Here is a 72,089-nt window from a genome sequence, read left to right on the forward strand (position 1 = left end):
CTTCATTCTTCTCCTCCTGCTACCTTCTTCTTCTTTTTTTTTTTTCTTAACATATATTGCATTATTTATTTCAGAGGTACAGATCTGAGATTCAACAGTCTTGCACAATTCACAGTGCTTACCAGAGCACATACCCTCCCCAGTGTCTATCACCCAGTCACCCCATCCCTCCCACCCCACCCCCCACTCCAGCAACCCTGTTTGTTTCCTGAGATTAAGAATTCCTCATATCAGTGAGGTCATATGATACATGTCTTTCTCTGTTTGACTTATTTCGCTCAGCATAATACCTTCCAGTTCCATCCACGTCGGTTCCATTCTTTTTTAACAGCTTTTCCTCCCACTCAAAGATAAAGTTTTGGCTGCATGCTGGGGACATGGCTCTTGTGAAAAAGTGTTTGAATATATCATTCATGCAGTCATTTAAAAGATATTTATGGAGTCCTTACTCATTGTGAGAACTTTTGCTAGTTCTTGAAATGTAACAGCGACAAAAATCAATGAAGATAACAACTTCCTGTGGAGTTTATATTCTGATGCTAAGAGGCAGACAATAAACAGATAATTTTTTGAGCTTTTTAGAAAGTATTAAGTGATATGGGGAAGAAGGTGCAGGGAATGGAGTCAAGTAAGGGCTAGAAAGAGTGTTTGAAAAAGATACAATTTTAAATAAGATTGTCAGACTAGGCTTCACTTGAGAAAGTAATTTTTGAAGAAGGATTTGAAAGAGTTAAGAGAGTTAGCATAGTGGGTACCTGAGGACAGGGCACTGTAAAAAAACAGATATAGTAGTCCTCCCTTATCCATAAAGGACATGTTCCAAGAACCCAGTGAATGACTGAAACCACGATAGTACTGAGCTCTATGTGAACTGTGTTTTTTCCTATACACACAGACCTGTGATAAAGTTGAACTTATAAATTAGTCACAGTAAGAGATTAACAGCAATAACTACTAACAAAATAGAACAGTTATAAAAACATACTGTAATAAAAGTCATGTGAATGTCATCTCTTTCTCAAAATACCTCATTGTACTGTACTCATCCTTCTTCTTGTGATGCTGTGAGGTGATAAAATGCCTGTGACGAGAAGAAATGAGGTGAATGACATAGGCATTATGTCATAGTGTTAGGCTACTACTGACCTGACAATAAGTCAGAAGGAGGACCATCTGCTTTGGACCACATTTGACCTCAGGTAACTGAAACCGCAGAAGGGAAACAACTATGCAGGCAATGCAAAAACCCTAAAGTATGGGCATGCCTGATGTGTCTGGAAAATAATAAGGAGTTGAATTTATTTATTTTTATTATTTATTTATTTGTTTATTATTTTTTAAAGATTTTATTTATTTATTTGACAGAGAGAGACACAGTGAGGAGGCACCAAGGAGTTGAATTTAATTGTAACGATGAACAAGGGAGAGTGCACAAGGAAATGGAAGTCAGAGATGTAATGGAAGACAACTAGATGGGGTTTATAAGCTATTTTAAGAACTTAAATTTTGGGGTGCCTGGGTGCTCAGTCATTAAGTATCTGCCTTCCGCTTGGGGTCATGATCCTGGGGTCCTGGGATCTGCCCACATCGGGCTCCCTGCTCAGCAGGAAGCCTGCTTCTCCCTCTCCCACTCCCCCTGCTTATGTTCCCTCTCTAGCTGTCTCTCTTTCTGTCATATAAATAAATAAAATCTTAAAAAAAAAGAACTTAAATATCTATTCTGAGTGAAATAGTTGAATTTTGTGAAGAGGAGTGGCATAACCTGACATACATTTTTCACGAATGACTGATTGTTTGGGATTAGACTCTAGAAGAAGGATGGAAGCATTCAGAGTAGCAAGGAAATCATTGCAATAATCTGAGCCAGAAATTACAAAGCCCAGGGCCAGAATAGCAGCAGTGAATGACTATTTCCAAGGCTAAGACAAATTTCATGTGAATTATGAGGGAAAGAAATCATGATCAGCCAGAGAGAGAGAGAGAGAGAGAGCGACCAGGAAGCATGATTGTCATCAATAGAGTTGGGAAAAGTTTGAGACAGTGAAGTTTAATGGAGTTTAGTTTGGGGCATGAAAAATGTGAAATATCTATTTTTCAACAGGGTAGGATCCCAGGCAGTTGGATGGAGAAATTAAGCTGAAGCTTGGAAGCGAGGTCTGGAGATACTTACCTAGACATTTAATCTCATGATACTGGACAAGACCATGGATGGATGAGAGGGGCAAGAAAGGAGATGAAAAAGAGAACCAAAAGGAGCTCTGGAATTTTTGGTCATTAGAGATTTTCAAGAAATGGAAACCAGAAAAGGTGACTGAGGAGAGACAAGGGATATGGGAATAAAACCAGAAGAGAGAATGATATCCTAAAGTTAAGAGAAGAAAGTTTATCAGGGACTAGGGAATGATAAACTGTGCCAATGCTGTTAAGAAATCAAATAATTTGTATAATGACAAGTTACCATCAGGTTTAGCTGCACAGAGGTCTCTGTTGACTTTGACGAGAGCAGTTTTGGAGTAGTAGAAGCATTTTAAGAAAACATTAGAGGATGAGTTGGATGTGGCTACCATGTGAGGCAAAGAAATAATCATAAATATATTCTTATATTTTTCTTATAAACAAAATAATTCTTGGAGACTATGAACTCTATAGACAAATTTATAAAATAAATGTTTTACTAAGGAAAACATGCTTTCCAGAGTTGCAAGTCTGCCCTTAATGAAAAAACTTTTTTATATTATTATATAGTACAGTTTGTCCTGAAAGTCACAGCCCCAAATTCCCTCTCCTTCACTAATTTTATACCAGATGTTAACTAACTAGGATTTAAATAAAACCTTGAAACATTAAAAAAAAAATGCCTGGATTTTCAGTAAAGTAACAAATAATGATACATAGGACAATATACATCCTAAAGCCTGTAAATTGATACACACACTTTTTAGTTATTTCAGATATCATACTTCAAAATAAAAGTTGTTTTTGCCCTTACTCTAAAAAATACCATTGCATCACATTTTTATAAATAAAGACTTATTTGGTTTGTTTGGGTGATTGTGGCATAAGAAAATTAGTTTATCTTGAAGGCAAATTAAGACTTCTTTTTCATAGGATACTAAAACTTCTTGAAATTTTAAAATTATGAATTTTTAAAACAGCCTGTTTTCATAAAAAAAGTGGAGGATTTTAACCAGGATCCTGTCATTATGTGGAAAATTTTCTAGGATTTTTTGTCATCGGCTGGTCACCAAGTCTACTTTTTTCATTCCCTAGTACTTAATTTCTAGAAATAGTATCAGTACTTAGGCTGTGGATTTCCACAGATTCAAGGCTTAGATTAGGTTTGGTGGGAAAACACCTAACGCGGCAAAGCCAGACAGGTAAAAAGAACCAAGAGCTGAACTAGAGTCAAGTCCAAAAAGGAAAGAGGGTAATTCAAAAATTCTACAAACTAAAGGGACCAGAAGCTGATATTAAAACGTGAGTAAACATTAGGACTCTGAGATAAAGTTTGTTGATGAGTGGTTGACTATAGTCAGAAAAGAAAGAGAAGAAGGGTGATATAGAAAATTGTCTCCAGTTTATGTTAATTTATCAGCAAAGAATTTATGTAGGTAGACAAATTTATGTAGGTACTGAATGAGATTTATGTAGGTACTAGAATTCATTTTAGACCTTTCATTCAAAAACTAGTTACTTACGTTATGTAAGCTTTGTGTTGAACATTGGATACAACTGTGAAAAAGGTAGACCTAATTTTTTGATAAATATTTATGGGGTACCTACTATGTGCCAGAAGTGAATGTTGGATAAAGTCTCTGACATTAAGGAGTTTATACTCCATTTGAGAAAATAGAGTCATAAACATCTCGTTTCAATACAAAAATAAGCAGACGTACAAATGAAAACAAAACAGAACAAAACACATGTCCAACAACAATACTTTTTAGGTGCATAGAGAAACCAATGGCATATGTAAATGTTTCATTTCAAGACTGCCACAAGAAGGGAAGTTAAAGAGGTCAAGTCAAATCTGTTCTTTAGTAGGGGCATTTTCCATAAAAGAGAATGGCTAGCTAATCATTGTTAAAGTGGATATGAAAAAGGAAAGTCTAAAGATCCTTAGAATCCCTTATTCTGGTTCTCTATGCCATTGGTTAGGTAAGGATCTAACTTCTAAACATAAGGCTGCCCATAGAATCTCACTGACCATCAAAATAAAGGATTCCAAATAACTGCTTTCAGAGAAGGCATATTAAAAAAAAAACAAAAAACAAAAAACACACAACTGCTGAAGCAATTATACAATTAGCTGAAGATAATTGCAAAAACACATACACAAACAAAACCCTGCAGGCAAAACACAAAATAACTTCCCACAGCCAAAACATTTCTGAATTAATTACATAACCATCCCAGCCGTTCTAAAGAGGTGGTCATTTTTCAGTCACAATATAATCCCAGCTATGGGATTCTTCAAAAACAATCATGAGATTTCTCAAATATAAAACAGTGGTCAGCTATAATTAGTCATGTGATTCCTCAAAGATCCAGAAATTCTTTAGACATAAAACACTGACAAGAAACCGAGCGTATAGCCCTGGTTCCCTGTGGAGATGCCCTGATATCAAACCACTTCTGTAGATGCTCACTCTGAAGAGTGTTTACCACCTAACCAAAACCATATATTCAGATCCTTAATTTGGACTGCTCCGGAATCCAACAGAACAAACATCCTTAATATGGTCACAAAACTTTGATAAACAAGGGCTCTGAAAATGAGCTCAGTTTGCTGAGTGTCAGCAAAACCTTACTGGTTGATCACAGCATCCAAAAAATTGGAGAGACACAAATAATCTCAACATCAAATTTGTTGTGACTTTTTTTTCGCTTCAGTCATGGCACTAGCTTTACTCGCATGGGTCCTCATGAGGCAGGCAAACATTTATGGAATATTTCCAACAATTTTAAAATATCTTTTTTTGCAAATCAATTATTTGTACATGGTAAAGTTTATTTACAGCCTGCTGCAAGATGAGAGCCTCATGCAGGCCTGTTTCAAAATTCTTTCTTGGAAAGGACATCTTACAAGAAAAGGGAATAGTCAGATAATAATAGGTGAAAGATAAGGGAAAAAATAGGTAAAAGATCATGGTTAGTTGAAAGTCAGCTGGATGGGCGAGTTGTTAACTTCTTATTAAGTCATAATATCATTTAGCTCCATCAGAAAATAGAATATTTTATCAGAAATGCTAATCTCTTCCAAGAAAGAGGTTTACAAAGTAGATTCTGTTAAAAAAAATATATGAGACATGAAGTTTCTGGTAATTTTTCTTTCATGGTGGTAAGTATACAGATCTTTCATGTACTGCCTATTCATTGAATCTATACTATGTGTTGGGTACTGTGTTAGGAAGTGGGGATGCATTTGGGGAAGGGGAAGATTGGTCAGCGTGCAAGTAGGGGTGGAGGTATCCCATAAAGCAGTTGAAAAGGTCACTTTAAGCTAAATCCTAGTGGAATAGGACTTAAAAACTTCAGGGAAGAACAACGCAGTTAGTGGAAAAGCATGACGAAAGCCCCCTGAAATGGAAAAGAAGGTGGTGGGAACTGGAAACCAGAATGTCAGTCTGGCTAGAAAACAGAGTTTAGGCTGGATGTAAAAATTGCCAGGGTCAAGACGACCCAGCGCTGCCATCTGGACCAGGAAATTGACTTTTTCTAAAAGTAATAGAAAGCCACAGAAAGCTATAGAATTTTGAGCAAAAGCATGGAATAATCTGATTTTATTTTCTAATTTATTGATCATATAACTTTACTTTGAATTTGAGCTATTCTTCAATCATACTCTGGTAACACCTTCTTTTATGTTCTTTTGAAAACAAGTAAAACCCTGAGCAAAGTACTCACTTTTAGATATTAAAAGCCTCGGCTAGTTTAAATCTTTGTTCTCAAATTTGTAATCTGCATCTTCTCCCTTGACTTAAGCCAGCTCCCTGAAGGCACAGAGTGAGGTTGGGGTGAGGGGAGTTGGCTCTGTGGTTGTGGGACAACTCCAGACCTTTCTTTTCATGATCTACTTTACTTCTCCCATCAGTAGTTTTGGCTGCTTCACTGGTCACCGGTAACTGGCCCCTAATGCCTTCTCCAAGGCAGAACTTCCAGTACTGGTGTTTTCAGAGGTATTGTGAACCCTTCAAAGGGCTCTGGAGAGCTTGTCCATGGCTGTGTCCAGACACATGAGGAATCCACTTCCTGCTGTAGTCTTTCATCCTGCCCCTCAGACTCCTAAACTCCCACTCACAGTTGTATTCCCTTAAGCTGAATAAGCATCTTGGGTAGGATACAGGCCAACTTGGCTCTATGATGCTGGGAACATACTTTTTCCTTTTTCCACACCAGACAAAATCACTGCAATTCCTGTTAGGCCAACAACTCTTGGCTTGAAAGACTTGATAGAGAGAGGCTGGTGAAGGAATTGATTTTAGTAAGGACAGTCCTGGTAGTTCATCATTAGCCCCTAGTTAGACAGATTCTGTTTGGGGGCACTCTTTTTGGATTTTAGTGTCTGTTTTTTGTTTACTATTTAGTTTGTGGCCTCTGGCTCTGGGCCATTATGCTTTTTCTAAGGTAAGAGCAAACGTCTCTGTTAAACCTCCTGTTACCATAGAAAAGTTCATTTTGTTTCCTATGTGGAGAATGGCTTTGAAAGTACAAGAGTAGGGATATGGAGTAGCCAATGCAAAAATCCAGGGGAGGATGATGACAACTTTGACTTGGATAGCAATACCCAATCAGTCAATAGTTATTAATGAGCATTTATTGTATGTCAGTGTTTTTAAGTCCTTACAATTTGAAAATGAACAGCACAGATAGAAGCCTTGCTCTCTAGGAGTTTGCATTCTAGTTGGGAAAAATGGACAGCAAAGTAAAATAATAATAATGTTGATGATAATAATTCTCATAAGAATAATTGCTATGAAGAATATAAAATGTAACAGTGGCTTAGAAAGATGTGGATAGATTTGAGATCTACCATGGAGACCTAGTTTTGGGATTTGATAGCATATTGGCTTGGATGGTAATAATCAAAGATGACTCCTAGATTTGGGATATGATTGTGCCCATAGTGTGGATGGTCACGTCATTCACTGAGAAAGGGAAGACATCAGTGAAACATAAGCTTTAAGGGAACTTAAGAGTTCAGTATGGGATATATTAAGTGTGAGATCTGTGAGACATCCAAATGAAAATGTCAAAGAGGAATTTAGAATGAAGTTATATAACTCAAAGGAGAGTCTTCATCTTACAGATGGTATTTAATGCTGTGAAAATAGATGTGATCTCACAGAGTGAAATTGGAGAGAAAGAAGAGAATTTTAATGTGAACAGAAGCACAGTGTTCACATGAAAATCTGTCAATAAGACTCAGTTGACAGAGATATCTATCTTTCCTTTTTTCTTAAAGATCATGTTTAACTTTTACTTTTCAAGTTTACTTTGGATACCATTTCCTTCAGAAAGCTTGTTCTTAATACATACCTTGGGAAAGCTGGATAAAGAGAACAGTACTTGTCAGGATTCTAGAAGATAAGCTAGGGAAGGGAAATTGGGGGAGCTAGCCTGTGGCCATGGAGCTTTTAAGCAGAGTGAGACCTTACATGGTTAAATGGTGAGACTAATTTAGCAATCTTAGAGATGAGCTAAACTTTAAATCTGTTGATCTAGGAAAAGATATAAAAATATTAAGTTAATACTGAATGGATTTATAAGCAAGGACAAACAAAACAGAAAATAGTACTAAGAGGGCCAAGAAGAGGTAGAGCTGAAAAGATGTCATGAGACACCAGCATAAAGCTGCCCCTGGCTCCATCATGAGGAGCCGTGTGCTGGCTTATGGGTAGGAAGCTTGCTGTTGAGACCATTGAATTGGTTTGGCAAACAGAAAGAAGAGCATGCTCAAAAACATAGGGGTTGAAATTAGATGGTGCTTTCTCATACACATTTTCCTTGTTGAATTATTTCTGGACATATCTCCACCATCTCTATGTCTATTTACACATATAAATGAATTTTACATTTTTTTCTCTTCCATGGAAAATCAAGAGCCTAACAAGATGTGGAAATAGAAAGAAACAGTAAGATGTGAGTGGTATCATATAAGGAGCCTAAACCCAGAGAATGCAACTATGTACAAGTGTGATGTGTGTAATGGAAGGAGAATCCCAAGAATTTCTAGATCTCCAGTGTATATTACTGGGATGCCTTTTACAGCAAGAAGGAAGTTAAAAGGTGTCACTGTATGTGACATTTATATGACTATATATATATATATATAATATATATATATATGACTATATGTGTGTGTGTGTGTGTATAATAGAAAACACTCCAAAACCTGTCAAAATTTCAAAAATCTTCGATTTAAAAATGTCTCTTGAAGAGAGTAATATTTATGCAGAATGCTCATTTTTATGGCTTCAGAAATGCATGGCTGGGTACAGTTGAGCTGTGCCTAATCAGACATTGTCTAAGGCTGGAAAGAGAGCAAATATGCCCTGATACAATCAACTGCTTACTGAGCGTCTGTTCCATTGGTTTGGATGAATGAATTGAATCAATTACTTTCATTCCATCACCAAATACTTAAGAGTGCGTGTCTTAAACAGCACAATTGGGACCACTGGTTGGTCAGTTAAGTAAATAAGTTGGTTCACACTGGGGATTTTTACAAAGAGAGATGATGTAGTCTTAATGTATTTTTCTAGTTCTCTCACCCACATCTAATTCAAAACTATTTTTTTGTTTTGTTTTGTTTCTTTTGGTGACTCAGCTTTGAGATTTTTCCAAGTCATTGAAATTAATTTAAATAGCCTCTCTTTTCGTACTTACATCTCATTAGTTTACTTATTTACATAGTTCATTTATTTACTTATTAGTTATTTATTTACTTAATTACAATAGTAACTACAGCTGGAATAGGCAGTGTCTTTTTAAAGTTCAACTTAATGACTAAGAGAAATGTGTAGCTATACTAACAAGTTGACTGTCTAACTGCATTGTTGGTCTTGGTTACTATGTTTTACTTCAGGAAATGAGAGCATTGATTAATCTGGCAGGTTGTTTAAATGCAATTTGGAGAAGAGAGATCCTACTGTATTTACACATTCTAGGATATTTTGTTGTACATAGCGGCAGTTGTAAATAACATAATTGCAGTCCCTAAGTATCCTATTTCCTTATTTCAAACACATATCAACTCCAAAACTATAGTCACTAACGAGCCAAATGGGCTGGAGAATACCAGGAGGGAATAAGAAAAAGGATGGTAGTCAAAGAGAAGAAAAATCTGCTAGAACATAAAAAGTGGTTTGGGAAAGTACAAATGGCAAAGTGTATTCTGATCTTCCACTTCCAGAATTCCAAAATTTGATCTAACTTTATCCTATGTCTCTTCCTACATTAAACTTCAAAGTCCTCTAGACTAGAACACTGACCAATAAATCAAATATTCTTATTTATTTTCCTGGTGCCTAGATCCTTGAAACTATAGCCATACAGATGGTAGGGATACTCTCATTGGTAACCATTTCTTTTTATTCAGTTAAAATTTATTCTCTACCTTCTACCTATTTTACAATATGATAATCACAATAAATTGAGGCTAAGGAGAAAAATATAAGAAAAATGAAATCTTGAAGAGAAACAGCTGCTTCTCTTTTCTTGTCCCACCCCAAGTAGAAGAACTGTTACAAATACTATAGGTGATATTTGTTTCCCTTTGAGCCTGCCCAGACATCTTGTATAGTACTCACTGACTGCTTACGTACCTGAACTATGTGACTTTGGAGGTAAGTCAGTTACTGTGTAAACATGTGGCAACATGTGTATATATTAGGAAAAAAAAAAGGATTTTTAAGATAGAGTTTAAAAATGCTTTGGCAAATCACGGATGAGAGAGATTGACATTATCTTTCAATGCGAATATAGTCTTGATCACTTTTTCTCAGATATTGTACCCTTGCTCTATTACAGTCTGAATTCTCATGGTAAATTGTAGCTCCTCTGCACTGTATGGATATAGCCTCAGAACTGTCTCTGTATGTACATGTGCATCTGTTCATGTGTTCAACCTGACTGACCCAAAAGACCTTACAAAATACATCTGATTCAAAACCATAATAAATTGTTAAGGAAATCAAAGAAAACCAAGACTAGAAAAAAATTAAAGTCAGCACATAAAAATAAAATGATGTGTTCCTTTAGAGTTATTAAAAGTTGTTTTGAAGTGACCCTTTAAACATCCCTGTACTACTACCCATGAAGAACACACAATCAGCCTTAAGATTGATAGCCTCTAGGGTCGCTTGGGTGGCTCAGTCAGTTAAGCGGCTGCCCTCAACTCAGGTCATAATCCCAGGATCCTGGGATCGAGCCCCACGTCAGGCTCCATGCTCCGTGGAGAGCCTGCTTCTTCCTCTCCCTCTCCCTGCTGTTCTGCCTACTTGTGCTCTCTCTCTCTCTGTCAAATAAATAAAATCCTTAAAAAAAAAAAAAATCTTAAAAAAAAAAAAAGATTGATAGCCTCTATAGTACGTAACAAAAATATATAAGTAAAGGAAAAGTTAGGTGTAGGGAAAGGCGTGAACTCATATTGAACATATTCAGATATTAGTGATATTATCACATTTCTTAAGTGATGAAACTAAGGTTGAAATTCTTCTGAATTCATGTGTCTTTTAAGTTAGAGTAGTATAAACTGTCCCACTTCAAAGTCCATGTTTTTCTCAGTATAACATGTTTCCTCTTCATGGAAGGAAATAATTAAAACAGGCAAAGACACCAACTTTTCAAAGTTCTCTTATCTAATGAATTATTTATTACTATTCTTTTTCTAATATGATAGAGCTCTCTTTTCTTAATGCTTTCACTAAGATTTTTTTTTGCTTAAGAAATTGGTTTTGTAATTAAAAATTAAAATAAGCAGAAAGACATGAAAAATCATTATGTTAGAGGCTATTCTCTCAATTGAAATTTACTGCCCTTTTGGATGTTGTTCCATGTTTTAATGCTCTAATTTTAAACCCAAGTTCAGTCTTTGGTAGTTGGGATTTATAAACTGCCAAATACTTCTAAGGGGAAAAAATGCATTTCAAAGCCTAGGGGGAAAAGGGACTCACTTTGCTTTCTTGACATCAAACAGGACTTGTAAAACAGCACATTGATCAGTTAAATACAAATGAACTTGAATCATATGGATATAATTCTCTTAAATTAAATTTCCTTCAAAATAGGGATGGAATTAAACATTAAAAAGGAGAGGTTCACAAAGTCAAGCTTTTTTCCTTTGACATCTGTCTGCATAGCCTTAAACCCTAAAAGAATAAATCTTAGCAATATTAAATATGTGACATGCTGTCTTATTTAATACATAACTGATATATTATTGTTCATTATATTGACCATAAGAGAATTTCATTTGGGAAATATCTCAAAGTGGCCATAATTTCCCTCCTTATTTTGTTAGACAATTTAATTTTTGGCTTGTTTGTGTTTCAAGATGCGTGAGGAAATAGTGGTGAATGCAGGGAAGGAGAGTGAGGATCACTCTCTCAGGTTTTTAGTTGCCAAAAAGTCAATGAAAACAAGGACTACAGGATTGGTGGACATCGATGAAGAATGGAGGGAAGCTATTTGGATATTAGGAAAAGGAGGATTGATGCTGTCAGCTGGAAGGCAGCTAAGTCATAATGAATCTTCATGGAGACCACAGATGCCAAAGGGAGCTGTTCAGAATTGACTCTTTTATGTCTGATGCTTACCCACCTAAACAAACAGTAATAACAAACAAAAAGGCCCCAGCAGCTTCACAGTCACTCATATGGATTTTTTGAATAAGTCAGTAAGAACAGCTTACTTGCCAAGGGCAATAAAAAAGGGAAACATCTTTGGAGAGGCATAGGCAAAAAGAAGAAGACAGTGTTTGGAGAACAGTAAAACCCCCTCTCTGCTTCTCTTTTAAGGTCTAGCCTTTCCTGGAGGTATAAAGTTTTAAAATTGACTTAATGTGACTTAAAAGTTATGGGACTTGATCATTAATGGAGTCCACTATTTAGCAAGATAAAGTGTTTTAATCCAGAAAAGATAAGCTTCTTGCTTATACTTCACCAGCATGGTGCCAGTTTTTTTGTTGTTTGTTTGTTTGTTTGTTTTTACTTTAACTGTAGTCTCATAATATCATTCTGCAACATAATTAGACCTGAAATATTAGACCTGAAAAATGAATATTTTTAATATTTAATTATTTAATAATTGTTTTGACTATCTACCATGTGCTTGATGCTAAACATAGGAGATGAAAAACACCCCTTAAGGAAGACAAACTCAAATGGAGGCGAATGGCACATAAACAAATGTATCAAAGGCCAAAAATGTATTATCTCAACCATTGTTAGCAGAATTCCTCTTGGAAAGAATGTTTGGTACAGCACCTAGATAAGGAGCTTGGAATAGAAAGTGAGACAATGATGAATTCGGGATTAACAGTAATACTCCAGGAATAATACATCCATGCAAGCAGGATTGAGAGTGCAGAAAGCAGTGAGGAGACAGATAACAGGAATAGGCTAAGTTAGAAAAAACATAAGAATATCCAAAGATGGGGGCACCTGGGTGGCTCAGTTGGTTAAGTGACTGCCTTCGGCTCAGGTCATGATTCCAGGGTCCTGGGATCGAGTCCCGCATCGGGCTCCCTGCTCTGCGGGGAGCGTGCTTCTCCCTCTCCCACTCGCCCTGTTTGTGTTCCCTCTCTTGCTGTGTCTCTCTCTGTCAAATAAATAAATAAAATCTTTAAAAAAAAAAAAGAATATCCAAAGATGAATTAGATGTGGAGGTAAGATTTCATGAAGCCAGAATTATCCTGATACCAAAGCTAGATAAAGACCCTATAAGAAAACAAAATTACAGATGAATATCTTAGATGAATATAGATGCAAAAATTCCCAACATGTTAGCAAACAAATTCAACAGCACATTAAAAAAGTCATACACAGGGGCACCTGGGTGGCTTAGTCGTTAAGTGTCTGCCTTCGGCTCAGGTCATGATCCCAAGGTCCTGGGATGGAGCCCTGCATCAGGCTCCCTGCTCGGCAGGAAGCCTGCTTCTCCTTCTCCCACTCCCCCTGCTTGTGTTCACTCTCTCACTATGTCTCTCTCTGTCAAATAAATAAATAAAGTATTAAAAAAAAAAAGTCATACATAATGATCCAGTGGGACCTCCAGAATGCAAGGATGGTTCAACATATGCTAATCAATAAATACGGTACACCACATTCATAAAATAAAAAATAAAAAAATCATACAATTATCTCAATAGATACAGAATAATCACTTGATAAAATACAATATCCTTTCATGATAAAAATGCTCAACAAATTGATTTAGAACATACCTCAATATGATAAAGGCCATATATGACAAGGCAACGGATAATATTATGCTCAACGGTGAAAGGTTGAAAGATCTTCCTCTAGAATCAAGAACAAGATAACAACATAGTACTGGAATTTCTAGTGAGAGCATTCAGGAAGACAAAGAAATAAAGGACATCAAAATTGAAAAGGAAGAAAGAAAACTCTTTTTGTTTGTAGACGACATGATATATTTTTAAAGATTTTAATTTATCTGAGAGAGAGACAGAGAGCACGAGCAGAGGGAGGGGGAGGGGGAGGGCAGAGGAAGAGGGAGAAGCAGACTCCCTGCTGAGAAGGGAGCCTGACATGGGATTTGATCCCAGGACCCCGAGATCATAGCCTGAGCCCAAGGCAGATGCTTAACTGAATAAGCCACCCAGGTGCCTGTGTAGATGACATGATCTCATATATAAAAAAATCCTAAAGATTCCACTAAAAAATTGTTAGAGCTAATCAACAAATCCAGGGAAGTTGCAGAATACAAAATCAGCATGCATAAATCAGTTGCATTTGTATACATTAACAACAAAATAACTGAAAAAGAAGCAAAAGAAACAATCCCATTCACAATGGCATGAAGAACAGTACAATACCAAGGAATAAATTTAACCAAGGAGGTGAAAGATCTGTGCAATGTAAACTACAAGACCAAGACTTTGATGAGAGAAACTTAAGAAAATACAAACAGAAAGATAACTGGGTTCAAGGGTTAGAGGAAGGACTATTGTTAAATGGCCATACTACCCAAAGCCATCTATAGATTCAATGCAATTCCTATCAAAAATCCAATGTCATTTTTCACAGAAATAGAAAAACAATTCTAAATTTGTATGGAACCACAAAGACCCTGAATAGCCAAAGCAATTCTAAGAAAGAACAAAGCTGGAGGCATCACACTTCTTGATTTTGAACTATATTACAAAGCTATTGCAATCAAAACAGTATGGTACTGGCTTAAAAATAGACACATAGGCCAAGAGAACAGAACAGAGAATGAGAAATAAACCCATGCATATATGGCCAATTAATTTATGACAAAAGAACCACGAATCTACAGTGAGAAAGAATAGTCTTTTCAATAAATGGTGTTGGGAAAACTGGATAACCACAAGCAGAAAGATGAAATTGAACACTTTTTTACACTGCACACAAAATTTAACTCAAAATGGTTTAAAGACTTAAACATAAGACCTAAATCCATAAAATCCCTAGAAGAAAACATAGACAAATATCTCCTTGACATTGGTATTGTCAACAATTTTTTTGGATATTACACCAAAAGCACAAGCAACAAAAGCTAAATTAAGTAAGTGCAGCTACATCAAACTAAAAGCTTCTACATAGCAAAAGAAACCATCAACAAAATGAAAAGTATTTTCAAATCATATATCTCTTAAGGGGCTAATATTCAAAATATATAAAGCCTCATACAACTCAATAGCAAAAAAAAAAAAACCAATATAATTTAAAAATGGGCAGAGGGACTGAATAGATTTTTTTTTTTAAAGATTTTATTTATTTGACAGAGAGAGACAGTGAGAGAGGGAACACAAGAAGGGGGAGTGGGAGAGGGAGAAGCAGGCTTCCCGTGGAGCAGGGAGCCCAAGACAGGGCTTGATCCCAGGACCCTGGGATCATGACCTGAGCTGAAGGCAGACGCTCAATGACTGAGCCACCCAGACACCCCTAGATTTTTTTTTTAAGAAGACATATAGATGGTCAACAGGTGCATGAAAAGATGCTCATCACTAATCGTCAAGGAAATACCAATAAAAACCACAAAGAAATATCATCTCACACTTGTTAAATGGCTAGCATCAAAAAGTCAAGAGATAAACAAGTGATGGAGAGAATGTGGGGAAAAGAGAACCCTTGTGCATTATTGATGGGAATGCAAATTAGTGCAGCCACTAAGAAAATAGTATAGAGGTTCCTCAAAAAATTAAAAATAGAACTACCAAATGATCTGGCAATTCTGCTTCTGGGTATTTATCCAAAGGAAATGAAAATAGGATCTCAGAGAGATATGTTTATTGCAGCTTTATTCAGAATAGCCAAGATATGGAAACAAAGTAAGAATCTGTCAATAAATGAATGGATAACGAGGTTGAGATATATGTATTGAGGTTTGTGGTATGAGGTATATGGTATCATTTATTCATAAGAAGGGAGGAAATCTTGTCATTTGTGACAACTTGAATGAACCTTGAGGACAATATGCTAAGTGAACTAAGCCAGACAGAGAATGAAAAATACTGTATGATTCTTACATATGAAATCTGTAAAGCTGATCTCATAGCAACAGAGAGAAGAATGGTAGTTATCAGGAGCTAGGGGGTGGGGAAAATGGGGAGATACTGGTCGAAGAGTACAAGCTTCCAGTCCTGCAGATCTAAGCTTTAGTATGGTGATTATAGCTAATAATACTGTATTATATTCTTTTTTTTTTTTAAGATTTTATTTATTTATTTGAGACAGAGAGAATGAGAGAGACAGAGAGCACACGAGAGGGGATAGGGTCAGAAGACGAAGCAGACTCCCTGCCGAGCAGGGAGCCCGATGCGGGACTCGATCCAGGGACTCCCGGATCATGACCTGAGCCGAAGGCAGTCGCTTAACCAACTGAGCCACCCAGGCGCCCCTGTATTATATTCTTTAAAGTAGATCATAAATGTTCTCATTTAAAAAAAGATGATAATTTTGTGACATGATGGAGTTGTTAGCTAGAGCTAAGGTGTCAATGATTTTCCAAGATATAAGTGTATTAAATCAATAGGTTGTACACCTTAAACTTACACAATGTTATATGTCAATTATATCTCAATAAAGTTGTAGGGGAATAAAAGGGTAGGTATTATTACTTATCCTCATTTTGGAGTTATCAAAACTGAGAAAATAAAAAGAAGAGCCAAGATATGAATCCAGGTCTGTTTAAATTCCAAAAGCATTGATTTTTTCAGCTTTATGTATTATAGTGCACATGTTGAATGAAAGTGTGATCTATTTCTTAGTGGTAAATTGTATTAATACTCCCAATTCTTCATTGATTCCTGTGTATTTGCCCTTTGCCATGCAATATTAATAGGCATGGGCTTGAAAACACTTGCATGGTTAGGCTTATTCTCTTGCACCTCTGCCAGTACCATGAGAATGACTTACAGGTCCAGGGGAGAATGAAAAACACATGAAACAAATCCACCCAGGCAGGGTCCGCTGAGCCCACCATGTTGCAGACACATGAGTGATGGTAGCCAAGATCAGCAAAACTATCCATGCATGCTCTGTCCAGTTCAGCCCCCACTCAGCCAATCTACAGATCCATGAAAATAAATGCCATTATTTATTTTCAATGTGGAGATAAGAAAAAAGAAATGGCCTGTGATAATTTTCTGATTTGTTTGAATGGAAACTGGGGTTATTAATCAGAATATAAAAATTTTAGGGGAAATTTCTAATTTATTTCTAATATATGTAGTTTCTTTTGCCTTTAGGACATTATATAATATTTTCCAGATATTTCTCAGTGACAATATAATATCTAAGACCATCTATGCTTTGCTCACTCTAAAGAGGACATTTCCCATAACTCATAAAACAAAAATTCATTTTCTCAGAGTTAATATAGTAAAAGTCCTATTCCCAAGCTAATGATCTCCATATCTTCCCCAATCCCCATCACTGCCTATTAGTCTCAGTTGAATGGAATACTTCCACCCTTCAGAGCTAATTATCCCCGGGCGCCTGGGTGGCTCAGATGGTTAAGCGTCTGCCTTCGGCTCAGGTCATGCTCCCAGGGTCCTGGGATCGAGTCCCACATCGGGCTCCCGGCTCAGCGGGGATCCTGCTTCTCCCTCTGACCCTCTCCCTTCTCATGCTGTTTCTCTCTCGCTCGCTCTCTAAAAAATAAATAAAATATATATTAAAAAAAAAAGCTAATTATCCCATTTATACTTTTGATCTCATTTTTCTCCTAAATCCTCAAAAATCATTCATCAGTTGCTTCCTTCTCTTGCTCCTATATGTATTCAATTGCTTTCTATTGATTCCTTTATACACACCATATAAATACAATCAAGCCTCAACATACAAATACACATGTGCATGTGCACACACCCACACCCACACACACATACACACATAAATAATTTAAAGCTTTTCTTATATAATGAGTAGGAGTCATAGGAGGATGGAAGTAAAGCAGTCAGAATGAGTGCATGTTTAAAGGCTGAATAACACAAGACATGACCGAGTGAGAGGAAGTTGCCCTTAAATACTAGCCAAGAGAGTAATGGAAGAGTCACATAAAATTAGATCCATGGTTTAGGAGGCTTTGGATGCCAGCCTAAGGCATTGGATTTATTTTACAGGCAGTGGAAAGTCACCATACAAGGGAATTCTTAAATTAATGAAATGACAATTACTGAAATTTGGGCTGCAAATATAAACATCAAGAATTCCTTTATAAGCAGGGCGCCTGGGTGGCTCAGTTGGTTAGGCGACTGCCTTCGGCTCGGGTCATGATCCTGGAGTCCCGGGATCGAGTCCCGCATTGGGCTCCCTGCTCAGCAGGGAGCCTGTTTCTCCCGCTGACCCTCCCCCCTCTCATGTGCTCTCTGTCTCTCTCATTCTCTCTCTCAAATAAATAAATAAAATTAAATTAAAAAAAGAGAATTCCTTTATAAGCAAGGGCATACAAAGGAATTCTAATTTTATGTGACTCTTATGTGTGGGTGTGAGTGTGTGCACATTTGTAAGCAAGGGCATACAAAGGAATTCTTGATGTTTATATTTGCAGCCCAGATTTAAGTAATTGTCATTTCATTAATTTCAGTTACAAGATTAATTTATACTTAGGTCTACTTGATTTACTCATTCAGTCATTCAGTCAGCCAGTGTTTACTGAACATACATCTTTTGTCACAGTCCAGTCTGGGAGAGGGAGTTCTACCCAAAAAATAAATATACATCTGAACATTAATATTTTCCCAAGAAATTACTTCTTTAGTACACACGTTTTCTGTGATTTTCCTCTCTGCATATTTTTAAAATTATTTTATTAAAATTAATTTTAGTTCCTAGTGCTAGTTCTTTAATTTAAAATCTGTGTAATTTTTCACTTAAATGCATATCACAAGGATTATAAACTTAGGCTGAAATAAAGATTAATGGATTAAGACATAAGGTAACCAATTTCTCTCTTTCTTTTCTCATCACTCTTCATATTCTCTAACATAAACTCACATGCCCACTGATTTGTGTCAGATATTGCTCATATTTGGGTCAATCACCAATGATTTGTGTTGAAAGCTTTGAGCCATGTTTTGGCAGGGAAAGAGCAGAGGACATTGCCTGTAGGAAATGGTATGTGCAAGTGAATGGAAAGAAAGCAAGCATATTAATCTACCTTGCTAAAGAGGTTAGTTGGTGTTTAAATATTTTTTAAAATAGATATGGGAAAAGTATTTGTTTTTTTGTTTTGTTTTATACTGTTTCTTACTGAAGCACAGCTGACATATTAGTTTCAGGTATACCACATAGTGATTCAACATTGATATACATTACAAAATGATCACCATGATAAGTATAGTCACCATCTACCACCATACAAAGTTATTAAAATAGTACTGACTGTATTCAATATATTGTATTTTACATCCTTGTGACTAATTTATTTTATAACTAGGAGTTTGTACCTTTTAATCCTTTTCACCGACTTCACCCATTCCTCTAACCCTCTCCCCTCTGACAAAAGTTTTTAGATTAGTCTGAGGATAGATGACAGAAAAGAACATGGATATTTATGGATATCTGGCAATGAAAGAACAGTTTATTGATCATTTAACCAGAAACAGCATAGCATGGTTATCACACAATATCTATATGAAACGATTAGACTAGTACACAAAGCTCTTGATGATATCCTGTGAGGATAAAACATCTTATTTGTTCTTGGACAAGAATCTTGGTTAGGCAATCTATGGAAGTCTTTTGCCCCCTATACCTGAATGTGAAATGGAAGACAGTGTGGACAAACCAGAACCTATAAGGATGAACTGGAACACAGGAGGACACATTGAAACCTATATCCACCTGTCCCAGCCTCTAAGCTTCCATCGTGGATGATGCAGATGGCCTTCAATATGACTGGTGTATTCCTTACCGAGCTCTACCTGCTCCAGGCCTGTGATCTGGTGAGGCTGAAGGTGAACTGGCTGGAGATGCAGGACCTGCTAGCTGAGTGATCTAGCACATTCACCACAGTGTGGACGAACTGCAACAATGCCTGAGTTGACAAAGACCTTCTGAGGGTAAATACGTTGACTACTGCATTTCCACTTTCCAAATCCTGTGCAAATGTCTCTTGCAACCAACTTTAACTGAGCACCATTTAGGGAAGAAAATTCTGGGATTGTGGAGACATTTATTGCTGGTTAAACAGTCTATATAAGTCTGTTTCCCTAGTATCTGGATCCAGCTTAGCTAAACTGACACAATGTAAAGACCTAGCAGACACTATGTATGTTGTATCGACTTGTGCTTCCATTACATTAAAATGTAATATAATTTAAAAACAGTATAAGTAGAGGTCTACTCCCAATGGACTGTTTAATGAGCTCATATTAAAATGACTTATAAATTATTTATTCATTTATTTACCCGTTAATTAATTAATTAAGGCTTTGTGGTTTAGAGAAAGAGAGCAATCACAAAAATAATCTAGCAACTAGTTTTAAGAGGATTTGATAAGAATGGTCACAAACTGTTGACTTTGAGGTGAAGACAAGCTATTCAGTTGGAGTACTTCAATGCTATATTAAAAATGAATGCAGATCATAAGAATACATTGTTAATTGGGAGAGTGTTTGAAAGAAGTGTAGAAGTGGTGGTCATTATAGCCATGAAGGTTCACTAAAATAGGTCAAGTGAAAAGATATTAAAATACATTCCCAGATGAACGGATAAAGAAGATGTGGTATATATACACAATGGAAAATTATGCAGCCATCAAAAGGAATGAGATCTTGCCATTTGCAATGACGTGGATGGAACTGGAGGGTATTATGTTGAGCGAAATAAGTCAAAAAGAGAAAGACATGTATCATATGACCTCACTGATATGAGGAATTCTTAATCGCAGGAAAGAAACTGAGGGTTGCTGGAGTGGGGGGTGGGGTGGGAGGGATGGGGTGACTGGGTGATAGACACTGGGGAGGGTATGTGGTCTGGTAAGCGCTGTGAATTGAGCAAGACTGTTGAATCTCAGATCTCTACCTCTGAAACAAATAATGCAATATATGTTAAGAAAAAAAAAGAAGAAGAAGAAGGTAGCAGGAGGGGAAGAATGAAGCAGGGGAAATCGGAGGGTAGACGAACCATGAGAGACGATGGACTCTGAAAAACAAACTGAGGGTTCTAGAGGGGAGGGGGGTGGGAGCATGGGTTAGCCTGGTGATGGGTATTAAAGAGGGCATGTTCTGCATGGAGCACTGGGTATTATGCACAAACAGTGAATCATGGAACACTACATCAAAAACTAATGATGTAATGTATGGTGATTAACATAAGAATAAAAAAAATACATTCCAATAATGAAGCTCAGGGCTCAGTTTAAAACAAATATATCTAGGATTCTTCCAATCATTTTAAAGATAAGTATAAACAAATAGAAAGTTGTTATTAAAATATACAAGAGTTTATTTTATAACTTAATACTTAAAAACACAAGAGATTCATGAATTTGAGATTTTCTGATAATTTGACATTCATGTGTTTATGAAACAAAAATTAAAATTTTATGTAAAGTTTTAAGCAGCAGCACTATTTTTGCTTCAGAAATATTTTTACGTAAAATAGAAAGTTTATAAAATGTGATTTTCTTACATGAGAAATTATTTTCAAATGCAATTATATTTTTCTTCCCATTTTTATAAGCTTTTGTCTTAATGTTTTATTGTGACTTTTGATATTATGTTTCCATTTAAAGTCAGTCTTCTATGAAAATGATCATTTTCATTATCAAGGAGTTAATTTTTTGGTTTTGGGAAGATCAATATTTGCTTTGGCATGCCCTGTTTTCATAGATATAGATTTTAATCAACTCAAATATATGGCCTTCATTTTTCATTTGGAAAATTTGCAAGACTTTGAAGAACTGCTATAGGAAAAACATTTAGCTCTCAATACACACTGAGAATAACAATTAATAGAAATTTCAACATATACATTGTATATACAGCTGTCTGGATTATGACTATAGCAAATACCTATGGAGACCAGATTTATTGACTTTGATAAATGATATATATACATATATATACACACATATATTTTTTACTTAATTTTCCTTAAAGCCAATTTTAAAAGTAAGAAACGATTTTATTTTGCATGTAAATCATGATATCTTGTTGATGGGCACATACAATCAATTTTAATATAGCCAAGAACACATGGGGATTTTCAAGGTTATAGAACAATTAGGTCACAGGAAAATGAAAAAGCCATGCTGATAATACTTTGGGTGGAATAAAATGATAAAAATTTCTATTTCTCTCTATAATTTTGTACTGACCTTTGTTATACCAACAGTTTTGATGAGGAAATACAGAGTAAGTTCCAATAGAAGCTAGTGAAGAATAAAAAGGCTTAATGCTGACCCAAAATAATATTTTTACTTCCAAAGTTGAAAACAGAGATGGAATGCCCTCAGTGGTTGACTTTCTCAGGCAAAAGTGGTGGTGGTGACAACTATTACCATTATTCAGCACCCTGGAACTGTAATTATTATAAGATTGCATTCTTTACCATTGTATTCATTTGGTGGGTGTGAGTGTATTAAAGAATAACAGTAAGAATTCTAAGTCTAGGTTAGTTGGGGGCTGAATAAGCCCCTTAAGCATAAAGGTCACCACAGAACATATTTTTCTTTCTCCGTATTTACACTTGAATTAATTGAAACCCTGAAATTATATAATGGCTTTGGAATTTTATGGAGAATATTAGTGGCTGATTCTGTAATTTCTTAGAAATTTTGGAAACATCTCTTTGTCAGTTTTGTAAGTGTGTGTTTATTAAGAGGAATAGAAAAATATTACTTCTCCATACACTAAGTGTTGTCTAAATTTTAATTTTTGCAGGAGACATCTCTAAAATAAGGAAATGCATTTTTTCAAGAATGATGCTGTGTTAATTATCATATTGAGGATGCAGAATCTAAACTATATTCTTCTAATGAATAATATAGTCATTAATAGCTTTAAACAGATAAAGTGAGATTTCTCTAATATTCTTATATTGGATAAGTTAGAAAATACTACTTTTCAGAAATGATTTAATAATAACTACATTATTATAACTGTATTCTGATTCATTTAAATAACTTTTTTGTAAATGCTTACTAATGAAATTATCCATTTAAAAAGGGCTTTCTAAAAGTGCTACAGTGGTTAAACTATAGAGAAAATTGACTGATCATAGATTTAAAATATCTTAATGAATTCACAAGCTATCTTGCACATCTGTGAGTATTTCCAATTTGCAGGATCACTGATGACTGATTATTTAATTAAGTGCATTTTAGGATCAGTTTTTGCAGTCTTCAAGATTAAAGAAAATGCATATATTGGCAACTGAATTTAAAATCTATATTTTTTCAACCGTTATTACAACCAAATTAAAGGAAAATTCTTTTAAAAATACTTTTTCTTCAAATAAGAACATGATAAGACTGCACATTTTGATGTTCATAAAGATCATTTCCAAAGGAGAATACTATATAATGTCAGGTAGTTAAAGACAAATTGATCATTGTTGTAGGAGAGGAATTGGGAATAATTTAAAGTTTATTGAAGGTCTTTCATCTGCCAGGTGGCTCAGCAGCATGCTGTATATCAAAAATGTTATATATATACCCATAGGTACATATACATACATGCACACATCATTCTTTCTCTTCCTTCATAACAAACCTGTAAATTGTATCTTCATCTTGTTTTATGGACAGAGAACTAAGGTTTAGAGAATGGAGTAAACCGGGCCCAAATATCACAGTAGACTGCTCTCTTTATCAAAGCCAGTTGCTTTTGTGGTATTATGTGCTACACAGTGGAGTGAGATAATACTAGTTTTGTAGTGTACCTTTTTTATTTCTCTGAAAACAGCTTCTGTGTGTCAAACTTAAATACTTATTTAAATTAACTTACCCAATCCACTGATTTGCATAATTCCAAGAGGAGTAAATATCTAAAAAAAAAATTAAGAAAAACAGTTACTCAATAATTGAATTCTCTCAGGACTAAAATTCTAAGATGTTTTAGTTAACAAATATTCTATTGGCTCATTTAAACTACCTAATCTCTTTATTATGTCTTGATGTCTTGAAGAGCCTACAGTTAAAATCAATTTGTAGAAAGACAATCATGAACAAACAAGAAATCTATTTGTAGAAAGACAATCATGAGCAAACCAGAAAATGGTCCAAATTACTTCTTCACTGATTCTACAAATCAGCTTTTAATGCATGTAGATGTAGACAGAGCTTCTGACAGTTCTTTTTTTTTTTTTTTTTTGCTCTGTTCTCCCACTTCCCCATTCTACCTCCAAACATTGTCTTTTTCTCCTTTTCCCTCCTGTCAGAGACCCATTTCCATCCTGAAAAATGTCCTCTAGATATTGAGCATTAATTTCAGTCTCTATCCTGACTCTCCTTCTTAACCATGTCACTAAAGAGATGCCGTGGGTCTGTAGGATTATTAAAAGATAGCATCTGTCATATTCCTATTAAGAGGAGAATAACTTTTACAAAAACCATAAGGAGACAGACTCTGTTGGTGTGATAACCCATCAAAGCTCTGCTGAAGAAGACCAGTATCCCCAAGAACAATTTATAAGCTGTAAGAAACTTTAAAATGATTCCTTTTATCTAGTGATTGCAATGCTTTCTAGGAAGTTTGTAAATATTAAATAACCGGGCATTTAGTCATGAGTTTTATTTATTCTAAGATAATTTTTCTTTATTCTATGATGCAAAACCATCCATTTCTAGGATAACACCCTGGAAGCAGAATGTATTTTCCCAGATTTTTCCCCCATTGCTTTAACGGAAATCTGCATTTGAAAATGTAGTTGACTCGGGGCGCCTGGGTGGCTCAGTCGGTTAAGTGACTGCCTTCGGCTCAGGTCATGATCCTGGAGTCCCGGGATCGAGTCCCGCATCGGGCTCCCTGCTCGGCGGGGAGTCTGTTTCTCCCTCTGACCCTCCCCCCTCTCATGTGCTTGCTCTCTCTCATTCTCTCTCTATCAAATAAATAAATAAATAAAAAATCTTTAAAAAAAAAAAAAGAAAATGTAGTTGACTCTAGCTTTAAACTTTTTTAGAGTAATCATTGTAATAATAATAATGTTTATAAAATAGTGCTCACAATTCCCTAAATTTAATACCCCCAGAAGCACCCACTGGTGTTACCTACATGTGACAAGTGGTGAAGTGAGTCTTGGGCACTCTCTTAGTCAAGATCAACCGATCACCCCAGGAATGGGGCAATCTATGAACCAAGGTTCTAACACAGGAACTCACTGAACTTAAAATTCAGTTTTCAGGCATCAGAGAGTTACTTACATGCACCCTGTTTATGATGTCCTCCTCAGAAGCTCAACTCATGTCAAATCATCCCCTGCAATACCATTTATTTTGTTTCTGAAACATTCCTTATAATAATGCATTCCTTTTTAGTTACTTCTTCCATCCTTTTAGGGTTTTTTTGTTTGTTTGGTTGGTTGGTTGGTTTTATTTTTTTGAGTGGTTTCAACCAAAAAGAAAATGATTCCTTAAAAAAAGTCAAAGTACAGCATAACATTGCCATCAAAGTACTGTTGCAAAGGGGACACTGTGTTCTAATTTAATACCATGGTCAGTGGCAGCTTCATGTATAAGTAAAGCTGTAGATCCAGAGAGAGCTTTTAATCTTAAATTAAGATTTTGGATAAATTACAAAGAAGCATTCTACTCAAGTTTAGATAAAACCAAGATGAATTTTAGCTTTGTTAATAACAATTAAAAATGGGGAAAAAGGAGTTGTATATCTGGGTATATAGTCTTTCAATATTGTTTCATGGTTTTACATGTGAAGAGTTATGTTGAACTTTTAAAGCAAAGAAATATCAGAATAGAAATGCAGGCTGACCTCTCTGTCAGTAAGAAATGTCTGCTTTCGGAAGCAGGCATGTGAAGAACATGGGATTTTACTCTTCCATCAAGGCCCTGCTCTTTAAAGGGTTAAAGGAAGCCAAAAGCAAAAGCAACACACACACACACACACACACACACACCCCTCACAAAATCTGCAGGGGAACAAGCTGCCCCTTTTACTTGGATATGATCATTAAAGTCACATTGGCAAGTATAAGAGTCACATCATTCCTCCCTTTCATCTATCATTTTAAATTACATAATATAGCACAGGAAACAACCTCATTGTGAAAAAAGAAGCTAAAAGTGAAAGCTAATAAAGTGAACATTCTTCTTTATCATTATTTTCTTACTCTATATTATTCTTCCTGCCATAAAAAAAAACACTAACAGTTTTGCTGAAACATACCTATTTTAAAACTTTCTATACAGTATTCCATTGGACAATAGTTTATTTGACTTTTATCTAACTGAAAGACATTTTGGGTTGTTTCTGGTTTTTATATTGTTATTTTGCTGCTAAGATAATGCTGCATTAAATATCATTTGATAAGAATCTCTCTGAAAATGGGTAAGGGTGCTTTAAAATATACTATTAGAACTACATTATCCAGATCAAATATTATATGTATCTCATGCTTGATAGATATATTGTTAAGTTACTTCTGTTTTACCATTTTACACCCCTATAGTTAATCAAACACTACTTAGTATCTATCTTTTCAATAATGCCACTCTAATGAATAAAAATGATTACTTATCTAATTTGCAATTTACTGGTTACTAATGTGATATAAATTATTTTCATGTTTTTACTTGCCATGTATATCTATTTTACTTAGAAATTATATTTCATATTACACATCAATTTTTCTATTTACTGTTTATCTTTTCTGTTTATATTTAAGAGTAAATGTGTTGGTTAAATACACTGATATTAACTCCTTTTTGGTCTTAAGCTATTCTCTTTCCATTCACTTTTTTATTGTTGTTAGTCATATCCTTAACAGCATTACTTCTATCTTATAGATTGGGAATTTTAGAAGTTGGAAACTATGCCTTTTTAAACTGTTTAACACAGTACCAAGCACAAATAGTTACTTGATGTATGTGTGTGTGTGTGCATGCACATTTATGTCTACAAAAATGATGATGAATCTATAAGCTATACATTAACAAGACAAATATAATTTACATCAAAAAGTATGACTAGATTTATTTGAATAAAATGGAATTAAAAGTGACTGAATAGTGTGCAGGGTCTACACTGTGCTTTTTGTGGACTACAGCACTCCAGCTGGGTCATGTGGTCATACTCCTTTCTGCTATACATAGGTAGATGCTTGTGTTAATCAGGTCAGTTGTGACATATATTTATAACCTATGATTAAACTCATAATGGACTGCCCAGAACATAGCACAAGGTCAAGAAGAGAGTTGGAAATACTAAATGAAAGTGGGGATTTATGGCTCTCAAACTTGGGCAATTCTATTCATCAAACCTACTCTCCTCAATTAGTGGTTCAAATAGTTCATTTCTCACTGAATTATTCAAATAGTTGCAATTACATAAATCCAAGCATTTTGTTAAGTTTGTTTGCAAAGGAAAAATGTTTCATTTATAAATTTGTGAAGACATTTCTCAAATTTTAGCATGTTTTAAGTTATAAACCTATATGGGACATTCTAGCTTTTTAAATAGATTTTAAGATAATTATATCTAGGTGCCTCGAACATTTTTTAAAAATTTGAAGCATAGTGGAGGATACTATAAATGTAAATACCCTGTGAAATACTTACAAAGATGTTGGTCATTCTAAAGGGTATAGAATAACTGACAAAGTATTTTTTTCACTTAGAAAATAACTATGCCAAGACACCGAGCACATAAAAGAAATATTTATAATGCTGGATAGCTATATGTTTGGCTATATGACCATTACAGAAATACATAAAAATAAAAATTGTAAAAAAAAAAAATACCTAAGTTACAAGATTGTTTCCATGGCCACATCCAGAACCTAAATACAGATTATTCCATCCCACCACTTATAGAGCATCTTAAAGACCCACTTAAAATTAGAAAGACTGCTTCTCTCAGATGGGTATGATTCAACTCTGTTTGGAAGAGAAGACATTTCATTAGGAGGCTCTTGCTGTTACACATACAGCACCATGTGAAATGATTAGCTCAGAAAGGCAATTAAAGGACCACAATGAAAGTAATGTTACCAAGATGTTGACCTAGATTGTTCCTGACTTTGCATTCACACACAAGAACAACTGACAACTATTCAAGAATAGGACATGACTGAGTGAATCTTAGAACACAAGGGTGAGGCTCAATCCTCCCTCCCTGCACCACAGAGACCAAGACAGATTGCATGAGAAGGGCAAGAGAAGAAAGAAGGGGCTACACATTGACTGTACTGCTCCTTTCCCAGGCCAGCACAGCACCATGAAGAGAAATCTCGGTGAGCCTACAGTTCCTCCAGTGGGGAAAGAGAACCCAAGTGGGACACAGGATCCCCCCAGCATTGTGGGTTGCATTGTGGCAACCCCTACTCTGATTTCACACCACAGAGATTGTAGGGGAATCCGCAGGGCTAACCCCTGGGAATCTGACTGTGACAGGGAAGTGGGGAGGGACTTGCAACAACCAGCACAGAGATCTTGGCAGACAAATTCATATCCATGGTGTCTAAATAGTAATCCCATCCAGTGTCTCTGCTCACACACAGAACCAAGTCAGTGTTGCACTTTCACCAGGAAACTTGGGAGGTGGCAGATCTGCCTGATTTGAATTCTCAAACAAGGAGTTTTGTTGGCCCTAGAGTTTGATTTGCTCATGCCCAAGGAAGATGCTAAAGCACAGCCTTACCCACTGTGGGAAGTGTCTCCCAGCCCCATTTGACCACAAAGCCTGGTGACAAGTCCTGGAAGCAGTGTAGCCCAATAGCACTCAAGCCAAGAGACAGGTGGGCAGAACCAGTTTTCCTCACTCAGATCAAATCCAGTACTGGGTGTGGAGCTTCCCCATGCTACACACAGGCAGGAAAATTAATTCAGACCAAGGCTAAGGGCAGCTCCCAGCCACTCCCAACCAGAGAGGCTATTTGGAAAATTGAGAGTAGCCTGGAATGGTCCCTGCCCTTTCTCCCAAGTCAAGGAGGTGAAAGCAGAGCCCCAACTGCTGCAGAGAGTGTCTTTCTGCCCCATTTAACCAGAAGGGCTGGCCCCAACACTTGGAAGATGTGCAGCCCAGTGGTTCTTAAGCTGAGAGGTGGGAAGGCAGAGCTAATAGTTGGCAGAGCAAAGCCAGTAGCCCTGTTCAGTTAGGGAACTTGGGATGTGAATCAGCTTGAGCTAAGTCACGAAAGAACTTTACTAGCTTTAGAGCTGCTTTTCCTGGTGTGCCTGGGATGGAAACTAATTTGTAGCTCTGCTCATCACTGAATATAGCCTTTAGCCTGTCTGATCATAGAACCTAACCAGTACCCACAGGAAGCTGCATATCCAATTCAATAGGAGTACCTACAGTGGTACTTGAACTGAAAATGGAGCCTGTGGCTTCTCACATCTTTAGAGCAAAACCTGGCCTCACCTGACCAGAGAATTCAGTACACATACTGACCAGATTCGGGTCTGCGTACAATAAGCTGAGTATAGGTCCTGTGTCCTATCCTAAAACAGAAGTCCCAGAGTTGAAAACTTTAATAACTGAACTGAATAATTCAATAGAGTTTCAAAAGTTGACTCAAACATGCAAAAGAAAGAATCAGTGACCTGGAAGATAATACATTAGAAATTCCCAGTCCTCAGAGCAAAAACATAAAAGAATGAAAAAGAGTATAGAAAGCCTATGGGAATCATAGGTAACAATGGGGAAAAAACAAAAACAAAACAATATTTGCATTTTGGGAATTCCAGAACGAGAAGAGAAAGAGAAAGGGACAGAAAGTATATTTAAAACAATAATGGCTGAGAACTTTTGAAACCTGGGGAGAGAAATAGACATCCAGATCTATGATGTCCAAAGGATTCCAAATAGATTGAACCTATATAGGACAATACTGAGACACATTATAATTAGTCAAAGGACAAAGAAAGAATTTTATGAATAGCCTGAGGAAAGAGAGAAGTTATATATAAGGGAACCTCCATAAGACTCTCAGTGGATTTCTGAACAGAAATTTTTGGGCCAGGAGAGAATGGGATAACATATTCAAAATACTGAAACAAAATAACTATCAACTAAGAATTCTATATACTGTGAAGCTAGAAATGAGCAAGGGGAAGGGCTTTCCTCAACAAACAGAAACTGAAGAAGTTTATTACCATCAGACATGTCTTACAAGAAATGCTAAATGGAGTTCTTTCAGTGGAAGTAAAAGAGCACCACTTAAGATCATAAAAACATTAAGTGTAAATCTCACTGGTAATGTTAAATGTATAGTCGTAGATTCTGCAATATATAATAGTGGTGCATAATTCACTTACAAATCTAGTTTAAAAGTTAAAAAATAAATATAATAAAAATAGCCATAACTATAATAATTTGTTATTAGTTACACAATATAAAAAATGTAAATTGTAATAACAAGAACATAAAATGTGAGGTGGAGGAAAAAAGTGTAAAGGTTACAAATTCTACTGAGGTTAAGTTATCAGTTTAAAACAGGGTGCTATAAATTTAAGATATTTTATGTTAGCCTCTTGGTAGCCACAAAGGTAAATCCTATGGTAATTACAAAAAAGAACACAGTAAGGAAGTCAATGCACAGTGATACCAAAGAGGCATCACAACATCAAAAAAGACTGCAGGATAAAAGGCAAGAAACAATGAATCTCCAAAGCAACCATAAATAAATAAATAAATAAATAAATGAATGAATGAATAAATAAATAAATAAATAAATAACAAAACATTAACAAAATGGCAGTAGTCTTTACCTATCAATAATTTCTTTAAACACAAGCAGATTAAATTTTCTATTAAAAAGCACAGAATCACTGAATGGATTAAAAAATAAGCAGGATCCAACAATATGTTGTCCTCAAGAGACTCACATTAGCCTTAAGTACACACATAGAGGGAGAATGAAGGAATGGAAAATGACATTTCAAGCAATGGTAAACAAAAAAACCAAACCAAACCAAACCAAATAGCAAAAAAAGCAGGTATGGTTATACTTAGACAAAATAAACTTTACGCTAAATATGGTAAAAAGAGACAAAGAAGGTCATTATATAATGATAAAGTGGTCAATAAGTCAGGAAGATATAACAATTGTAAATATTTGTGGAGCAACATTGGAGCACCTAATATATTAAGCAAAAACTAACAGAGCTAAAAGGATAAATCAGCTATATTACAATAACAGTTGGGAATTTTTATATCCCACTTTCAACAATGGATAGACCATTCAGACAGAGAATTACTAAGAATCAACAGCACATTTTAAACAACAGTAGAAACCTAGTGGACCTAACAGACATATACAGAACACTGTAACCAATAACAGGATGCACCTTCTTTTCAAGCACACATGGAACATTTTCTAAGATAGACCACATGTTAGGCCTCAAATCAAGGCTTAAAATTCAAGAAGATTGCAATCATACAAGCATCTTCTCTGACCACAGTGGCATGAAACTAGAAATCAGTAACAAGAGGAAAGCTGGAAAATTCATGAAATTCATGAAATTACACAACAGTCTCCTAAACAATCAATGTATCAAAGAATAAATTAAAGGGGAAATTAAAAAGTTGCTTGAGACTAACAAAAATGGAAATACCACATACCAGAACTTTAGGGGCGTAGCAAAAGCAGTTCTAAGACAGAAGTTTATAGCAATACACACTTTCATTAAGAAACAAGAAAGATCCCAAATAAACAACCTAATTGTGCCTTAAATAAGTAAAAAAAAAAAAAAAAAAAAGAAAGAAAGAAAGAAAGAAAGAAAGAAAAGAAAAGAAAAGAAAAGAAAAAGAAAAAAAAACATGCTGAGTCCAAAGTTAGCAGAAGAAAGGAAAAGGAAATAATAAAAATTAGAGCAGAAATAAATGAAATAGAGAACAGAAAAACAATATAAAAGATGAAGAAAACTAAGAGTTGGTTCTAGGAAAAAGATAAATCTGACAAACCATTACCAGAATAACTAAGGAAAGCAGAGAAAGGACCTATATCAACAAAATTATATATGAAAAAGGAGACATTACCACAGATATGACAGAAATTCACAGGATCATAAAACCTATTATGAACAACTATATGCCAACAAACTTGACAATCTAGAAGAAATGGAAAAATTCTTAGAAAAATACAACTTAGGGCGCCTGGGTGGCTCAGTTGGTTAAGCGACTGCCTTCGGCTCAGGTCATGATCCTGGAGTCCCGGGATCGAGTCCCACATCGGGCTCCCTGCTCGGCGGGGGGTCTGCTTCTCCCTCTGCCCTCTTCCCTCTCGTGCTCTCTGTCTCTCATTCTCTCTCTCTCAAATAAATAAATAAATAAAAATCTTTAAAATAATAAAAAAAAAGAAAAATACAACTTACTAAAACTGAATAAGGAAGAAATAGAAAATCTGAATAGACCAATTGCTAGTAAGGAGATCAAATCAGAAATCAAAAATTTCCCCACAAAGGAAAGCTCAGTACCAGATAGGTTTGCTGGCAAATTTTATCAAACACTTAAAGAAGAATTAACACCAATCATTCTCAAAATCTTCTAAAAAATCAAAGAGGAGGAAATACTGCCAAACTCATTTTATGAGGCCAGCCTTAGACTGATACCAAAATCAGACAAGGAAGGACACCACAAAAAAAAAAAAAAAAAAAAAAAAAAGGAAGGAAGGAAGAAACAGAAAATTGCAGGCCAATATCCTTGATAAACATAGATGCAAAACTTCTCAACAAAAAATAGTAGCAAACCAAATTAAAAAATGCATGAAAAGGATAATACACACCATGATCGAGTGGGATTTATTCCAGGGTTGCAAAAATGTTTTAACAACTGTACATCAATTGATGTTATATACCACATCAACAAAATGAAAGATAAAAATGATATGACCATCTCAATACATATAGAAAAAGCATTTGACAAAATTCAATGTCCATTTATGATAAAAAATTCTCAACAAAGTGGGTAGACAGGAAATGTGCCTAAACAAAATAAAGGCTATATATGACAAACCCACAGCTAATATCATACTTAATAGTGAAATGCTGAAAGGTTTTCCTCTAAGATTAGGAATAAGATAAGAATGCCCACTCTTGTCCCTTTTATTCATCATAGTATTGGAAATCCTAGGCATAGGAATTAGACCCCAAAAATGCAAATTTAAAAGGAAGAAGTAAAATTGTCACTATATGCAGATGACTTGATACTATAAATAGAAAATCCTAAAGACTCCATCAAAAAACTGTTAGAATGAACAAATGAATTCAGTAAAGCAACAGGATACAAAATAAATATACAAAAATCTGATGCATTTCTATATACCAGTAATAAACTATGAGAAAAAGAAATTAAGAAAAAAATCTCATTTACAATGGCATCAGAAAGATTAAATGGCTAGGAATAAATTTAACCAAGGAGGTGAAAGACCTGTACACTGACAACTGTAAGACATTGATGAAAGCACTGAAAAAGACACAAATATGTCAATATTATCAATAGCTATCTTCAGATCCAGTGCAATATCTATCAAGATTCCAGTGATATTTATACAGAAGCAGAAAAAAAACCACTCCTAATACTTATATGGAACCCCAAAAGATCCTGAACAGTGAAAGACATTCTGAGAAAGCAAAACAAAGCAGGAGTCATCATACTTTCAGATTTCAATCTATACCATAAACCTATAGTCATCAAAAGAGTATGACACTGGCATGAAAACAGACAAATAAACCAACAGAACAGGATCAAACCTCAGAAATAAACCCAAGCATATATGATCAACTAATATTTGATGAGAGAGACAAGAATACTCAATAGAGAAAAAACAGTCTTCAATAAATGGTGCTGGGATAATTGGATTTACACATGTACAGGAATGAAATTGGACTCTTATCTTATATCACCCACAAAAATTAACTTAATATGGACTAAAAGCTTAAATGTAAGACTTAAAACCATAATGCTTTTAGAAGAAAACATAAAAATAAAGCTCCTTGACATGAATCATAGTAATAGTTTTTTGGATATGACACCTAAAGCACAAGCAACAAAATCAAATATAAACAAGTGGAACTACCTCAAACTAAAAAGCGCCTGCACAGCAATAAATACATACATACATACATACATACATACATACATACATACATACATACATACAAAGTGAAAAGAAAACCTATGAAATGGGAAAAATATTTGCAATCTATATTTCTGATAAGGGGTTAATACCGAAAATATATAAAGAACACATACAACTCAATAGCAAAAGAGAAGAAAAAGGATTCAATTTAAAAATGGGCAAATCCTCTACAGAAGATACACAATAGGTCAACAGGTACATGAAAAGATGCTCAGCATCACTAGTCATTAGGAAAATGCAAATTAAAACCACAGTGAGATATTACCTCACACCTGTTAAAATGACCATCATCAAAAAGACAAAAAATAACAAATGCTGGTGTGGATATGGAAAAATGGGAATCCTGTGCACTGTTCATGGGATTGTAAATTGGTACAGCCACAATAGAAATCTGTATAGAGTGTCCTCAAAAAGTAAAAAATAGAACTACCATACAATCTAGCAATTTCACTTCTCAGAATATATCTAAAGGAAGTGAAAATAATAACTTGAAAAGATATCTGTACCTCCATGTTTATGGTGGCATTATTTACAATAGCCAATACATAGAAATAACTTAAGTGTCCATCCATGGATGAATGGGTAAAAAAGTTATGGTATATATATACAATGGAATATTATTCAGCCATAAAAAATGAAGAAATCCTACCATTTGTGACAACATGGATGGACCTTGAAGGCATTATGCTAAGCAAAATAAAACAGAAAAAGACAAACACTGTTTGATCTCACTTAAATGTGGAATCTAAAACCAAACAAAACAAAACAGAAAACCCAACCTCATATAAAAAGAGATCAGATTTCCGGTTGCCAGAGGCAAAGAATAGGAGGAGGTGAAAGGTGGTGAGAAGGTACAAACTTCCAGCTACAAGATGCATTAATACCAGGGATATAATGCACAACATGATGACTATAGTTAAAACTTCTGTGTCATATATAGGAAGGTTGTTAAGAGAGTAAATCCTAAGAGTTTTCATCACAAGGAAATTATTTTTCCTTTTTTTCATTGTATCCATATAAGAAGATGCATATTAGCTAAACCTACTGTAGTAATCATTTCACAATACGTGTGAATCAAACCAACATACTGTACACCTTAAACTTATACAGCGAAGCAGGTCAATTATCTTGAAATAAAACTGAGGAGCAAAAAAGGACCATGAGTTAAAAATCCCAATATGGAGTATGTGTGAACTTACATTAAGTAAAAAAATATATATAATATAGAGGGAAATTTATTACTAAATGATATTGATAACTTAATGTTCTACAGAGGGAAAATATTTAAGAAAAGTCAATCATTAAAAAAGAATAATTTTTATATTTTGGGGAACAGGGAAACAAATTGGAAATTAACACATGTATTCCAGGGTTTTTCAGTCTTGACACTCTTGACATTTTAGGCCAGATAATTCTTTGTTGTCTGTGTTGTGGGAAAGCTATCCTGCACATTTTGGATGTTTAGTAACATCCTTAGAATCAATCCACTAGATTCCAATAGGACCCCTGCCCCTGCAACAAGCAAAAATGTCTCCAGACATTGGTGGGTGGGGGGAGGGGAGCTTGATCACCCAGTTGAGAGTCACTTAACTTTTCTATTAGTGTTACTCCTGTAGAGAAAACTTGTTTAGGAAAAGGGTTTATCTGGAAGTATGGTTGTTTCAGTTTACTAGTCAGTTGGCTTAAAAATTATCTACTTGGTTACATATTTAAAAATAATTTGAGACTGTTTTCTACTTGGATAGAATTTTTATGATCAGTATACTGGATTGACTGAATAATATTGATCACTTAAAATTATATTACATGAAATTATTGTAATTTTAGTCATGCTTTCCCTTTTGGATCATTTCATATGAAAGAAGTCAAACTTGAGTTTGAAATTTGTACTTTAAACAAGTTTATTTGTCCCTCTTGAAGAAATTTATATTTTTGACAACTGTAATAACTGGACATTCCTAGAACAATGCTAACACAGGGGGTTAACAGCTTGCACTTATACAAAATACTTGAAGTCAGTCAGAAAGCCATTATTATGACCTTGTGCTGACCATATTCTATGAAGTGTTACATGATCAGGGACAGGGAAGTTGGTTAATGGAAGTTATATAGTAGCTAGATGTATCCTTGTCACACTTCATCTAAACTGATACATTGCAATGGTCCACACTGCTCAGACCTGGCAATTACTGTCCAATTCCAATCTATTCCACACTGCCACTATAATGAAAAATAATTAGGAGCCTGAAAATGAGTTTTCACATGAAATGGTTTCAGTGCTTGGACACAATCGCCTTTGGCAGATGGCTTTGGGTTTGCTTTAATATAATAAAGACAGTTAATCATCTCTAAAGAGTGCACTGAATGAGTAAACTTTTAACACTACTTTCTACATTGAAACTCTTATATTGATCAAATGTTTAATGCTCAGGGGTGCTCAGGGGTGGGGGTTTCTTTGGTCCAATTGTTTAGAATGAGCACATAAATCACTGGAAAATAAATGCATTAGAAAAGAAGAAAATTGGTTAGAATTGATTATCTACTATTGATAAAGAAAAATAAAAAAGCTGAACACTAAAATCAACTACTCTCTCTGAACACTATTGTTATAATAGATAAAGGTATTTTTGTATGTGCTTATGAACACTCTGATTTTGGTAAAGCTGAAATAAATCACTTTATCACAAAAAAAGTATGTGTAATAGAGCAAAGATAGTCTCTTCAGAAAATGTTTCTAGAAAGCCCGGACATCCATGCACAAAAAAAAGAAAAAAGACTCTAGACACAGACCTTACACTTTCCACAAAAATAACTCAAAATGGACCATAGTTCTAAATGTACAATGCAAAACTGAAACTCCTAGGAGATAACATAGAAGAAAGTCATAGGTGTGGTGATTCCTTTTAAATACACCACCAAAGACATGACCCATGAAAGACACATGAAAGAAAGAATTGATAAGCTAGACTTTAGTAAAATTAAAATATAATGCCAAGAGAATTAGAAGACAAGCCCCAAATTGGGAGAAAATATTTGCAAAAGACACACCCAATAAAGGACTGTAATCTAAAATATACAAAGAACTTTTAAAACTCAGCAATAAAAAAAAAACAAAAGAACCCAACATAAAAAAAAGGTCCAAAGATCTCACTTCATCAAAGAACATATACAGATGGCAAATAAGCATATGAAAAGATAATCCATACCATGTATCATCAGGGAAATACAAATTAAAACAACAAGATACCATTATGCATCTGTTCAAATGACCAAAAATGAAACACTGACAACACCAAATGCTGGTGAAGCTGTGGAGCAACAGGAATTGTCATTCATTGCTAGTGGGAGTGCAAAATGTTACAGCCACTTTGGAAGAGAGATTGGTAGTTTCCTGCCAAACTAAACATACTATTATCATATGATCCAGCAATCATACCCTTTGGTATTGACCCAGAGGAGTTAAAAACTTATGTCCACATAAAAACCTGCACACAGATGCTTATAGCAACTTTATTCATATTTTCCAAAACATGGAAGTAACGAAGATGTCCTTCAGTAGGTGAATGGATAAATAAATTGTAGTACATCCAGACAATGGATTATTTTTCAGTACAGAGAAAGAGAGAGAGAAAAGAAGAAGAAGAAGAAGAAGAAGAAGAAGAAGAAGAAGAAGAAGAAGAAGAAGAAGAAGAAGAAGAAGAAGAAGAAGAAGAAGAAGAAGAAGAAGTAGTAGTAGTAGTAGTAGTGGAGGAGGAGGAGGGGGAAGAGGAGGAGGAAGAGGAAAGGGGAAGAAGGAGAAGGGAAAAAGAAAAACAGAAAAGAGCTATCAAGGTGTGAAAAGACAAGGTGGAACCTTAAATGTGTATTACTAAATGAAAGAAGTCAATGTGAAAAGGCTACATTCTGTATGAATCCAACTGTATAACATTCCAGTAAAGGCAACACTATAGAGATAGTAAAAAAGAGAAGTGGTTGCCAGGAATAAGGGTGGGAGTGGGGAGATGAATAGGTAGGATTGTTAGAGCTGTGAAAATACTCCGTAGGATAGTATAATGACGGATGGATGTCATTATATATTTGTCCAAATTCATAGAATGTCCAACACCAAAAATGGCTAAGGTAAACTCCGGACTTTGAGTGATTGTGATGTGTCAGTGTAGTTTCATCAATTGCACAAATGGACCACTTTGGTGAGTGATGTTTATAGTGAGGAAGGCTATGCATGTGTGGGGGCAGAAGGTAAAGGGGGAGTCTCTGTATTTCCCTCTCCATTTTGGTGTAAATCTAAAACTGCTCTAAAAAAATAAAATATTTTAAAAAAGTATTTGTGTATGTATGTACCTATACTCCTATATATATAATACATATATTTTATATATTATATATAATGTACATATAATTTTAAAATAAATATATTTTCCATGAAGGGAGAGGGATCTCTCTGTTAGAAAGAAAACTCAAATTTTAACAACAAGCTGTAAATCATTTATCAATTTTTCTGAGAACAAATGACAGGCAATCTTAAATTCACATTTCTCAATTGAAAAAAGATAGCTCACTGGAAAAAAAAAGAAAAATATCAATGCTTTAGAATTAAATTGATTTATTAATTGTGTGCTTAATCAATATTGAATTCCATTATGAAGAGCCTATATTCAGAAATGAACTGAGCTATATTGTGAAAGTACATAAATAAGATTTGTCACTGTCAGTGACTAAGTGGTTTTTCAGAGACTATTTCATAAACCGATAGCATTTAAGGGTACTCAGCTAGTGGTAATTTTTCTTCTTTAAATGATTTGATTTTGTAAAACAGTATTGGGATCCTAACAGTTACCCAAACTAAATCATAGTATTTATATTCAGCAACACTGCTGTTAGTACAACGTGTGACTAAATTTTCACTTAGCTTTGCAAATATGCTTAGATCAAATCTCTTGTCTTTTCTGGGTACATAAGTATGTTACATCATAATCAACATTTGAGGTTTTGATTTGTCTTACTTTTACTGTTTTTCACTAAAGGGTATGTAGTATTTTCTTAAATATCTATACTTTAAAACAAATGGCAATGTAAGTCTAAAATGGAATTAATGTTTTCATCTCTAGTTACTCACTTAAAATGCATTATTAGAATCAATTTATATAAATTGTAAAACTTGTGTTTAGGAGTCTATCTGTAAATAGTATTGCAAAACTAGATATGCCATTCTTTATTCACTATTGGCTATTAAATTAGGCATTTCTTTAGATGCTTGACTGCTAGCCTTCGGCTGTCCTGATTTTCCATGAAATATCTTTTGCTGTTCTGGATTTTTTATTGGTTTGTCTAAGTCTCGATGTGCAGATATATACAACCCATGTTTCATTTCTAATTTCAGGTCCAACGACCCATTATTTTGATTAATAAATAGAATATCAGTTTGAGAAATATCATTGTTTATATTTAAGGAGCATTTTTCTTTGAACCTTATGAGTATAAAATCAATATAGATATTGATTATATCAATGAGTAACATCATAGTGATAATCTCTCACTTTCGTAGCAAGAAGATGATAAAGAAAAACATTTTGAAATGTTGTCATTGTTTGAGAGTGTAAAGGAACATGGCATGAGTCAGTTGTATTGCCTGCAAAGTGGATGCAGGTTGCCTGCCCACAGTCCCTAGCAAGTCATATTAGGTTGCAGCTTTAGAGTTGTATTCTGATTCTCCGTGGTTCTGTTGAGCTAATCTGAAAGATTATCTTTTTGGAGAATAATGAGGGTAGTGTTTCCTCGACTTGGAAATTTGATTCACCCATTTGGAAAGATAGCAATCTGAAATCTAGATTTATTGTACCTGCAGTAGGACTAAGAATTATAAAATTTGTTGCCATAATCAGCACTGTTCACCAATTCCTCTCTGAACCAAAATCTCTGATGGAATATGTGATTTTCTTTTTCTTTTTTTTTAAGATTTTATTTATTTATTTGAGAGAGAGAATGAGATAGAGAGCATGAGAGGGGGGAGGGTCAGAGAGAGAGGCAGACTCCCTGCTGAGCAGGGAGCCCGACGTGGGACTCGATCCCGGGACTCCAGGATCATGACCTGAGCCGAAGGCAGTCGCTTAACCAACTGAGCCACCCAGGCGCCCAAGTGATTTTTCTCTTCTTATATGCCTGAGATAATCACCTCTAGTTTTCTAGCAAATGCTAATGTGAATAGACAATTTAGAATCAAGGAATGACATGGATGAGAAATGGCATATACTTTGAAATCAGGTAGACATGCATGCAAATATAGGATGTACTATTTAGTAGTTGTGTGACCATGAACAGGATGCATAAAATGACAATACCCTATGAGGTTTGCTGGAGTGTAAAATGCTGTAATATATGTACATAGCAAATAGAAGTGGATCTATGATATAGGAAATCTAAACAAATTCTTGCCGTTATTATTATCAATATGGTTATTATTCTGTAATTTGAAAACACCCTCTCTTTGTGCCTCTCCATGTATTTCCTAGAATTCGATAGTGAAAATGAAGCACATCTAGTGATCTGTGCATTAGTGAGTAAAAAAAAACAAAAAAACAAAAAAAAAACAAAAAACAAAACTTGAATGAGAATGTTATTTTTTTCTCCATATGTACTAAAAATGCAAATATCAAGTTAGGTTCAACTGACTGTGTATACATGGAAAAGAAATTAAAGGTTGAAATTTGAGAGGTTTATACTGAGAAAACTCTCCAGATTAAAAAAAGACAGAATTACTAAATTTGCCTCTTTTTAGAATAAACAAAATTAGAATTATACTAACAAAATTAATATTATACATTACACAAATTTGACCGTTAATTTCAATTAATTTAAAACATAATAGTTGAAATCTATTATGGCTAAAACAAGAAGACTACAAAAGAGCTAATTAACTTTTAGTGTTCCCTTTTGAACTTTATTTTTAGTCTTTTTCTTAGTTGCAAAACTTGTGGAATTTAGTTTTAGAATCTTGTCAACTCAAAAGTAATGATTCTTTGCTTTGTAAGGTAAACTCTAGGCAAGATCAAAAAGAATTTGTCTGGTTTATATCAGTTCTTTTATTCTGTTTTACTCAATACACATGCAGTCTACAAAAAAGAATTTTTTTTTAATCCCAGTATAGTTAACATTCAGTATTATATTGGTTTCAGGTGTACCATATAGTGATTCAACAATTCTATACATTACTCAGTGATCATTATGATAAGTGTACTCTTAATCCCCTTCACTTATTTCACTTACCACCTCCCACCTCCCCTCTTGTAACCACCAGTTTGTTCTCCATAGTTAAGTCTGGTTTTTGGTTTGTCTCTTTTTTCTTTGTATTTTTTGTTGTTGTTGTTGTTTGTTTGTTTTCTTTCTTAAATTCCAAATATGAGTGAAATCATATGGTATTTGTCTTTCTCTGACTTATTTTGCTTAGCATTATACTCTCTAGATACATCCATATTATAGAAAATGGCAAGATTTCATTCTTTTTCTTTTTTTCTTTTTTTTTAATTATGTTATGTTAGTCACCATACAGTACATCATTAGTTTTTGATGTAGTGTTCCATGATCCATTGTTTGCGCATAACACCCAGTGCTCCAAGCAATACTGTGCCCTTCTTAATACCCATCACCAGGCTGACACACCTGCACCCCCCTCCCTTCTAAAACCCTCAGTTTGTTTCGTGGAGTCCATAGTCTCTCACGGTTCATTTCCCCCTCTGATTTCCTCCCTTTTATTTTTCCCTCCCTTCTCCCAATGTCCTCCATACTATTCCTTATGTTCCACAAATAAGTGAAACCATATGATAATTGACTTTCTCTGCTTGACTTATTTCACTTAGCATAATCTCCATCAGTTCCATCCATGTTGATGCAAAAGTTGGGCATCCATCCTTTCTGATGGCTGAGTAATATTCCTACACACACACAAACACACACACACACACACACACACCCCACATCTTCTTGTCCATCTATGGATGGACACTTGGGCTGCTTCCATCATTTGAAGATTGTAAATAATGCTACTATAAACATAGGGGTGCATATATCTTTTCAAATTAGTGTTTTCATAATCTTTAGGTAAATAGTAGTTTAATTACTGAATCATGATAGTTCTATTTTTAATTTTTTGAGGAACCACCATACTGTTTTCCACAGTAGCTATACCAGTTTGTATTCCTACCAACAGAGCACAAGAGCTCCTTTCTCTCCACATCCTCACCAACACTGTTTATTATGTTTTTGATTTTGGCCATTTCTGACAGGTGTGAGGTGATATCTCATTGTGGTTTTGTGGATTTGCATTTCTTTGATGAGGAGTGATATTGAACATCTTTTTATGTATCTGTTGGCCATCTGTATGTCTTCTTTAAAGAAATGTCTGTTCATGTCTTCTCATTTTTGAATTGGATTTTTTTTTTTAATTTTGAGTCGTAGAAGTTCTTTATATATTTTGGATACTAACCCTTTATCAGGTATGTCATTTGCAAATATCTTCTCCCATTCAGTAGGTTGTCCAAAAAAGAAAGATTTAAAAATTCATCCATAAACAAATAAGTTAAAGGACTTCTCTTAGCAAAGGATTTTGCCATGAGGTAATGTAAATATTAAATCTTCTATACTCAAATTTAATACAAATAGATGGCAATTTTTATACAATGATACAGGTTATATATTTTATACATTTATACATAGAAATATAATGCATTTCAACTAAGACTACAGTTTATCTATATCAATAAAGTTATGAAAAAATGTGGGAAATTTATCTGCATGCTACTTATACACTTTTGAATTTATTTTTATTTATTTTATTTATTTTTTTAAAGATTTTATTTATTTATTTGAGAGAGAAAGAGAGCACGCACAAGCAGGGGGAGGAGCAGAGTCAGAGGGAGAAGCAGGCTCCCCGCTGAGCAGGGAGCCCAGTGCAGGGCCCAATCCCAAGACCCTGAGATCATGACCTGAGCTGAAGGCAGACGCTTAACCAACTAAGCCACCTAGTTGCCCCTTGAATTTATTTTTAACCAAGCTAATATCAAAATTAATAACAGTTTCTCAAAACTGAGGAAGGGTCTGATATAAAAGAAAAATAATTTTTTAATTATGTAAAAACAAAATAAAAATTGATAAGAAATATTACCAAGAACTTCTTAAGAAAAACTAGCAAAAAATCACAATTCCCCAAAAAAGAACACAAACCAGGGGTGCGGGAGGCTCAGTCATTAAGCGTCTACCTTCAGCTCAGGTCATGATCTTGGGGATCCTGGGATCTAGCCCAGCTCAGGGAGCTTCTGCTCCGCTTCTCCCTCTCCCTCTGCCCCTCCCCCCCACTTGTGATTTATCTCTCAAATAAATAAATAAAATCTTTAAGAAAAAAATAAAAGAACACAAACTGATAATACCCATAAAGCTTATCCACACTACAGATCAGATATGCAAATTAAATTAGAAAATAATACATTGCTTCTAAAACTCAGAGTAAAATGTTCTGTTACAAGTTTAAGACAGTTGTAAATTGTGAGGTCTTTTCAGTCTCATCAACTTATTAATCTACATAGACTTTAAGTAATGTACATTTATTTTGTCAATATTTATTGAATGTCTATTATGTTTTAGGGTGACACTATGCATTGAGGATATAATGGTAAACAGGGTCCTTATGACCCTCACTTTTAGGAAATATATAATTCTGCCTGGATAAGTTATTTAATGGAGTAAATTTTATTTCTAGATAAAAAATCATATTAATTTATTTTAATTTACTTCTAAGTCTTGAGTCTGTTTGCTTCTTGAAAAATTCTTACATATCTGGGTCAATATTTCACTTGAGGAGCAGGCAAAATAAAGCCACAGTATCTCTCATCTGACAATTCCCATGTTTTCCAAAACCTTGTGTAAATAGCCTTAAAATCATCACAAAATATTTGGAGGATTGGTGATCTTCCTGAGGAACTCAACACTGTGGCTATGAATTGGTGATGTACATTAGCTCAGTTCTAACCCACGTCCCCTGATGGTTATAAAAGAACTGGGTGTAAATACCAGCAGAAGAGTCAAGACTAGTAAGAATGGTCACATAACACTGTCACAGGAATACTTTTGGAGTCTCCTTTTTTTTTAACCTAACTTTTATTTTAAAATATTACCTAAAAAGACAAATAGAAAAACAAAAACTTCCATGTTTCTGGGGCTAATCAGAACATGGGGGACACAGTGGAGAACATCAGAAACAAGACTCCTAGGGACCCAAGGCCTGGTTTCATACTGCCCTTGATGCTTTCTTTCCTGACTTTAAAAACAAAAGACAAAAGTCCCATTTGTGCCAAGGATATGGCTTTTTTTTTTTTTTTTAAGATTTTATTTATTTATTTGACAGAGACCGAGATAGCGAGAGCAGGAACACAAGCAGCAGGAGTGGGAGAGGGAGAGCAGGCTTCCTGCCGAGGAGGGAACCCGATGTGGGACTCGATCCCAGGACCCTGGGATCATGACCTGAGCTGAAGGCAGACGCTTAACCATCTGAGCCACCCAGGCGCCCCGGATATGGCTTTCTTATTGGCACAAGGAGACTCCTCAAATCCATTCCAACTAGAGTCAAACCTAAACCATCAAAGAGCCACCGGTTCTTCTACTAAAGTCCATTAGCAAATTGCTTTTACTGAATTGAACTCTACCATACTGGATTCGGAACAACTACTCTTAATCCAAAAGTATGTTTAGTGTATGCTGTTGAACCAATCCAATGATTTTGTTTCCTAGGAGAACAAATCTTAATAGCATTTGACAAAAGGCATATGATTAAATGAAATATATTATGGGTGCTAAATTGAAATTTTTCTATGGCTACAGTTAACATAATTTCGTAATTTTTCAGACTATAATTATTATGGATTTTCTAGTGACATACAAATTCAGAGCTTTTTTCTTCCCTATTCTGGCGTGTTAGTGTGGATCCAGAGTAGATTTTCTACAAGTTTTATCCTTACGTATGTGTAGTAACTTGTTTTGTCTCTTTGTACAGCTGGTCACCCTATCAAATGCACTGTATGGTTAAGTACTATAGAGAGATTTAAGCTTGCTCTCCATTTGGCTGTTTTTAAAAATAGTTTAATGTATTTTTTTTAAGATTGTATTTATTCATTTGACAGAGCACAAGCCAGGGGAGCTGTAAGCAGAGGGAGAAGCAGGCTCCTCACGGAGCAGGGAGCCCAACATGGGGCTCGATCCCAGGACCCTAGGATCATGACCTGAGCCAAAGGAAGATGCCACCCAGGTGTCCCAAGAGTTTAATGTATTTTAATAGCCCACTTACAGGAACAGTACAGAAGACAAACATAGAAACGTACTTGCATGTAGGAAAACTCATTTAGAAAAGTATAATAAATGGATAGAATCTGTATGATAAAAATCGACAAACATGTAATTGACAGTTTCTGTCAATTAGAAATATACCTGTTTTGAAAAAATCTAAATGCTAGAATTGTCCAGAAAAATGTAACAGGTTGATTTAAAATTATTGTAGAGTTGAACTGCTAGAAGTTGTTTCCTGAAACTTTTTGACTTGTATTAATGCTCTACCTCCCCACATTTATATTAAAAATCCACACAGAAAGAAAAATGGAAAAACTGCCAATACCTAATTTCTATCCCTTATTTTTCCACTTGCAATTATATACTTAGGTACCATTTGACCTCATGGGGGGGAAAATCCCATAACGGGGAGAAAAGAATTTTTTTAATAATGAAATGTTTCCCCTCATAGTGAGTTCTTAGGCACATTTTCCATGTATGCAGCTGCTAGCTGGATGTCTTTGGGCATAATTGTTACACATTTGGTACAGATAGCACACAAATTGTTTTCTTCAAAAAGGCCAACTAGATAGGCCTCACTTGTCTCCTACAAAGCACCAATAGCTGCGCTCTGGAAGTGCAGATCTGTTTTGAGGTCCTTGAGCAATGTCTCACAGCAGACCCTGGAAGGGAAGTTTGCCAGTCAGAGAAAACATCCAGGGGAGTGCCTCAGTACCAGACCCGTAACAGTGAGGTTTCTTCACTCCTCCAGGAAAGGGCGCACTCTTGCAAGCAACTTTTGTAGTCTGTTGCTTCCTGGGTACTTTGCCACCAGGCGATTCAAGGGCAGTAAATTGTGTCAGAGCCATGGCATAGAGGTCTCCCTACTGCCCCCTTCTCCTTCCTGTGGAATTTTCTGAACTAGAGGCAGCCCAGGGTTAGAGAGCCACGGAAGCTCCATGTAGTTCGTCATAGTACAGGCTGTGTGCATTCCCTGTGCTACTGTTAGAATTCTTCGCCTGTTCCATCCCTGCAGAAGCCTGGTTATGAGCTGAAATTTATGGAGAACCGTTTCCTCAAGCTCTAGTCTAGTACTGCTTTTTGGATTATTACAAATCCGTATACCTCCAAAGACTTGCTTCTCTTTGCTCATGGCCCCTATGGAGGTAATTTTACTGCACTGATAGAAGTTCTAAGAAACAAACCCTACAATTCACTATTTCCTTTATTTATTTTTAAAGATTTATGGATTTATTTGATAGAGAGAGAGACAGCGAGAGAGGGAACACAAGCAGGGGGAGTGGGAGAGGGAGAAGCAGGCTCCCCGCTGAGCAGGGAGCCCGAAGCGGGGCTTGATCCCAGGACCCCGGGATCATGACCTGAGCTGAAGGCAGACGCTTAATTGACTGAGCCACCCAGGCGCCCCTATTTCCTTTACTTTAGAAATATTTTTCTGGAACACTAGGCACTAGATCCCAGTACCCTGCACTTGAAGAATGACCATTCCACTGTGAAGCCACTCTCTGAAAAAGCTATGGATTTGCTGAGCAACTGTTTTCTCCATCCTAATCTTATACAAATGGTGAATATGTATTCTTGTGGTTGTCATTTTTCCTCTGCAAGGGGTCTTATAATCAAACTCCCCACTTAACATTGACAACTTTAAGAAACATGTTACTATACTAATTATATACCCTGGTCGCATTCATAGTTTTCAACTCTGTGATTTTATTTCTAGGAAGCAAACCTAAATAATCAGGAATTCAAACAAATTTGTGTTAAAATTGTTCCTTATAAAGTTATTAATAACCAAAAACTAAAACAGGTTTGATTTAGAAGAAGGTAATGGTTAAAAAACTGTGGTGCATCCCCAAGATAGAGTATTAGCCAGCTATTGAATGATATTTAATAATAATTTCAATGACATGGAAAATATTTTACCAAAAAATGTAGGATTCAGAACTGTGTTATAGAGGGTCTAAATATCCAAAATCTAAAATGTATGCATAACAAGCAATGTCTATCTCTCAGTTATGAGACTGCACTAGATTTTTATTTTTATCCCTATACATTTCTGCATGGCTCAAGTTTTCATAATGAATATGTACTAATTTTGTAACAATTTTAAAAAGTGTCCTAATTTTTTTCACAAAAAGTGTGTATGGCAGTACTCAGCACAATGAAAACAGAGAGAAATATGTGCAACTGAATGCCTTCCATGATAAAAATAGATAGGAAATGACTGATAGACTTGGGGGTAGAGTAGGGAAGAAGGTTGGGTGGAAGTATAGGGATGATGTATAGGAGACAAGAAGTTCTGATAATAAATACATAAGTTACAAGAAAAGGTAGAGACATGCAAGAATAAAAATTCACTATTAGACTTGGCATTTTGAGGTGACAATTCCAGGGGGAAGTTACATATTAATATTAGATTTAAGGCTTAGGAGCTTTTAGAAATATTTCAGTTTTAAAGATTCCGTTCCTTACTACTAGGAGTGAATTTTGAGTTGCAAGATTGGATGTGATATCATAATAAAAAACATGTGCTTTATTTTATACTACTATGTCAGAAAGCAGATTATAGCATAAGAGTTTTAAATTAAAAAATAGTAATTAAAAATATTTGCATTATACTTGCGTACACTCACATCCATAGACCTGAGCTCCTAGCAAATAGCTCAGGGTTTTTACATGGTTTGTCTAACAGCACTCACTGGAAGTCAGTGCCATACCCATGACTAATTTTGCTTCCTTTCCTAGGGGTCTCTAGCAAGAAGGGTACATGCTTGTTCTTCTCAGTTAAGTCATGCTTTCCATTTTGAAACCTACCTACCAAAGTTAGCATCGGATCCTTGTTTCTCTATTGTTCATGAATACACGTATCCCCGAAGGTGGGAAAGCTTTAGGGGAATTAAAAATATTTTTTTTCCTCAAGAATATAAAAGTTAGTGGTTCCTGACAATTGAAGTGGTTTACCCAGGAAGTTTTAACTTAGTCTCCTTTTTTTCTGACAATAATCATATATATATGATGTATGATTTATATAAAGTTAAAATGTGCTTTAATTGTGTATGTTACTCGATATTGTCAAGTTCATGTAGAAAAAAACAGAAGGTGGGTATTAACTCTTTTTCAGTGAGTGCTGGAATGAAGATTGAAAATAACTGTTTTTTTCAATCAGCACGGCACATTTTATAGGACATAGGCACATGCAGTGGAGTCGTGTTTCTTTGCTTGTCACTTCACATATAGAATCCCAACATAACACCACCCAGCAAGCAATGTTATGTTTGTATAGGCAGCAATATGATATTTTTCCTGAAGTTTAAAAGGCAATATAATTTCATATTTTGTACATTCAATTTCAATTCAAAACTATGGTTTGAGTGGGAAAAGGTTGAATATCAGATCTTGATTATTTTTTGTCACTGGGCCAAAGCATGGAAACCACCTCAAGTGGACCTTTATTTTCACCTGCAGCCCCGAAGCATAATTGAATTGCTTGCTCAGCAATTGTGCAACACTCAATAAGAGGGCAAAATGAACAATTGACTTCATAATTTACCAGATGTGCACAACTTCTCTGCGAATATAGTTAAATTATAAATAACTGCTAAAAGTCAGACATTAGGTCAGGATTTTGTGTAGATGAATGCTATATACAAGGAAAAGCAACGTCCTTTTGTAAATTATTTCATTCTGCTGAATGAGACATAATGAATAATTGTTATTGCATTTTGAGAAAAAAAATTTAAAAAGCACATTTTATTAGATCATAATTATAAATACCTTCTATTCTCTTGGTTATTTGTTCAATTAAGAATAGCTATAGAGGGGCACTTGCGTGGCTCAGTCGGTTGAGCAGCTGCTTTCAGCTCAGGTCATGATCCCAGGGTCCTGGGATCAAGCCCCACGTCGGGCTCCCTGCTCAGCAGAGAGCCTGCTTCTCCTTCTCTCTCTGCCTGCCACTCTGCCTACTTGTGCTATCTCTCTGTCAAATAAATAAATAAAATCTTAAAAAAAAGAATACCTATAGAAAGTGTTTATTTATTTCATTAAATTTTAGATCTACAGAAAGATTTTTGTAAAAAGTTATTCACATGCCTTAAATATATTGAGTTCTGTTTTAATATCTAATAAGAGGATAGTTACCTTTAAATAAACAGAAATTAATAATGCTATGTGTAACGTAGAGTAATCTGTAATTTTTTATGATAATAAAGTGGGAGTATATTTTTCAAGGGAGAAAGGAATCAATAAAATGAAAAATCACATACATTTTCTTATACTTTCATGGAACAATCATTGCCTGATTTCCATGGGCATAGTGAAAAGCGTTCTTTCTATCCTGGCCATTTGCCATCTTGTATATAGCACACAAGTATTTCAAGACAAAGTTGGTTGACCATTCACGTATTTCAATAGATTTACATCCAAACTGGTAGAGTAAGAAAAGAGCTGTGTGCATGGCTCAGAATTCACACTGACAGCATTGTATAGTTATATATCTCATATAATGAATGCCATTATTGGAGGTTTTTTGTGACTGGTGTCCAGCAGGACTTTGTTTTCATAGTGTCATTTCTTTTGTCCTGGATCTTTATTTGCCATCTTAACAAGTACAACAAGTATAACAGTCCCTATCTTAAACCTGCTATTTGGCTTATTATCACTGTTACAGTGGACCTATCATTCCCATTGTTAGAAAATATACACATTCTTTCTTTGAAAATAATTTTACAAAGTTTTCACAGTTAAAATAAAACTATTACAAACATAAAAGTCTCCAAGAACAGTGAATTAATGAAGTACAGAGTAAACATAAAGACAGGGGAGGTTACAGAACATAAATGTTGCTCCTAGTGTTTCAGTTCTTATGGCCAGAGACTCCTCTGTTCTGAATTGTCAAACATAACTTAGAGACATATATGTCAGAAGAAACTCTGATGTCTGGAAACTATTCCTTAAGATACTTGGAGTTCCTAAACATTCTAAAGAGCGTAGTAACTTTTGGGGGGAGCACACAGAACTCAGGGAAAAGTAGGCCTGCTTTCTGAATTAGTTATGAGAGTTGATTCCGTTTAATGAGGTATTCACAGTGTAACTGTATGAATTGCTCCAGGACACTTTATAAGAACGTATTTTATTTTGTTTTGTTTTGCCAAAATCAAATTAAATCTGGCTCTGAGTTTCTACTTGGGAGAATGAGTGAGAAGTCTGATACCAGCTCTGACTGTTGCCCTTCTCCCACTCATCTTGCCCATCCTGCCCTCGGCCCATGTTGGCCCTCTGCAATGGTGCACACGGCTCCCATTCCTCCTTCTCCTAACCAGAGCAGTGTCCCTGCTGGTCCTTCCCCACGGCTGCTGCACATACCGCACTGGACAGCCATCTCCTCTGACGTCCTGCCTTCTCTCAGTCAGTGTGGGATCCTGGTCTCTACCACCTGCCATGCTCGGCAAATCTGGGCGGAAGTCCACTCTACAGAAGGTCAGGAATTGGACAACTCAAAACAAAAAGCCCTAACAGCCCTACCTATGGGCTGGAGGGAAAGTTGCCTTACAATTTTTTTGTTGTGTCTGTGGCAGCGAAAAAATAAAGTTAAAAATTAAAAAAAAAAAAAAAAAAGAGAGAGAGAGAGAGAGAAGATATCAATTAATTCACCACCAACTCCTTTTGGTATAAAAGGCAAGTGACTGTGCTACTCTCCCCTTCCCTTCATTCTTCTCATTTCCCCTGAGGAGCTGGGAAGGTTTTAGGTGAAGAAGAATGTCCCTCTTTCCTCCTTTGTTTCTTGTAGAGTTTCTACATGTCTTGTGCATATTTTGATGTCGCTGATTTCTTAAGTCTCTATGAATTATATATACTGTTTTCCCAACTCAGAAGGTTATATTTAGATTAAAATCTGTGCTTCTTTGTCTTCTTATTTATTTTTTAAAAGAAAAAAGTTACTATGCTAAACTTCAAAGTGGCTTTCTCCTCTTCACTCTCAAGCCATGGAAGCAAGTGTCATGTCAAACAGCTGAGTCCTGAATTCTTACTACTACTCACTCACCACTACTACTAATCTTCTCACCACTACTTTGCCAAAGTTTAGGTTATAATATGGGGAAGAAAGAGCAATGATAATCGTATAACAGACCAAAGATAAAGATCCTGTTAGACAGTTAGGTAGAGGGGATAAGATCTATGTCAAGGCTTTCACTAACTGGGCAGAAGATTTATCATGGAGAAACTGGGTTGAAAAAGTTTTTGTTCATTTTCAATAAGATACAGTATTTTCTTAATATTCTCTGTACTTCAATAGAAAAAATAAAAAGTTTTTCCAATATGGATGAAGAGTAGATTTAATTGTTAGTTACGGCAAAGACAAGCTTCTGTCAGGTGGTTCATTCAGTATATCTCAAAATGGTTTACCTGCTAGTGAGGATCAAAGTTAAGAATTACGTGCTCTTAGTTTGCTTATCAAGAACACATGTTAATATTTAGTTTTGAATATATAGGTGGAAATGAATGAATAAAACATCTTCACCAAATGTGTTATTGGGCTGGGTTATTAGCAGATTCTTTATGCATTCTAAACTCAGTTACAGCAGTAAAATAAATTTCTGTTTTTCAGTCTAAATCTAATGCTGAAAAAACTTCAATTTGAGAGGACATCCACCTTAGTTTTAAATTAAAATTCCACAGGAATTAGGCAGGAATTTATGAAACACTACCTGATTGCTCTCAAATGTTGCCTTAATGTAACGCTTGGCTCACTTGAGATCAAGCCCAATTTTTTCCAACAGTTACCTTTATATCCTAAATCAAAATAATCTTTGGATTTTCAAGATTTGGCTATGATAACAGATAAAATACATTCATTCCTTCAGTTAATGACTTGGATTCAGTTCTGTTGGAATTGCAAATGACACAAGTTTTTAAGTATAACTCTACTGCCTCTGAAGTAATTAGAACAGTAGCATTCCAGGTGGTCTGAAAGTATAGAAAAATGTTGCAGAGAAGCCTGAAGTAGCATGGCATTCCTGATTCAGGAGATTATTGATGGTGTGTACATGGATTGAGTCACAGAGACTTCAAGTTTTGGTAATAAATGATAGCTTCATAAGAAAGACAGTACAAATTAATGCTTTAACGAATAAAGAAAATATTGCCTCTCTTCCTCCAGACTAAGGTTTGTTTTGTTTTGTCTCTACATAATTCCCAAGTGAAAAAAATTTTCTTTTAACTAAGACTCAGGTATGAACTAAATTGATTTATAGTCAGATCAGAAGCCAAGAGATTAGTGCCAAAATAGTGGTGAGATAATAAAATACTGAACTTGGATGCAATCCAGACTGCTCAAATAGGAGTTGAAAAGAAACTGCTGATTGGCTAAGATAGACCACAAAGGCTGGTCTCTGGTTCCACTATTAGCAAGAATGATGATTCAGATCCGTTTTTTGGTTGGTTTCACTCAAATTTCCTATCTGCTTGTTCAAGTGTTATATTCCAAATTAAGAATAACAAATAGGCCCATGCCTGGTGTCCCTTTATTTCTTTTGAAGGATGTTTTAAGTTCAGTTGTCGATCTGCAGCTATGAGGAGCAGAGAATGATTTAACTTATTGCTACTAGGCTAGAGTAGACAGTGCCAGCATTCAGGGTAGGCCTTATTTCCATATAAAGAAATTCTTGCATCACGAGGACCATAGATTTCCAGGTTCAAAGTCTATTGCTTCATTGGGTGGGTGTACAGAAAGTCTGAGTATCAGTGCCCACAGCTGTTTCTCATAATAAAACACAATTCAAATATTTCCCAATTAAGATGCACTCTGCACAAGAGTTGTGACAGGACCTGAGAATGCCAAATCTCATCTCGTGAGGTTCGACTTCTTTTGACACCTTTTGATGACCAATTACATCCCACCATTGTTGGCTGCATGTCAGTACCTCCCAACACAAGCATAGAGTTGTGGCTTTCCTCTCCTATTTCATGGTTTAAATAAAACCAAAATATTTAAAGCTTAGTTATGTAGAAAAGGAAATAAATAAAAAGAATATGCAGGTACTTTACAAAATGCTCGTTGTTACTATCACCTTGGGGTTAACTTCTAGGGTGCTGTTTCATCAATCCCAACCCACTGCTAGTGGCAATGATCATTTCTCCCCACTGCCAAGAGTTACTTCAATCACATGTTCGAAGTCCAGACTTCAAAAGGGAAGCTAGGATAAACTCCGGTTTTGTTTGAAAAAAATCCTTTAATCAACTCTGTGCTTCAATGGCCTCTCCCTATAAAATGGCATGGAATGAAATAAACACACTCTTCAGAAAGAAAGAAAGATTCCATGACTAAATAAAAGTTTTGGGTGGTTAAAGCAGATTCTATCTAACATGAAGGTCATGCCCAGATTCATCAGTAAAAATAATACTAATAATCATTTTAATGTACACTCGCATTCAAAATATGTATGCTTAATGTGAAAATTCTAAGTTAATTTTCAAAGATTAAACAGATATAAACTCATATATTCATGAAAGTCTTTTAAATACATACTACCTGCCCATTGCCTGGTATATTCACAGGCAGAGATCTCTTGTGACAACTGGCAGCTTATACATCCAGTGGCTGATGTGATCAAGTGGAAATCATGCCAACTGACCTTTGGGGAAAGATAGTTGAACATTTTATCCATAGATGATAGAGGGAAGATGGTTGCAAGGTGGCCAGTCAGTCAGTCTAATACTGTCAGTGTGTATAGACTATAATGTTGGGTGGTGTACATACCTTTAAATCTCTGGTCATTGATAATGCCTGTTTCTCTGGCTGAGAAACTCTATTTGGGGTAGCACTGGGATTAGGGGCCACTGGCTCTGATTTTGTTGGAAGTGAGGCTTGCATCATCCCAGCCATGTCCTCTGGGCCACTTACGTGAGCACTAAAATGATTAGCCTAGGAGTATAAATTGATTCCATCTCCATATATCTACTCCCTTCCCTTCATCCCAGATATTCTGAAAATGTCAGAGCCTGCTGCAAGGGTCAACTTGTCTGGGCAGCACTTTGTTCCACAATTTACCCTCTTGTCCCGTGGGGATTCTACTCAGGAAGCACTGGGCTGAGCAAGCACAACCAGTTGGTTCTGAGCAAACAAAGGATGTGTGTGGATTTTGTCTCCATTTTGCCACTGGCTCTGATACCATTTAATTTCATCTCCACAATGTCATAGATAGAAAATATTTAGTGCTATGTCTAGCAGAGAGTAAGTTCTCAATAAATTGTAGCTAGCATCTTTTTCTAGCAGAATTAAAGCCCTACCTCAGTGGTTCTCCTCTATATTGTATTCCTTCTTGCTCTTCTCCTTCAGTTTAGTGATCTAGGTACCTAATGCTTTTATGTTTCATGCTATGAGTTGGGAAACAAGGGCCTGAGTCATTATTCAACCACAGGAAAATTACAGTGGGGGAATGTTTTTAAAAAATATTGTTGGGGGCGCCTGGGTGGCTCAGTCGGTTAAGCGGCTGCCTTCGGCTTAGGTCATGATCCCAGGGTCCTAGGATCGAGCCCCACGTTGGGCTCCCTGCTCAGTGGAGAGTCTGTTTCTCCCTCTCCTTCTGCCTGCCTCTCTGCCTACTTGTGCGCTCTCTCTGTCAAATAAATAAATAAAATCTTTAAAAATATATATATATATATAGTTAATTTTTGTACATTTCTTTCCAAAGATAAAACATGTCTCTTTTTTTCTTTCACTAAAGGGAAACGCAAGCTTGAATCAGAGCCTGTCTGGCATTTTTTTGAAAATGTATAACCATGTGTTTACTATTGTGTAGAACAGCTGTAATTTGACTGTAGTTGACTAATTCTGATTATGTTTGGATTATGTCATTCAAGAGCAGTCCCAAAGAATTTACTGATTTAAGACTTCTATAATCTTAAAAAATTATTCCCAGAAAGCTGTTATGTGTGGAAATTTTCTCCTTCCTTTTACCTTCATTATTGTTTAGAAAAGTAATTGTATCATGCAAAGTGGTCATTGAGTCTGTAATCTACCAAATTCATGGGGATGGTACTATAATGTCAGAATGTGTCAAAATTCAGAAGTAAATGAGCTGTTTTGAATTATCATCTCATGGCTATTTTAGTGCAATTATAAAGATCTACTAATGTTTCTGATGCTATAGATATGTAATCTAACAAATACTACTTCAGTATTAAAAGAAAGAAAAATTAAAGACTTTAGTAAATCAGGAGTCACAGAGGACTGCTGAGAAGAGTATATGGATATGCAGGCCTCATTTTAGGACATATTTTTTTCCTCTAACATCCTCTCTCTCATTCTTTTCCTCATTTGGATTCTTTTACTCCTACATCTTATTTATTCCTTTCTTTTTTCAATCCTCATAGCTCAGCAATTTAAAAAAAAAAAAAGGTAAATTGCCATCCTAACAAGAATTTGAGGACTGTTAAAAGATTAATTGTACACGATGTTATTTTAATGACTTCTGCATTTATTTTCTGTTAGAAAAATAAAATTCTTATAAAGAATGCTTTGTGTCGATCTGGCTATTGATGAACTCCTGGTCGGTTCCTGGTGAGGAAAGCAATAAAGAAAGAAAGAAGAGAGAAGTGTGGGGTATATGCCACATTTCAGGTACGCCGAGTCAATCATGAGGGCGGAAGAGGCCATGCTGCAGTGCTATGCATGAAAATACGATTTTTGAGTAGCTTTCAAATTAATATGCCAGTCCAGATTTTTTTGGCATAATGAGAACATCTTTCATGTGTCAGAACAGGTTCTGATTATAACTAAATAAGTGAAAGCACAGATATGTTGATAATGTGACCTTCATCTTAAAGTTTAAGATTAATTGTGTAAAGTACTCTTAGAGCAAGCAAAAACTGAGTAGGAATAAAGCATGTGAGTCATAGGGCTACCTGACTGTAGAATTCAGATGTTTGTGTCTGAATAAAAATAGCAATTACAGGTGGCTCAGTCGTTAAGCGTCTGCCTTCGGCTCAGGTCATGATTCCAGGTCCTGGGATCGAGCCCCGCATCGGGCTCCCTGCTCCGCGGGAAGCCTGCTTCTCCCTCTCCCACTCCCCCTGCTGTATTCCCTCTCTCGCTGTGTCTCTCTCTGTCAAATAAATAAATAAAATCTTTAAAAAAAATAGCAATTACAAATACAAATCAAACCAAAGTCCACTTAAATGCATTGCTTATGCCATCACTTAACGTTTTCCTCATACCGAGAATAATCAAGATGACTTTTTGGCTAAGTCAGTCCTCACGCTCACCAATGTTTGCCCCCTAAGAATTTAGAGCATTTGCGAATACAGTTGTTCAAATGGCTTACAACTATCTGACAGAAAGCATCCTTTCTTTTTTCGCTTATAGCCTTATTATTATGAAATCTCTCTCTTAAATAGTGTACTGTTTTACTTTGCAAATTCCATATAAACATGAAATTAAAATAGATTTGTTTGTATCAGATTTGGGGTGTTGCATTCAGGATTTGGTGCCATATCTAGAGTGGTGTGTTTCCTAAGTAGACTAGCTCCTGGAGACATTGTAGAGAAGCTCCTTTCAACGGGCAGGGAATGGTCCTAGAAAGCAGCCCTATTTGAAAATTGTGTATTAAAAACTCCCTATCCGCCTCTTATTGGATTTGGTTTTCTGGATGATATAGTGAGCATGTAGCATTGTCAACTTAGAACTTTTCTTGGGGAACAGCTTCTACCATGTGTCTACTGCTTTTTCTTCAAGTTGTATCTTTTTACCTACCATGTTTTATTCCCCTCAATTCTTCCCTCATCTTTTATTCTCCTCTTTCCAAATTCTTTTATTCTTTCTAGCTAAATTCCAATGTCATCTCTTTCATAGAAACTTCTTTGAACTTACTTCAGTCCTAGATATTTATTTGTTTTAGTTATTCACAGGTATTTTTCCCTTTTAGGGAACCTATTACTCTCATAGAAACCATTTGAGCACCTTATAATAAAATCCTTATTGGGATGTTCAGGGGCAGGTGATGCTTTGATATCTTCCATATGGTAGGTACTCAACAAATACATGTTCTGGAAATGTTGCCTGAATATAGCATTATCCCAATACGTAGTAATAAATTAATAGCAAAAGGTAATTACATGTATGCATGTATTTATACAATCAGTTATAGTACTAACAATTTCCTATTGATGACAAGATCAGCTGGACAGTTATTTAATTTGATCACTGCAACTGATAAAATAACTATCACTATTTGGTCATTTTATTCATAGCAATATGAATAGTTCACTTAAAGGTCAATTGCTTAAGAAGGGCAAACATGATCGATATTAAAATCCAGTGTTGCCAAGTTTGCTGCATATTTTTGTTTTGTTGCAAACATATTTTGGTGCAAAACAAATTATGACAAACTAAGTGGTCATCAGGCAAATCTTACTCTTGGTCTTATGTTTCATATACTCTATGGCCTGATCCAAAAATTCCAAAGGTTTCACATTAAGAGAATGGAAAAAAACCCAAGATTATTAGATCATTATTAAACCCAGAAGTACCAGAATTATTTTTTTTAAGATTTTATTTATTTATTTGACAGAGAGAGAGAGAGATCACAAGTAGGCAGGCAGGCAGAGGGAGAGGGAGAAGCAGGCTCCCTGCTGAGCACAGAGCCCGATGTGGGACTCGATCCCAGGACCCTGGGATCATGACCTGAGCCAAAGGCAGATGCTTAACCATCTGAGCCACCCAGGCGTCCCACCAGAATTATTTTTTAATAAGTGCTAGTACTTACTGAAAGTGATGGATCTCTAGCAAGAGATAATCCACTTTAAGCTTATATAAAATCATAGACATTTCAACATTGAGTCTTCCGAAATTGCATTGAAATGGGATATTGAGATTCTTATTTTGGACATGGTCCTTCATTGCTACAGCAATAGTTTAATCACATGGGATCACAGAATAGAATTTTATTTCTATGGACACATAACTACTTTCTTAATCCAGTCTGTTTCTTCCGAGTATGCAAAGACAGTCCCAGAACCATAATGGAGAATATCAGTGAAAGAAGATCACGCAAGAACACAGGCTATTCATCTCTATAGGATTCCCATAGTTATTTGGTAACAGAGTGGTATAAATTCTGTAACACACAGAAGCTCAAGTGCCACTGAGAATGTTTCATGTTACCAACAGAAAATGGGAAAATGGAAACCAGCATCCATACTTCCTTTTTATCATCTGTACTCAATAAATACTGAGTCAAATTCCTGTTATATTTTTTTCCTTATGACAAATATACTTAAGTAATTGGATGTTTCCATTTCATGGAACTGGGAATTTTACTCATATTGAAATCCACAGTCATGGCTTTTCATATGGAAATTTCTATTCCTCAAGTATACCAGCATAAGAGTCTAGCTTTTATTATTTCGAACTTTGTAAAGACACACCAGATCTTGCTGTTATAGAACGTATAAATGCATTGTTTATGAGCATTTCAGATTATAAGGAAAATGTATTTACCACAAATACCACAAATATTATGATGGTTCCTTTGAAAACAAGACTATTACTTTAAAAGTGAATTGTAATGGATCCAAATACTTATAAAAGATGTTTAAGTAATATATTGAGTGTCTATGGGATATATTGCATATAGATAATTATTTAGGCAACAAGTTTTGTACTGTATAGATTTGGTGACTTCTTACTTATCTTAACTTACCTGCTGGCATAGAAGCAAAATTTAGGCTAAGTCTCCCTTACTCTGGATAGTGCATTTGCCACACTGTCTCAAAACTTTATTAACTATTTTTACTGTATTATACTATTGAAATGAGGTGTTATTAAATAATAAATGGCGAATAGAAAGCCTACCTTTGTAACTGTTCCTTAACTTTATATTTTCACATAGCACACTGAATCATACACACTTAAAATCCTATCATAGAACTACTGGAATGGAAGAGCATTTAAAGTCATCTAAGTCAGAGAGTTATAACTTTATTATGCTGGCAAAACTCCCTTTTCCAAATAACATTGTATATGGAACCCTGAAATATGAAACAGATGGAAACTGTGGCAGCTCTGGTTTAAGAGGAGGCAGTCAGCTTGGCCTCATCCTCATCCCTGCAGCAGAACTCTGATGCTCCCCAGAGCACAATCTGATGGTTATTGGTCTGCCCAATCTGCCCAATCTGCTCAGGATCTTTTCTAAAACATTTTTTGACAGATGATCACACTGTCCCTTCTGTAATATTTCCAGGGACAGGAAACATGGTATTTTATGAGAGAGGCCATTTCTTTTTTTGAAAAATGTGGCAATCATTATAAAATAAAACGTGTCCCTTATATTAAACTTCCAAGTCACATTTCCCCATTATCTTATTCTTGTTCTCTTAGGTGATTATTTTATATAATAACTTTCCAGATATTTGAAGACAGTATAGCCCTATAACCCATGTCACTCTGGGCAGAAATAAACTTGACTAAAAGTGTTCACATTCCTTTCTGGAGGAGTGAAATACACTCTGGCCTCTGCTTTGATCTCCCTGGGTGATGCTGTGTTCAGGAGACAGAGTAGCTTTGTCCTTCGGTTGTAGCCATCAGCAAAAAGACTCATATAGCAAAATCTAGATGAAGCTTGGGTTCTGATTAAAGCAGTCTCAAGAAGATATAGAGAGTCTAGTATTTTCAAGTCCTTGGAATTTGACAGATATCAAAAACCAAACTCAAAGCAAGGGTGACTAAAATGCTACATAAACAAGACAAATGAAAGTTGTTTCCAAGATAGAAAATAGAGAGATTCAAAGTTAAAACCTTATATAGAAAGGACAGGACATTTTATGGAGAACTTAATCCCATATACAGAGAATGCCCTAATTAAGTAGGATAATATGTTTATGTGTTGCACCTACTCTGAGAACCATCAATCTAACTACAAGCGTCTGATGGAAACGTCCCGGTCCGTATAGCTACAATAGCCATACCTACCACCCATTTGTTTGGGATAATAACTCTGACAATGGAGTTCTCAGCCATTTTTCAATTTTTTTTTTTTTTTTTTTTTTTTTTTTCCATCTGCAATGGTCACATGCTGCAAGTACAACACTTCCCATCTATCCCCTCCTGGCCCTCGCCTCTTAGGATTTTTCAAGCAGTTTAGTGAGATCGAGTTCTGTTCTATTTACTTTCCATTATGCCATCGTTGCTTTCTCAGGAAGTGGGGTTGGATGTCACCCCAGATTGGGAAAAATACAAAAACTGGTTAGATTTTCAATGTTTAAGAATGAATAAACAGGAAATGAAAGCCAGCAAGAGAAAATCCAGGAGCAGGGTAAGGCCTCTGAGAGAATTTGGGACACAGTAAGTTGTGTAGAAGAGCATCATTGTCATCTTCAGTGTCACCATTGGTATCACAGGAGCTAACATCATGGAGCACTGCTATCTGCCTGGCTTGGCTCCAACATTTTGACTTATGATATCTAATTTAATTGTTACGACTCTATCTATTATACATGTGGGCAAATAAGCACAGAGGGATTAAATGAAAAGTCCAGTACCAACAGTGATAAAATCAAGATTTAAAAATAAATCTGACTTTACAACTCAAATCTTTTAAAAAAACAGCCTTATTGAGGCATAATTGATATGCAAAGAATTTTACAATTTCTTGTGTACAGTTGGATGGGTTTGGACATACAAAAGTACTTGTAATACCATCACCACAGTCAAGGTAATAAACATATCCAACACCTCCCAGAATTTCTCTGTCTCTTATTTTGCCTGTGTGTGGTAACAACACTTAGCGTGAGATCTACTCTTTTCAGAAATTTTGAGGTCCACAATACCATCTTGTGAGGTATAGGTTTACAATATTGGGAAAACTGGATATCCACATGCAAAGAAATAAATTTGAACCCTACCTTACAGCATACAAAAATCATCTCAAAATGTATTAAAGACTTGAACATAAGACCTGAAACTGTAAAACTCCTAGAAGAAAACATAAAAGAAAATCTTCTTCACATTGGTCTTGACACTGATTTCATGGATTTGACACCAAAAGCACAGGCAACAAAAGTAAAAATAGAAAAGAGGGACTCCATCCAACTTAATATCTGCACAGCAAAGGGAACAATCAGCAGAATGAAAATGTGACCCACAGAATGGGAGAAAATGTTCGCAAACTATAGAGCTGATAATGGGTTAATTTCTAAAATATATAAGAAACTCCCACAACTCAATGGCAAAACAACCTGATGTAAAAAAATGAACAAAAGTCTTAAGCAGTCATTTCTCCAAAAAGATATCAAATAGTAAATATATGAAAAGATACTCAATATCATTAATTATCAGGAGACTAGAAACCAAATCCACAATGAGTTATGACCTCAGCAATTAGAATGGCTATCATCAAAAAAATCAGGAAGTAAGTTTTGGAGAAGGTGTAGAGAAAAGGGAACCCCTGAGCACCATTAGCAGGAATGTAAATTGGTGTAGTTACTATGGGAAACAGTATGCAGTTTCTTCCAAAAATTAAAAACTGAACTACCCTATGATCCAGCAATCCCACTTTAGTGTATATATCCAAAGGAAATGAAACAGAATCTCATGTTCATTGCAGCCAAACTATGGAGACAACTCAAGTGTTCATTGACAGATGAATGGCTAAAGAAAATATGATATATACATACAATGGAATATTAATCAGTGTTATAAAAAAGGAAATCCTGCCATTTGCAACAACATGGATGAACCAGGAGGACACCATGCTAAGTTAAATAGTCTAGTCACAGAAAGACAAGTACTATATGATTCCATTCTGTATGAAGTATCTGAAATAGTCAACCTCACAGAAGCAGAGAATACAATAGTATTTGCCAGGGACTAGAGGGTACAGGAAACAGGAAGTTGTTATTCAATAGGTATAAAGTTTCTGGAGTCACACTTTTAATTATGACATTTAATTTTGAAAAATGAGTTAATACATGAAAGGAGAAATTAATATATAGTTTTCATTTTCTTGTCTCAAAAGAAATAAAACAAATAAATCTAAAATAAGAAATAAAAGATGATAAAAAAGCACAAACAGAAAATGAGAGCTGAAGATGTAAGCAAGAAAAATGAAGGTGAAACTATAAGTATGGGACATAATGAGCAAAAAAGCTCAATTACTGAATTGTCAACTGCATTAGAAACTGTTAAATCTGAACTTGCATGCATACACTTAAATACATGATGAGATCTGGGAGGATGTCCCAAGATAAAAGAGATGGGGAAAAGGGGCGCCTGCGTGGCTCCGTTGATTAAACGTCTGCCTTCAGCTCAGGACATGATCTTAGGGTCCCGGGATCAAGCCCTGCGTCGGGCTCCCCCCTCAGTGGAGAGTCTGCTTGTTCCTCTCCCTCTGTCCCTCCCCTTGCTCATGCTCCCTCTCTCTGTCTCTTAAATAAATAAATACAATCTTTAAAAAAGAGACAGATGGGGAAAAGGTGGAAAAAATCAGAGATGAAGAGGAGAGTAAACAGATCAATCAACATTAGTATACTTGTTGTACTTGACAACAGCAAACAGAACAGAAATGATAATCAAGAATATTATAAATATTATAGGAGGAATCTCTCCTGAAATGAAAGGAAATTGAGTGATTAGATCAGATATAAATTCTCCATTATATATCACCAAATGAAATTAAATGAGATAGGAATTCAGACACACTAGAGTGAAATGTTTTAATCAAGTCACTCAGAAAAGTACAAAAATCAAACTGACTTCCTTTCATTTAAATGAAAAAGTTTTGAGATTGATGAGTTATATAACAAACATGAATTGCCATTCATGTGGGAAAGCAAAGAAAGACAATGGTAAGTGTACAAGGGGTGAAGAAAGTAAACTTTAGCCATACAGTTTTCATGAAACAAAAGTGTTTATTTTAGTCAGAATTAGAGACATCAGGAGCAGGTGAGTCATAGTATATAGGATCAGTAATGAAGATTGAAATAATGTAATGTGAGTATGAAGTTAGTTATTATTATAAATAAGGTAAAAGAGAATGTCATTTGTCAAAAATAACTATATTTATTGAATAAATATACAAATATAATGAGAATTAGTTGGGGGTATACTCTTTCAGATTTGGGCTCCAAACATTTGAAATTCAGAAAATCTGATCAATCTAAAGCACAGTTTTATTCTCAGATTTGCTAGGAGAAAATAAGTAGTGTTTATGTTTTGAGGTTGATATTAAGAAAAACATAGGTATTAGTATGATTTGTTTTCAAGCTTTGTTAAGAAAATCCCTCATCAAATAAATAGTCAAGGGACTACATTGGGATGTACGAAACTATAGCTTCAGACAGGTTGATTTAACAATAGTCACTGAGTGTTCATAAGTGCTTTCTATTTACCAGGTGTTGTATTAGGATCTTCACAGACAATATCTCATTTAAGCTTTTCACCAATCTTACATGGTAGATATTTCCATTATAACTCTCCTTCTAATAGATGAATAAACTGAGAAAGTGCAGACAGATCATAATAGTTTTCCAAAGTTTCATATTTAGTGAGTGACAAAGCAAGGTCTGAGCCCAGGCAGTCAGATTCCAGTGAGTCACTGTTAACACCACCTTAAAATTTACTCATATTCTCTCATAGGAAGATTCCCAAGTCACTGAATCTTGGTATTATTTAAAACTCTACAAATAGATCTTCTGTGGTAACTTCTTACATGTGAATAATCTCTTTAGTCTTTTTTTTTTCTAATTTTATCCTATAAAGATATTTTTTATTTCAAATATGAGTACCTTGCTGTCAGACGTGTGTATGAACGAACCATGCACTAATTCATCAAGACTCACGTCTCACACCCTACTTGTGGTACTGCTTGAATTTGAAGACCATCTTCAACTATGCTTAAAAATCAAAATATTAGTGGAAAGAATAGAGAAGAAACGAACATCTTTGTATTTTACCACCAGATTCCTGTTCCTTTTTTATGTATTTTTTTCTCTTTTAGCTTCAGTGTCTGAGTTTCTTATAGTTAATACACAATGTAAGCATTGGGAATGATTTCACTAAATTTCTATCTTAGGGGAACTCATGGATGGTTTAACAAAAAACACTACTTCTGGGGAGCTTGGCTGGCTATAGAAACAAACAACTATGCTTCTTTTTTAAATTTGGTCATTGCCAAGGGGTGTAGAAATACCTCCATTATAGCCTCTACCAATTGTTCTCCCCACAAGCCTTACTTATACAAGGAAAATAAAAGCAATGGGTTGAGTCAATGGATTAGACAGGTAGTTTGGGTTCATATAGGTGAAACAACTAGTTAATTGACTCTATTATTCATTTTTGTCCAATTGTTTTGGCATTGAAAAGTCACAGCCTGGGCTTTTCCAGAGCAGCATATGCCTTTGTATATTATGATTGAACTTTTATCTTTCAAATTAGGAGCAACAACAAAGACGAAACACATTTCTTTCTGGTTTTACTCCATATGGGTAACTGATATTATCACAGCTAGAGTTGAGCGGCCTAGAATATGTAATTTCTTTATGTAAAAAATTATCTTCATCTTGGGGAAAAGCTCTATTTGGCAATGCATCAATTCCTCTGCTTTTGTTCATTATTTGTTTGAACAAAAGTAATTATGCTTACAACAAATTAAGCATCAGAATTTTTCTTTTAGTTTCTGGTAGTGTATTTCATATTCAACTATCAGCTATATCATTAAATCTGTCTAATTTTCATCAAAAAACAACATTCATTTTTAAAAAATTAAATATAGCATGTTCATGGTTTTGTTTTATTAATGAAAACTAACAATTATTGGGGCGCCTGAGTGGCTCAGTCATTAAGCGTCTGACTTCGGCTCAGGTGATGATCCCAGGGTCCTGGGACTGAGCCCCACATCGGGCTCCCTGCTCCGCAGGAAGCCTGCTTCTCCCTCTGCTTGTGTTTCCTCTTTCTAAGTGTCTCTCTCTGTCAAATAAATAAATAAAATCTTTAAAAAAAATGAAAACTAACAATCATTATGTCAAAAAGTTTATACAAATGCCTGTAAAACAAATTATTACATGCTTACAAATACTGATTTTAAGGTAAATTTTAGATGAGCAACCCTTTAATGAATACCAAATAAATTTTAATTGAATATATGTTATATGTGGCAAAATTATTTGTCACCATACTTTAGCATTAACTGAACCTAATATGTTCCAAATGACAGTAACACTTATGAGAGTCTTATAATCATTGAAAAATTCAAGTGTTTCTCAGGCATGGTCTGTGGCCAAAATATGTGATTCAGGATACTGAGCTTTTAATATTTGCATTTTATTAATAAATTTCTATTGGTTTCCCATTGTCCCTTAAATATAGATGGATTAAAAATTCCTAAATTTTATTTTGACTAAAAAGTACAAATTCAACTCTAAAAGTTAAGGGTTAATCATAATTTTTTCTTAAACTTTAGCCAGATTGGGGCACCTGGGTGGCTCAGTCGTTAAGCATGTGCCTTCAGCTCAGGTCATGATCCCAGGATCCTGGGATCGAGCCCCGCATCGGGCTCCCTGCTCCGTGGGAAGCCTGCTTCTCCCTCTCCCACTCCCCCTGCTTGTGTTCCCTCTTTCGCTGACTCTCTCTCTGTCAAATGAATAAATAAAAATCTTAAAAAAAAAAAAAAAAACTTTAGCCAGATTAAAAACAAAATTCAGCCTTATACTTGTCACTGTTTGACTTACAAGGCCTCAGTTTTATTTAGCACAAAATTAAGAGCCTTTAAAAGGAAAAGTTTATTTTCCCCTGTTCATTTGTCCCAGAGAGTGCCTATAGAAAGGTAATATATCACATTTCCATTATAAAAATTCATCACATGGCTTATTTACTATATCTTAGTTTTGTTAAGAGACAGAAGGGTAAAATAGCCCCTTCCTTTATTTAAAAATATCGATTCATTTGACTGATGTTGTTTTTGTGGGCTTTGTTATTTTTCAGTGGTAAGCTCTAGAATTTGATTATGAAATATAACCTTAGCTGTTAAATTACATATTATCTAAAATGTAAAGGAAGTTTCCTTTACAAATATTAAATAAAATAATAGACTTTATCTTTCAGAGCAGTTGAGCAGAAAGCACAGATTTCCCATATACCCATAACCCTTACACCCAAACAATTTCCCCCACTATCAAGGTCTTACACTACAATGGAACATTTGTTATAATCAATGAACACACACTGACACATCATCATCACCCAAAGTCCATAGGTGATATTAGGATTCACTCTTGGTGGTGTACATTCTGAGTTTTAACAAATGTATAATGACATATATCCAAAACTGTTGTCATGCAGAATCATTCTGAAAACTTTCACTGCCCTAAAACTCCTCCATGCTCTGCCCATTCACCCTCCCTTTTCCCTGACCCCTGATAAGGGCCAGTCTTCTTAGAGTCTCCATAGTTTTGTCTTTTCCAAAATGTCATATAGTTGGACTCATATAATGTGTAGCAATTTCAGATTGGCTTTTTTCATTTGTAATATACATTTAAGTTTCCTCCAAGTCTTTTCATGGATTGATAGTTCATTTATTTTTAGTACTGAATAATAACTACATTATCGAGGTATACCACAGTTTGTTTATCCACTCACCCACTGAAGGATATTAGCATTGCATTGAGAAGCAAAATCCCTAAAATTGATACTTAATTCTTGTTACATGCTTATACATTAGAATGCTGCTTTAGATTTTCAAGTAACTACAATATAAATAATATAACAATAAAAATTCTGTTAATGCAATCATAAAGTAATTATATAGTTTAGTGGACTCGTTCATCACTAAAAAAACAGCAAGATGTTTGAGATTATGAGATGTTAGGTCATAACATTTTGTTTTTTTGAGGTAAACTGATCAGATCTACCTTTTCAGTATTCACCTGAGCCCTTCTCGAAATGTATTCATACCTATGCTTCAACCACCACTGTGGAATTCAACAACTAATGCATGCAATCACGGATGGCTCAGTTTTAGAAATAAATACAATTATCCAAACAAAGAGACTATTTGGCAGAAGTACTATAATAATATATTTCATTAAGTGAAGTTTAATTTATTGATAAAATACTTCTGGATTATGACCTTCAAATTCAACCCAAAGGCTGGTTGAGTAAACAGGACTATGAGAGTTTTATATGATTCTAGGGACTATTGTCCTCATCAAGACTATGGGATAATTTTCAAAAGTAATTCACTTGAGAAATGAGAAATAAGCCAACTGTTATATATGTATAATGTATAGGATGTCATTTGGATAAAAAGTGTGAGTTATATATGCATAACAGTTGGCTTCTTTATTATTAAAATTATTAATACATTTGTCTTCATATGGTTTTCCTTAGGTCCATTCTGTGCCTTAAAAATAATGGTCATGGATGTCAAAATAAAACAGAAAGTTAAGAAAGTTAAGAAACTCACCCCAGCCTTGATGGCACACCCCACAGGGCTGACTGGGGCATTATCTATACTGGAGTTATCTCACCTCAGTTCTGGTTAAAATGGTGAGGGGTCAGTAACCAGGACCGCAGGATTAACTACTGTAAGTACCATAGTGAGTACTTGGTATTTTCCATTGGAGTACCGGCTCCATGCAAAAGAGAAGAAATTTGTCAAAAAAAAAGCGATATGGGAACTTATGCAGGTATTAATTAATATAAAAAGAGAAATGTAGCAGGAAAGTAGAAACCCATCTTGAACTTCCAAACAAATAAATAAGATCATATTGAAGTTATGTATTGATAGATACATAAACATCCATATATGTGTATCTATTTATGTGTGAAAATATAGATAGATACACATATATATTTTATATGTAACTATATATACTACACATATGATTCGATTATAATTTAAAGATTTTATTATTTATTTGAGAGAGAGAGAGCATGAGTGGGGGGAGGGGCAGAGGGAGAGGGAGAAGCAGATTCCCCACTGAGCAGGGAGCCCGATGTGGGGCTTGATTCCAGAGATCATGACCTAAGCCAAAGACAGATGTTCAACCAACTGAGCCACCCAGGCTCCCCTGATTATAATTTAAATAATTTTCCCGGATGCCTGGGTGGCTTAGTCGGTTAAGCTACTGCCTTCAGCTTGGGTCATGATCCCGGAGTCCTGGGATCAAGTCCCACATCTGGCTCCCTGTTCTTCAGGGAGCCTGCTTCTCCCTCTCCCTCTGCCACTCTCCCTGCTTGTGCTCTCTCTCTCTCTCTGTCAAATTAATAAATAAAATCTTAAAAAAAATCAATTTCCCTTTTCATTATATTGCTTGTCATGTGTATAAAAATTATGAGATAGAATAAGAAGAGAGAAATTCAGAACAAATATTTGAGCAAAAAATCGTTTGGTTTAGGAGCTAATTTTTTTTTAATTAAAAAACAGCATTTCAATGACCAATGATGCTTCCTATGCTAATAAATTCCAATAACACATAAAATCCATTGTGAGATAAAAAAGTACACCATCTACAATCTTGGGTGAGGGTATTTTCTGTGTACTTTAAATCTCTTCAATAAACAAATATTTTACAAATAATGTAGAAAGGGATACACCATGTACAATCTAATTTACAAATAATAAGGGCAGAATAATCTATTACAACAGTGAATTCACTCCTCAACCAACGTGTTTCATGGCCTAGGTAAAGAGTTGTCTTAGGGCAGGCACGATGGGTTTTTGCTTTTTTTAGAATTCTAAGGCAGAACTATACTTCATTTTGTTCCAATTCAAGAGGGTAAGTAATTAGGTGACACTGAAAACACAATTTTGCTCACGATCTCAACTTTATTTATATTTATATTATTTATATATATTTTTTTTCTTTTTTTTCCAGCCTTGAAGTTATCACTTTCATCCATCACTCTCAGCTTCCCACAAGGTTAACCACAGGAATAAAGTTAGGGTCTATGATAAGCCTCCATTCTATTTTTTTATTATTATTATGTTATGTTAATCACCATACATTACATCATTAGTTTTTGATGTACTGTTCTATGATTCACTGTTTGCGTAAAACACCCAGTGCTCCATGCAGAACGTGCCCTCTTTAATACCAATCACCAGGCCAACCCTTCCCCCCACCCCCCAATAGTCTCTCATGGTTTGTCTCCCCCTCTGATTTTCCCCCTTCATTCTTCCCCTCCTGCTATCTTTTTTCTTTTTTTTTTTTAACATACAATGTATTATTTGTTTCAGAGGTACAGGTCTATGATTCAACAGTCTTACACACTTCACAGCGCTCACCATAGCACATACCCTCCCCAATGTCTATCACCCAGCCACCCCATCCCTCCCACCCCCCACCACTCCAGCAACCCTCTGTTTCCTGAGATTAAGAATTCCTCATATCATTGAGGTCATATGATACATGTCTTTCTCTGATTGACTTATTTCGCTCAGCATAATACCATCCAGTTCCAACCATGTCATTACAAATGGCAAGATTTCATTCCTTTTGATGGCTGCATTATATTCCTGTGTGTGTGTGTGTGTGTGTGTGTGTGTGTGTGTGTGTGTGTATACACCACATCTTCTTTATCCATTCATCTGTCGATGGACATCTTGGCTCTTTCCACAGTTTGGCTATTGTGGACATTGCTGCTACAAACATCAAGGTGTACGTACCCCTTTGGATCCCTACATTTGTATCTTTGGGGTAAATACCCAGTAGTGCAATTACTGGATCATATGGTAGCTCTATTTTCAACTTTTTGAGAAACCTCCATACTGTTTTCCGGAGTGGCTGCACCAGCTTGCGTTCCCACCAACAGTGTAGGAGGGTTCCCCTTTCTCTGCATACCCGCCAACATCTGTCGTTTCCTGACTTGTTAATTTTAGCCAATTTGACTGGTGTGAGGTGATATCTCATTGAGGTTTTGATTTGGATTTCCCTGATGCCGAGTGATGTTGAGCACTTTTTCATGTGTCTGTTGGCCATTTGGATGTCTTCTTTGGAAAAATGTCTGTTCATGTCTTCTGCCCATTTCTTGATTAGATCATTTGTTCTTTGGGTGTTGAATTTGATAAGTTCTTCATAGATTTTGGGTACTAGCCCTTTATCTGATATGTCATTTGCAAATATCTTCTCCCATTCTGTAGGTTGTCTTTTGGTTTTGTTGACTGTTTCTTTTGCTGTGCAAAAGCTTTTTATCTTGATGAAGTCCCAATAGTTCATTTTTGCCCTTGCTTCCCTTGTCTTTGGTGATGTTTCTAGGAAGAAGTTGCTGTGGCTGAGGTCGAAGAGGTTGCTGCCTGTGTTCTCCTTTAGGATTGTGATGGACTCCTGTCTCACATTGAAGTCTTTCAACCATTTGGAGTCTATTTTTGTGTGTGGTGTAAGGAAATGGTCCAGTTTCATTCTTCTGCATGTGGCTGCCCAATTTTCCCAACACCATTTGTTGAAGAGACTGTCTTTTTTCCATTGGACATTCTTTCCTGCTTTGTTGAAGATTATTAGTTTACCATAGAGTTGAGGGTCCATTTCTGGGCTCTCTATTCTGTTCCATTCATCTACATGTCTGTTTTTTGTGCCAGTATCATACTGTCTTGATGACGACAGCTTTGTAATAGAGCTGGAAGTCTAGAATTGTGATGCCACCGGTTTGCTTTTCTTTTTCAACATTCCTCTGGCTATTTGGGGTTTTTTTCTGGTTCCATACAAATTTTAGGATTATTTGCTCCATTTCTTTGAAAAAAGTGGAAGGTATTTTGATAGGGATTTCATTAAACATGTAGATTGCTCTAGGTAGCATTGACATCTTCACAATATTTGTTCTTCCAATCCATGAGCATGGAACGTTTTTCCATTTCTTTGTGTCTTCCTCAATTTCTTTCATGAGTATTTTATAGTTTTCTGAGTACAGATTCTTTGCCTCTTTGGTTAGATTTACTGCTAGGTATCTTATGGTTTTCGGTGCAGTTGTAAATGGGATCGACTCCTTAATTTCTCTTTCTTCTGTCTTGTTGTTGGTGTATAGGAATGCCACTTATTTCTGTGCATTGATTTTTATATCCTGCCACTTTACTGAATTCCTGTATGAGTTCTAGCAGTTTTGGGGTGGAGTCTTTGGGGTTTTCCACATAAAGTATCATATCATCTGCAAAGAGTGAGAGTTTGACTTCTTCTTTGCCGATTCGGATGCCTTTTATTTCTTTTTGTTGTCTGATTGCTGTGGCTAGGACTTCTAATACTATGTTGAATAGCAGTGGTGATAGTGGACATCCTTGCCGTGTTCTTGACCTTAGGGGGAAAGTTCTAAGTTTTTCCCCATTGAGAATGATATTCGCTGTGGGTTTTTCATAGATGGCTTTTATGATATTGAGGTATGTACCCTCTATCCCTATACTCTGAAGAGTTTTAATCAAGAAAGGATGCTGTACTTTGTCAAATGCTTTTTCTGTATCTATTGAGAGGATCATAGGATTCTTGTTCTTTCTTTTATTAATGTATTGCATCACATTGATTGATTTGCAGATGTTGAACCAACCTTGCAGCCCAGGGATAAATCCCACTTGGTCATGGTAAATAATCTTTTTAATGTACTGTTGGATCCTATTGGCTAGTATTTTGGTGAGAATTTTTGCATCCATTTTCATCAAGGATATTGGTCTGTAATTCTCCTTTTTGATATGGTCTTTTTCTGGTTTGGGGATCAAGGTAATGGTGGCCTCATAAAACGAGTTTGGAAGTTTTCCTTCCATTTCTATTTTTTGGAACACCACCAAAAGATAGCTGGGTTGGCAATCCTTATATAAG

The sequence above is a fragment of the Mirounga angustirostris genome, unplaced genomic scaffold (genome assembly GCF_029215605.1).
Source record: "Mirounga angustirostris isolate CCGP_5_RB_7025 unplaced genomic scaffold, mMirAng1.0.hap1 SCAF_8, whole genome shotgun sequence".
Classification (NCBI taxonomy): domain Eukaryota; kingdom Metazoa; phylum Chordata; class Mammalia; order Carnivora; family Phocidae; genus Mirounga; species Mirounga angustirostris.